The sequence below is a fragment of the Leptinotarsa decemlineata genome, unplaced genomic scaffold, assembly GCF_025532065.1.
Source record: "Leptinotarsa decemlineata unplaced genomic scaffold, Ldec_3_MD MMD2_P_RNA_scaffold_6, whole genome shotgun sequence".
Lineage (NCBI taxonomy): Eukaryota > Metazoa > Arthropoda > Insecta > Coleoptera > Chrysomelidae > Leptinotarsa > Leptinotarsa decemlineata.
In genome coordinates, this window is record NW_027412533.1 from 8,355,259 (window position 1) to 8,427,347 (window position 72,089).

The window sequence follows — 72,089 nt, forward strand, 5'->3', positions numbered from 1 at the left end:
TGATAACATGATGTTTGTTAAAAAAAGCCGTTAGTCTACTATTGACACTTTGTTCAAATAGCTTCGCAAAATTATTTATCACAGAGATAGGGCGATAATTATTCAAGACGTTATGTTCACTAGACTTATATATTGGGGTAACTAGTGATTCTTTCCACTGCCTTAGAATTTTCCCATTTTTGAAAGAAAGGTTGATTGAATGAACTAAAGGAAGAACGATATCTTTATGGATAATTTCGATCATTCTACTAGTGATACCGTCATGACCGGGTGCACTGTTACTTTTTAAATTGGCCATGTGGACAATAATCTCATTATATGTAACAGGTTGAAAAAAAAATGATACTGAAATCGACGGATCATTAAGAAAATTCTCAGGGAGTGTTTCTTATTTTTAAATTTTTTTAGTCATATCTATTTCTACACTGGTGAAGTACTCATTGAAAACATCCGTTTTAGTTTTGATATTTTCTATCTTTTCACCTTTTGAGATTTCAATAAGAATACTGTTTGGCGATTGTTTTTTATTATTCCTATTTGTTACTTCATTGATAATTTCCTATGTTTTTTTCCCATTTCCTTTAGCATCATTTAATTTATTTTTGTGATACTCATTTTTGGTTTTCCTAATTAACTAATTAAGTTCATTTCTATCTCCTTCTGTTCATATTTGAAAATCTAAAAATGGGTCATCAAAAACAATGGAAAATGATATCTGGAGAAGAATTTCATGGTTTCTTCCACTGTACATGCATGGTACGATGTTCAACAAATATTGCTTCATCAATTTTTTTTCAATGAATAAACTGTAATTTGAAGCTTATGGGCAATATCAATCTTGCCTCAAGATACATTCGTGTATGTATAATATGCTTTTCGTCAATATTTTAATGAAACACTTTCGGGTAGATACATTGGTTGAAAGTTGAAATAGCCAACCAAGTCACTCTATTCAGGTTTATTTAAACAATGATCTCAACCAGTATTTCTACCTACATCAACATTTAATTGCTGAATATAGTAATATTATACCGAAAATGATATATTGTTATTGTTTCAAAGCAAGAGATCACCAGTTTGAACACTTTGTGAAGTATATTTCTGACTTCAACTTTCTCCCTTTGTGAGGTAAAAATATTGAAAGTGTACTTGAAAAATGGTCCTTCTTCACAAATATAATATTACATGTATGAAATTAGATATATATCGCGAGCTTTCTGACACAAGTTTCATTAGTTGGTTGAGTTTGACCAACATACTTTTTGTTGCCGTCTTTATGACTGATTTTATTTATGAAACTGGCGTTAAATCAGCAAAACACTCGTCGAGAAGAATGTAGATGTATCGCATAATTTCATTTGTTGGATCCACAATAATATCTAGATGATTATCAGTCAATATCATACATGGTGTTTGACAAATAAAACAGATACTTTCCAATTGAATCATATGAGAAGAATTATCCAATGTTTTCTACTATCGACTGAATCACTCAAATAACAATTTGGATCATGAATTGGGATTAATTTGACCTGGTAAATTCCTCCATAATTGAATAATAATGGTAATTACAACAATACATTCAGAATTGAATAACTGAAATCGGTATAAATGTCATGGCTCTATCCTGCGTCTATATAATATTTTATATTGAACCGATGTGATAATGATAAAATAACCATGTAGTTGTATAAAGATACGTACATCTTCAAATATACCAATCGAGACTTTCGTCTGCAAAGTAACATCAATCGAAAACCAAATTGATTCTAATCAAGATTATTAAAAATTCAACAAGCCAGTTTCCGCTTTCAATCAAATTGGATATGGTCGAAGTAACCGGTACTGTGCATACTTAAAGGTGTCGGCGTTCTCAAAGGTCAAGAAATCAATACAGAGAAATAAAGCCGCTGCCAACTTCTCCACGTGGACTGAAAAATTGGCGGTTCGTTTTTTGATAATTTTCACTAACCGAGTTTTATGATTGGCTGAATAGTCATACAATTATATTTGAAGTCATGTTACGGTGACGAATAGAATGCGAGGATGTTTATAACAGTCGTGTTGTCAATGTTCAGTACAGGAACTGATCGCGATTTGAGTGTTGAAATTCGATATTGGTACAGTTATAATTACTTGAGATTTTTGTTATCTGTTTGAAATATGGCGTCCTTGAACACGTACCAATAGTAATAACGAGTTTGATAACAACGCAGACTTTTTCCTGTGTGGTCATTCCAATAGCGATGGTGAACAATGCGGAAAAGACATACCAGTAAATAAGATTTGGATGCATTTGAATATTGAAACACAGAGAGTATGTTTCAATATATTTACAAAAGAATTTGATCGGGATGGGTTTAACTGCCCTTTCTCGAACACGGGGGAGTTATAATCAACTTCGATACTAGTGGACTGGATTCCTTGTAGGCTGCTGGCTTTGAATAAATTGACGCTGAATCAGTTCGTTAACTAAATATATTTACAATCCTTAGCAGCTACCATCTCACAAAATCGTAGGACATACAAGTAACATTGGGCGTTGGCAAAATGCTTCTCATAAGATAGTCTGTGTTTAAATTACTTACAAAACGTTTCCTTCTTCAAGACACACTATGCACAATGTACCACTAATATATGCGAATTCACCTTCCTTTACTTATTAACTTGGAAAAAATACAAACGCCGAAATTATTCGAGCGTCGTGGATAAATTGAAAAATGAAGAGACTAAATCTCAGTAGGAGAAAGAAAAGTCAGTTAGGTTTCACTACCTCGGAGGACAATCTCGGAATGCGTTGTACCTCTCTCGGTTCTTTTTGGGAATTTTTAATCGCCACATGTCGACCGATAAGGGAAATGGGCGATGTTTCTGGAATTCTGAGAATTCGTTGAAGGAACCTAAAGGTTTACAGATGTAGGAGTTGGAAAGCAATAAATGAATTGACAGAGCGCGTTCAGGGATGGATTAAGCACAATTTAAGTTGGAACTGAATAACTAATAAAGGATCAGAAGAAGCTTGTTGGAAACTGTGTTTCCAACATATTCCCGCCCCGTTGAAATCTCAGATATTTCAACAAGTCAAAGTGAGGAAATGCCATTAAAACACAACCGCGAAATCAAACGAAAAAAAAATGAACCTAATGACGTCAAGTAACTAACGCAGAGAACGCGTTACACTGGCTGAGTTGCACTAGGCAAAGGGCAGACCTTACTGATAGGCCTGACGAAGACACCTTCTTGGGAGCGAAGTTTCACGGCACGGACCCTCTGGTCAGAACCAGGAATGATTTCCACAATTCGGGCCAATGGCCACTTCAGTGGTGGGACATTATCTTCCTTTAATAAAACTAACTCATTAATTTCTAAATTTTTGGAAGGAGACAGCCATTTTGGCCGATTTTGCAACCGGTTGAGGTATTCGACAGTCCATCTTTTCCAAAAAAACTGTTGTATCTGGGAACACCTCTGCCAGAATGTCAGTCTATTTTCGGGTAAGTGGGTAGTATCTAATTCAGGATAAGAGGTTAAGCTACGACCTATCAGAAAGTGGCCAGGAGTCAGGACTCCTAGATCCCGCGGATCACTCGAAATGGGACATAACGGTCTAGAATTTAGGATGGCTTCAATTTGTGCCAGCACAGTACTGAACTCTTCGAAGGTGAACTGAGAATTTCCAATAATGCGATAAAGGTGCTGCTTGGCTCCTTTTACTGCAGCTTCCCACAGACCTCCCCAATGAGGACTGCGAGGCGGTATGAATTTCCATTCAAACCCAGTTTCGGATGCGAAAACCGTCAAGGATTCGGACAGTTGGGACTTGGCGAAAAATTCGCGCAATTCTCGAAGGCGATTTCTTGCACCTACGTAGTTTGTAGCGTTGTCGCTGTGGATTACAGCAGGAATTTCTCTACGGGATATGAAACGTTTTAGGGTTAAGAGAAACGCTTCGCTGGACAAGGAGGAGACTAACTCCAAATGCACAGCCTTGGTAGCCATACACACGAAGACAGCCATGTAACATTTAATAGTCGGTGCCTTTCTGAGGCGCGAGGACTTTATTAAGAAAGGACCACCGTAGTCTACTCCTACCTTCTCAAAAGGTCTAGAAAGAGTGACACGATCAGGAGGTAAATCGGACATAATCTGTTGAGCCGCTACGGCTCGGAACCGGAAACAATTCATGCATTCATGAATTACTCTTTTTACTTCCCTGATTCCATTCAGAGGCCATTATTGTAAACGAACATTAGCAAGGACAGTTTGGGCACCAGCGTGACCCAACCGGATATGCTCCCTTTTGAGTAGGAGGGACACTACATAATTTTTTGCAGGGAGAAGTATGGGGTGTTTTTGGGGTTCAGGGACGTCTGCGTGACGCAAACGCCCTCCGACGCAAATGAGACCTTGCTCATTCACGAAGGGATTGAGAGCTAATATACTTTTGTCAGAAATTGATTTCGAGGATTTTAACGCGGAAATTTCTTTAGAAAAATATTGGGACTGTAAATTGCGAAGGACCAGCACTAAGGCAGAATTTATCTCAAATATGGATAAAGGACCGGACAACTTGGTCTCCTTATTTTTAGAATTGGATAAAAAACGTGAAACATATGCTACTGAGTGTAGTAATTTGTTAAAGGAAGAGAATCTCTGGAATATCTCATTCCAAAATTCGTCTTTAACTTGAGTGCTTGTCACTAGCACTTGCAGCTTGTTTGTCTTCTGCTCAGGTATAGCACTTGGAGGAGGTTTCAAGATAAATTTAGACAATTCCAAATTTATTTCGGAGAGGAAATCAGGACCGTGCCACCACAATTCTGAATTCAGGAGATCAAAAGCTAATACTCCCCTAGAAAGTAAGTCAGCGGGATTTTTAGAAGAACGAACGTGTCTCCATTGAGCTTGTGGCAGGGAAGTTTGAATTTGGGACACTCGGTTGGCCACGAAGGTGTGCCAACGGGATGGATGGGACTGAATCCAGTGCAGAGCTATCTGCGAATCAGTCCACAAATTTACAGATTCGACAAAGATTTGGATAACCTTTTTTGCTAGTTTGGTGAGCAATACCATCGCACACAATTCCAGACGAGAAATTGAAACAGTTTTCAGCGGTGCTACTCTGGATTTGGAAGTGACTAAGAGAGATGTGACGGTATCATCGGAATAAGTGGTTCTGAAGTACAAACAGGCACCGTAAGCACGTTCGCTGCTGTCAGCGAACCCGTGGATTTGGATTTGTTCAATGGACTTTGAGGAAAACAAACATCGAGGAATTTTAAGAAATTTTAGGGATTCAATTGAATTGATGAATCCCTTCCATTCTTGGAACAATTCAACAGGAAGCGGTTCGTCCCAGGAGATTTTTGCTAACCAAAGTTTTTGCAGGAAAATTTTAGCAAGAACTATGAACGGGCCCAGAAAGCCTACCGGGTCAAACATTTGAGCAGTGATTGATAACGCTTTGCGCTTAGACGGAGTATCATTACAATAAATTTTCGGTAGAGAAACTGCTAAGTTGTCAGAACAGGGATTCCAAGATAAACCTAACACCTTGCTAGGGTTGTCTTCCATTTTTATTTCGTATTGGATTGGATCAGGATCTTCACAATATTTTTCTCTGAACTGTGAAGAATTGGATGACCACTTGTGCAGTTTGAAACCTGCAGAATTCAACAAACTATTGAGTTGATGATAAGAATCTTCTAACTCGGAAAGGGAATCGGTGCCATGGAGCACATCGTCCTCGTACGTCTGTTTCAATAATGCCCGTTTGGCTAACGGGAAACCTTTACAATTGGAAGCGAGCTCCTTCAAAACTCTAGTTGCTTAAAAAGAGGAGGAAGTGACTCCATAAGTAAAGGTGGAAAGTTGAATGCATTTTAGCTCTTCTTGGGGGGAGTTTCTCCACAGGATGTTCTGGAGATGTCTTTGCGAATGGATTCATTTTAACCTGGCGGTACATTTTCTCATTGTCGCAGGTCAGGACATAAGAATGCTGACGGAAACGGCAAAATATATCATACAAATCTGGCTGTACTTGATAACCCTTGTGTAGAAGATCATTCAAAGAAAATCCAGTAGAAGTTTTAGTGGAGCCATCGAAAACTACTCTGAGTTTCGTGGTTTCACTGGACTCCTTGATAACGCAGTGATGCGGAAGGAAATATTTTATCTCAGCGGATTTGTCGGTGGGATTAAATGGAACATATTATGTGGCATGTTTCAATGACACATATTCATCAATGAAATTTTTATAAGCGGAAAATAATTCTTGATTATTTTGGAGCCGTTTCTCTAAATTGGTAAATCGCCTTTTTGCAATATGGAAGGAATCCCCAAGAGGAATCTTTTCAGTGGGGCATTTGAACGGAAAATCTACTTGGAACGTCCCATCTTTGTGACGCACATGCGTTTGAATAAAAATTTGTTCAGCAAGCTCTCCGTCTGCTGATAGGGACTTAGACTTTGGAAGCTCTTCGACTTCCCAGAATCTAGAAAGAATTTCACCTAATGAATCTGTGGATTCGCAGGCATTTTGGCAAAGAAGTGAAACCTTGCCGTGTTTCGGAACCCTCTGAGGAGGCAATTGTCCTCCAATAATCCAGCCGAGCCTCGTCAGCTGAAGGGTAGGAAGTTTGGGACCTAGCCTGTGGATTTGTGGCAGTAAAATGTCGTAATAGGCGTCAGCGCCCAGGAGAACATCCACATCGGATGGAATGTGAAATTCTGGATCAGCAAGTCTGAATTCTGACGGAATATTCAAGCTATTTTTGTTTAGCGGAATTCTAGGTAATTTGGAAGTGATTACCGGGAGTATTGCACAAGACACCTTGAGGCTAAAATTCTCATGAGTATTGGAACGGATAACAATATCTAACATTTTGTTAGAAACAGTAGGAGTGCATCTTATGCCGGAAAATTGAATTTGATTGTCGTAAGTTTTATTATTCAATTTTCTTACGAATTTTTCAGAAGCGAAGGAACATTGACTGCCGTTGTCTAGAATCAGCCTAGCTTTAACGGGATAACCGTTTTCGGAAAGAACATCTACTACGGCTGTGGCTAATAGAATTTCATGATCTTCTTTACCAACAAGAAGTGCGGATGGCATCGAAGATGCCGGAGTAATTGCCTGAGGTTCGGGCTCAAGGGCTCGGAAGTGAGCCGTATTGTCAGCATTTTGAGTGGGAGGATTAAGGGGAGACGAACGCCAATTTTGACTGGGACTTGTAGTTTGAACTAATTTCGGAATTGCCCCCGTACTACCGTGAGGCCTGGGACTATCTCTCGGACTATTATTTGAATTTTGGGAATTTTTTGGAACATGACCTTGGGAAGAGTTTCTGTGAAGTAGTGTGTGGTGTTTTCTACCACATAGGGTACAACTTTTAGACTTACACTCGGTCAGCAGGTGTTTGCCACCCAGACAGTTAAAACAGAGGGCCAAGGACCTAAGAAAACTGTATTTTTCATCAGTACTAATTTTGGAAAATTTATAACATTTATAAATATCATGATCAGGGACCTTACAGAACCAACAAATTCGACCTTTACTGGTCGGGAAACTACCATTTACATGTAACGCGGTTTTTGAACCTGTCCTTGAGAACTTTTCTGATTTTAATTCATGCGACGCGGAATGAGAGGAAGGAGTCAAGGATTCTAAAGCACTGCATCTGGCCTCAATGATTTGAAAAAATTCCTTTAAAGTAGGATTCATTTTTAAATCTCTACTGGACTGGTACTCCTTTTTAGTACCGTAATCTAACTTTTTCATGACAGCATTAAGAATAATTAAATCCCAATGTTCAATTGGGCATTTCAAATTTTTCAAGGCATCCAAGTTCTTTCGAATATTTACTAAAAAGTCTCTGAGGGAAGAAGAAGTACATTTTGTAATGTTCGGACAATCCAGTATAGAATTTAAATGTGAATTTATAATAGCTAAATTATTTTCGTACCTTTTTTCTAAAATATTTATTGCAATTTGGAAATTTTCATTTGTGATTTCAAGTGACTCAATGAGACACAAAGGCTCTCCTTTCATATAAGAACGCAAATAAATTAATCTTTGAACATCTGTTAAGGAATTGTTATTTTTTATCAAAGCAGTAAACAATTGATAAAACGGCGCCCATTTTGCATAGTCACCCTCAAATTGGGGTATGGAAATTTGAGGAAGTTTTACTCGTCCACCTTGTTCATTTAAGGCAGGCACGGATTGCATACTATTTGAAATGGAAAGGGCAGACAGAGAGGTGGAAGGAATGGTTAAACTGTGAATCCTTTTTTTAAAACTTGCAACGGATGAATCAAAATTAGTTTGTAAACTATCTCTATCTTCTGTATCAGATTTTTCTGGGTCTAATTCCTCAATTTCATCCTGAGCACTGATATACTTAGTAATTTCATTTTCTAAATTATCTAATTTAGTTTGAAGGAGAAACAAATCATTTTCGGACTCTAAATTCTGAGTAGCCCAAGTTTGAGTTCGTGTAATCGCGGCTTTAGCATTTTTTCTTTGTTTCTTTAAGGACTGCATTGTGTGTTTTGAATTAAGAAATCGTAAAGTTGTCTATAGTCCAAATGATACAACTATTCTAAAATGGAAAGAACCACGCAGGATTCTGTGGACGAACACTATGCTCTGCCTTTCGCGACGTAGATTTAAATTTTTACTTACGGCACAAACTTTTTCGACACTGAAAAATTAGCGTGAATGTTCTTGCTAACGTTGGGAACGTAAAGCTTTTACACAATGCAATAACCGCACTAGAACATAGGTCATAAATCAACTCAATCAAAATATCCGTGTGCGAAAAATATCACTAAACAATGTATCAAGAAAATTGCATGGAAAAAATCAATATGCAGTAAATCAAATATGCGATAAATTAAAATGTACAGCAAATCAAACTGGTATAGTCGACTTCATTTAAAATTTTATTTCATAAATAAATCGCTACGGGAAGAAAGGGCTGCGAAATTTTAAATACGGCCCTGGAGTATGAAATTGATTACTTTAAATTAATTTTTTCGACGAAAGAAAAAAATCAACTCTTTTCAGAGCCGTTCCTGGAAGGACTCAATCAAATTATTTCAAATAAAGCCGACTCTAATAGGAGAGAGCAAATGCCAAAACAAAGATTTCTTTCTTTTTGGATACGTAAGAAACGCCCAACAATATCTTAAATTAAGTCAAACTGTAAGAAGAAATAATCGGCAGCAAACTGAAACATCAAATATGAATTTATACAAGAGTTTTTGAATGTTAACACTACGCTGCGCGCGGTGGAAATGTTTTCTGGAGCGAATCGTTACTGTTCAGTTGACGATATCCTCTATTGGAACTGGAATTTGGAAATTGTATTTTTGTAATACAACTAGGAAATCCGAATAATCGAAAAGAAGCAATGTTGTTTTTGCAACATTAATCGAAGAACGAACTGTTCAGCATCCGGCTCGAAGGACCAAATGATCGGGATGGGTTTAACTGCCCTTTCTCGAACACGGGGGAGTTATAATCAACTTCGATACTAGTGGACTGGATTCCTTGTAGGTTGCTGGCTTTGAATAAATTGACGCTGAATCAGTTCGTTAACTAAATATATTTACAATCCTTAGCAGCTACCATCTCACAAAATCGTAGGACATACAAGTAACATTGGGCGTTGGCAAAATGCTTCTCATAAGATAGTCTGTGTTTAAATTACTTACAAAACGTTTCCTTCTTCAAGACACACTATGCACAATGTACCACTAATATATGCGAATTCACCTTCCTTTACTTATTAACTTGAAAAAAATACAAACGCCGAAATTATTCGAGCGTCGTGGATAAATTGAAAAATGAAGAGACTAAATCTCAGTAGGAGAAAGAAAAGTCAGTTAGGTTTCACTACCTCGGAGGACAATCTCGGAATGCGTTGTACCTCTCTCGGTTCTTTTTGGAATTTTTAATCGCCACATGTCGACCGATAAGGGAAAGGGGCGATGTTTCTGGAATTCTGGGAATTCGTTGAAGGAACCTAAAGGTTTACAGATGTAGGAGTTGGAAAGCAATAAATGAATTGACAGAGCGCGTTCAGGGATGGATTGAGCACAATTTAAGTTGGAACTGAATAACTAATAAAGGATCAGAAGAAGCTTGTTGGAAACTGTGTTTCCAACAGAATTTACATCTCAAGTTTGGTTTCGAGGAAAACAAACAATTACAAGCAACGTCAGATTTGACCAAAATTCCTTTTTCAACTGTGCGTGAAATAGTCGCCAAAAACAAACCTTATGAACGCAAGACGCGATGTGATACAGGATTACGAAAATAGGAATAGGATTATATTCTTCAAATGGTAATATGTTGAATTAGTTAATAATCACAATGTTACAATGTCAAGTGAGGTTAGGCGAAATGTTGATAAAATGTAAAATAGTTGATTGTCGAATTTTAAAATACAATAATTGAAATTAAATATGAAATTTGCATTACTTTTCAATCTCAACCTCACTTGACATTGTGAGTATTAACTAATTTAACATATTACCATTTGAAGAATATAATCCTATACATCATCTTGTATCTCTCTGATGATGACAATGTCCATTGTCGAAATATTGGAAATATAATGTTATAAGAGTACACCTAGGCTTTCGCTGCATTCCCTAACAATTTCAAGGGTCCTGCAACAGTGGCGCGGTGTTCCATATCTCTATATAGGAAGCAGATAGGAATCTAATTTTCTATAATATTAGCTTATTGCTCGAGCTCGACAAAATAAAAATATTGGCGGTCACACAGGGTGTTCGATTTTTTCTGGGCGGATCCCAACTGTGTCTTTTTAAATGGCAACCTATATTTTTTATCGCTTTTTCGGTTTCTTCATAGAAAATAAAATAAACTTTATGTATATCTGCACTTCGAAAATATTGATGGTTTTCGAGATATCTAGCATGACAGGTTTTTTTTTCCAATATTCGTCACTCAGAATATTTGAAATTATAAAGTGGTGCCAAGTCCAGTTGAAATTTTTTTTGGTCGAATATTCTACATTGGTAACTCTCTCAAACGATATATCTGAAATCGACCTGTGATATACAGGGTATGAAAAACCGCTTGCCAAATATTGTAAATGAAAATTTGCAAAATCTTCCTTATATTAAATGGAACACCCTGTATATTATTGATCCATAAGAAGCGCCAACGAAACCTCTACAAATTTCATTGAGTATTCCCTATGGCTAAGTTCAATAGTTTTTCTCAAATGAGCATTTCTTTCGAAAAATGGTCATTTTTTCAAAGCGAAATCCATTTGACGACTGATAAGAATATACAAAAAATACCCTTTCCTTAAAATATCGCCCATTCCTAAAATTACCTGTTGCTAGATAAACAAGTTGCGAATTACACCACAAAATGGACGTTCTTGAATAGTTACAATAATTTCAAAAATCTCGGAATTTGTGCCATATTCTTTCGGTCTAAAACAACCTTTCAGCGAATGAAATATTTATTGGAAATCAAGTAGTCTGGCAAATGACAGAACAAAATATTTGGCTGCAAATGAATATAAATTCTTAGTCAATCGTGAAGTTGAACTGTCGGTATAATTTCATCAGAATGTTGTTATCAAAAAGTGATTTGATTGATATGATTTTCATATTAGGTGAATCAGACAGGAATTGTTTATTGGCAAGTAGAATTTATTCTCAACGGTATCCAGATAGAAGGCATCCAGATGAAAGATCTTTCCGAAAGGTCTTGGGACGATTCGTTGAAACTGGATCTATTAATTATTCCAAACATGAGCGCATCAAGCCAGCTACTAATGAAGATAATGAATTGCAAGTTCTTCTTGCTGTTGAAGAAGATCCTAGTAGGAGTCAACGACAAATTGGGGAAATAGTGGATATAAGTGAGAGATCAGTGCAACGAATATTGAAGAAACATCGCTTGCATCCATACCACGTTCAGTTACATCAAGAACTACTGTATGCTGATTTCGAGAAAAGAGTGAGATTTTGCAATTGGGCCATGAGCAAAATTCGTCGAAACGAATATTTTTTCAATAATATTTTATGGTCGGATGAATCGACATTCCATAAAAATGGATTTGTAAATCGACATAATTATCATTATTATGCGACAGAAAATCCTCACTTATTGAGACAGGTGGATTATGAACATAGGTGGTCGATAAATGTCTGGGGAGGCATCATTGGAGAATATGTAATTGGTCCATACTTTTTTGAGGGACATATGAATGGTGCAATGTATCTCAATTTCTTACGAAATGATTTACCAGGTTTGTTAGATGATATTCCTCTTGACCTCCGCAATAGAATGTGGTTACAACATGATGGTGCACCTGCTCACTATTCGGCAGAAGTGAGAGATCATCTAAATGAAGTATTTCCCAATAAATGGATAGGACGGAATGGGCCTGTACGGTGGCCCGCTAGATCACCAGATTTGACGAAACTAGATTTTTTCTTATGGGGATACATAAAAAATATGGTTTACGTTGAGCCACCAACTTCTCCCGAAAATATGCGACTTAGAATAACGAATGCTTTTCGCAGCATTACACCAGCTGTCTTGCGCAGGGTAGAACAGTCTTTCAAACATAGACTTCAGCTCTGCATTCAAGAAAATGGAAGACATGTTGAACATATTTTATAAAAGTTCCATTATCAACCTTAATTAAACTCCCCCTTTTGTAGTTTTGTAATTTGCCAGTTGACAAATTTGAATATCTAGAACTCAAGCTCTGAATGAATGTAATAACATGAAAAAAATAGTTATTTATAATGTTTCTTTCTTTTAACTTGTTTGGTTTGATATTGCACGATTTATGAGTGAAATTCTGCATCCAATGAAAAAATAATTTTCCATTTAGCAAAAAGTGATAGGTACATACATTTATTTCGTTAAAAAATATTTGTTTGGACACCTTCTAATGTACAAAATTGAAACAAGATATCTTTCGTATATTTTTATCAGTCGTCAAATGGATTTCGCTTTGAAAAAATGACCATTTTTCGAAAGAAATGCTCATTTAAGAAAAACTATTGAACTTAGCCATAGGGAATACTCAATGAAATTTGTAGAGGTTTCGTTGGCGCTTCTTATGGATCAATAATATACAGGGTGTTCCATTTAATCTAAGGAAGATTTTGCAAATTTTCATTTACAATATTTGGCAAGCGGTTTTTCATACCCTGTATATCACAGGTCGATTTCAGATATATCGTTTGAGAGAGTTACCAATGTAGAATATTCGACCAAAAACAAATTTCAACTGGACTTGGCACCACTTTATAATTTCAAATATTCTGAGTGACGAATATTGGAAAAAAAAACTTGTCATGCTAGATATCTCGAAAACCGTCAATATTTTCGAAGTGCAGATATACATAAAGTTTATTTTATTTTCTATGAAGAAACCGAAAAAGCGATAAAAAATATAGGTTGCCATTTAAAAAGACACACTTGGGATCCGCCCAGAAAAAATCGAACACCCTGTGTGACCGCCAATATTTTTATTTTGTCGAGCTCGAGCAATAAGCTAATATTATAGAAAATTAGATTCCTATCTGCTTCCTATATAGAGATATGGAACACCGCGCCACTGTTGCAGGACCCTGTATATATATATATATATATATATATATATATATATATATATATATATATATATATTTATATATATATATATATATATATATATATATATATATATATATATATATATATATATTTATATATATATATATATATATATATATATATATATATATATATACATATACATCAGCAGAATTCTTCACCGACATAACATATCAACTTCGTTCATACCAGAACGAACAATAAGGTCCATGCTTCGTAATCCCAAGGATCAGATACCACTGGAATCACAAGGAGTGTATGAAGTACCATGCCATGATTGTGACAGGACTCACATCGGCCAGACCAACAGACGAATCAACATTCGCAAAGATGAACACAAACTAGCAGTGAAGGGAAAAGTCACCACGTCTTCTCTTTTCCAACACGTACTTCAAACAGAACATAACATCAATTTCGACAACACAAAAATGCTAGCAAGCAACGAAAACTTTTACCCACGAACAATCAGAGAGGCAATCGAAATTGAAAAACGACCTGATAATATGAACAAGAGGGATGATGCGCAAAGATTACCATCAACATGGAGATCTGTTTTATCACTTCGCACAAGCAATCAGACTGCTCAACTCCAGAGGCAAAACTCGGTACATGACAATACAGGTACAATAACAGAGACAGGAGAGGCAGCTCAGGTAATAAGACCAAAACAGGTAGTCGAGCAAACACAGGTAGTGGCAGCAACGCAGGTAAAGGGAAACATCCATCCCTATAAATTGAGACACAGAGTTCGAATTAATCAGTCTAGTAGAAAAAAAAAAAACCAGACATCACCAGAAGATGGCAAATGAGACTTTGCCGAAACGTTGTGAAAATAATCCTTATGGGGAGAAAATACACAGAACACGGAGCGAAACCCGAGAAAACAGCTCATCATACTTTATCCGTGGGAATCTTCGAGTTAACATATATATATATATATATATATATATATATATATATATATATATATATATATATATATATATATATATATATATATATATATCTGGAAGTCCAGGTGTCCCTGGACTTCCTCTTTTTCTCTCGGGAATGTATAGATGGGGTAAAAATATCACCAGTACATCATATAACTAAACATGGAAAATGTTTTTCTTTGATAACTTTTCAAGTGAATATTCAAAATCATCCAAATTTTGGTAATTGACTGAACAAATGATTTCCTTCGATGAGCTTTCATGCAGGAGTCAGTTGTTTTGCTACAAAGTCAGGAACGGACTACCCCCGATGGTCCACAGCCCAAAACTTTGAAATGACATATATTTTTCAACAAATTAAGGTTACTTGGACAATTTTATGAATGAAAGTACTCGTGTGGAAAGTCGATCGGAGCAACGAGTCTTGATAAAATGTAGTTTCACTCGACGACATCAAACCCGCTCGTCCACCATTATTTGAAATGAATAATTATCAAAGCAGAAATAATAATGATAACGTTAATTCAACAACATTTATCCTGAGATGTCTACCATTATTCGAAAATATTAGTTTTTACGGAAAATGGAAATGATAGGTGAAATGTTCATAACGAATTTTTATAATGCAAACACGTTTAACTAACGAAACTCAAGAGCCTCAAGAGCAAACAGAAATGAAAAATCCGCTACAGAAACTGCTCGATATGACCACCTTCTCTCTCTATACATTTTCTTAGTCTGCGAAGACACCCTCTCTGTACTTGAAATAGCATTCCAGGGTCGTTTCGTATGGCTTCACAATGTAATGTTATTTTATTCAACAATGCATCTCTTGTGTGAATAGGTGTAGCGTAAACAAGGCTTTTTAGATGCCTCCACAGAAAGAAATCCAATGGATTTAAATCCGGAGACCGCGATGGCCATGAATATGGCCCACCTCTATCAATCCATCTATTGTGGAAAATATGGTTCAGATGGTCACGCACAATCAAACTAAAATGAGGAGGAGCGCCATCATGCATAAATCACATATCTCTTCGGGTTTACAATGGAACATGTTCCAAAAGTCCATTCAAATCGTTCTGAATGAACTCCAAATAACGTTCTCCATTCAATCGGTCCTGTAGAACGAATGGTCCTATAAGATGGTTTCCTATGATACCAGCCCAAACATTCACGTTGAATTTCCGTTGGTGTTTGGTTTGCAATATCCCATGGGGATTTTCTTCGGCCCATATATGGAGATTATGAGAGTTGATAACTCCATCTCTACTGAAACCTGCTTCATCAGTGAATGAAACTCGATTAATAAAAGTCATATCCTCTCTTTGCCTATCCATGAACCAATTGGCATATTCCAGTCGTGCTGGAAAATCTTGAGATGTTATGGCATGTACCTTCTGGATGTGAAATGGGTGGAGCAGTTGTTCCCTAATTATTCTATGAATAGTGGACTTGGATGTATGGAACTGTTCTGATAGATTTTTGATGCTCATTGAAGGATCATCAGCGACGGCTTCCAAAATATTTTCCTCCAATACAACGGTACGTACAGTCCTAGGAGCGCCCTCACCACCTCGTTTTGGCAAAACTGTACCTACAATAATATCGAAATAAAACAACGTGCTCAAATTAATCATCAATTATTACATACCTGTCTCCCTCAAGCTGCGATCGACACGCTCGAATGTTTCTCTTGACGGTACCGTTCGATTGGTAAAAAAGGTGGGAATACAGACGACGAGCTTCTGCCGCATTACAAAATGCTCGTCCATAAAATACATGCATATCTGCATATTCATTGAATGTAAACTGTTCGGCCATATCAAAAAAATTCTAAATATCCTATAGAATATTGACAATACAATGATAGTCATATGACAACGCACCACTCAACAAAACAAAATCGCATTCCAGTTTCTCATTTTTTATCAAAACTTTCTAAAAGGTTTTTTTGTCAACATCTGTGAAAGAAATGGAACATAATTATTCCCTGGATATTTTTCACCTGATCATGTGCAGCCGTTTTTGTAGTTCATTCGTTTGCTTTTTATCAGTATAGTAAATATTTTTTTCGATGTGCGTTTTTTCAGCTAAATTTAGATTCGTGTTAAAGAATTTCTCCCATAAAATTATAATTATCAGTGAAACTCTTCAACAGTTTAGCTTTGAAGAAGAATTTGACACATTATGTACATACAAGAATGAATTCGATATTTCATAGTAGAGTAGCTTGTTAGTTTAAAAACACCACGAATCTACAGAACTTGATATTTTTTTTGGTGGACGAGCGGGTTTGATGTCGTCGAGTAGAACTACATTTTTATCAAGACTCGTTGCTTCGATCGACTTTCCACACGAGTACTTTTATTCATAAAATTGTCCAAGTAACCTTATTTTGTTGAAAAATATTGAAAAATATCTGTCATTTCAAAGTTTTGGGGTGTGGACCATCGGGGGTAGTCCGTTCCCGGCTTTGTAGCAAAACAACTGACCCCTGCATGAAAGCTCATCGACGGAATTCATTTGTTTAGTCAATTACCAAAATTTGGATGATTTTGAATATTCACTTGAAAAGTTATCAAAGAGAAACATTTTTCATTTTTTAACTTCGAGGGCCCGTAACTTGGTTACGAAGACTTTTAGGAAAAAAAGTTATATGAAGTACTGGTGATATTTTGACCCCATCTATACATTCCCGAGAGGAAAAGAGGAAGTCCAGGGACACCCTATATATATATATATATATATATATATACATATATATATATATATATATATATATATATATATATATATATATATATATATATATATATATATTTAATGATCTGCGAGCGTACTTCATCTTCTAGGCACTCCTCAAACTGAACTTGTCATCCTATCGTGTGCCTCTTTATACGGTCCGAACGTCTCAACTCAGGTGTTTCAAGTACTTTAGGTAAAATTGCCTATATTTGTACTGCATCAGGTACTATTCTTTGTGTTGTTAGATCTTCTCTAGGAATGTGTATGGTTTTGTTTAATATATTGAATGTGAGGTCTTGTTGTGTTTTGATTTGTACTTGTTCCTCGATAAGTGATTTATGAACGTTAAATTTATAGATGTTCAAGTTTTCCCAAATGTCCATGCGGTTTTCCTTGTTGACTTGTTTTATGAGTTTTTTGTTCTCTAGTGGAGGGAAATAATGTTTGTTTTGTATGGCGTGTGTTGCGAGGTTTGATTCATATACTATTGGATTTATTTATGCCTTCTTGTGCTCATTGTACCTTTGGATCAGTTTTTTCTTGGTTTGGCCGATACAAAATTTGTTGCAGTCCGAGCATTGTATACTGTATATTTCGTGTTGGTCTTTGTCTTCTTCTTTTTCATATTTGTTTATTTTTTGTGTTATCTTCGTGTTTGTATGTGATGTTGATGTTCAGTGGTTTGAAGACGTTTGTTAGTTTTTTGGTTTGGTGTCCTACGTACGTAAATGCTGTCCATGGTTGTGTTGTTTTGTCTGTTGGGGTGGCTTGATCCTTGTTGTGTATTTTTTGTTTGACTCTGTTTTCTTGTTTATCTATTGTCTTTTGGGTGTATGCGTTTTCGTTCGCTATTTGGTATATGACTTTCCGTTCTTTGTTTCGGGCTTCATTGCTGTAGAATGTGCATTTTTCAATCAATCTCAATTTTTTTTCTATTGAAATATTAGGCATGAAAAACTATATCTTGACACTAACTTTCACAATTTTAGTTTCATTTCCAAGGCACTCTATGGTTTTTTTTGTTTGTCAAAAACGGCAAAAGTTTATTAGGCAATTTTTGTTTTCAAATTTGACTACACCACTGTATTCGTAGTCGTTATAAATCAAAACTGTCAAATTTTCATTAAAAAATATTTGTTAACAACGAAGTTACAACAACTTCAATTTTGTAAACAAAGTATTTGTTTGTAATTTTTATTCAGATTATAGACATATTTGAGATCTGACAACAGTGTCATCACCAAGTAGAACACCAGTGAATTTGTACAGTGAAAATCCGAAGTCAACAGCTCAATGCGTTCTACAGTTATAACTCCTGAAAATATGGTAATGTGAGAGATTTGTGGTGCAAGCGTTTTGTAATAAAAATCTGACTACGCCACTGGATTTGTGGATAATATTCCCTTAAAATCATTCATTTGAGTGTAGGTTACGAGAAGTGAAAATAAAAATAAAAATTGAATAATTGAATAACAGAAAATTAAAAGTTCATTTTCAAGTTACGCAGTAGTAGACCAAGTTCAGAATCTCATGTCATGGGATCTCCCAATTGCGCTTTTATCAAATCTTGATAGAATCTTGAAGTATTAATGGTCATATTTGTAAGCTTTTTGGAAGTTTCCCAATAACAAATAATAGTACTTTTGTAACAGCGCACCTGGAAAATCACATTTTATGAGATTCTGAACTTACTCTACCTTCTTCTATAGCTGATGAAAACAAAATGTATACAAACAAGTTTCAAAGTATTTATTCAACAATTAATTGCCATTAAGAAAAAACTGATACTAAAATAAACATTGATTTAAAACTAAACATTCAAATTTTTGTGGCTTCTACCAAACCTCCATTAAGTTCAATACATTTATCGTGTCTCTTCCGAATATTGTTTACATTATTTCTTATTTGTTGAACTGTAATTTCGGCACAAGCTTGTCGTATCCTTTGCATGAGTTCAGCTCGATTCGTTGGTCTTGTTCTGTATACTTTTTGTGTCAGAATACCCCACAGAAAAAAGTCTAATATTGTTAGATCAGGCGATCTAGGTGGCCATTCAATTAAGTCACTACCTCGTCCTATCCAATGATTTGGAAACTGGTTATTTAGCCACTCTTTAACAATCCTCGAATTGTGCACGGAACAGCCGTCGAGCTGAAAATATAAATTTACTTGTTCCGCAAGAGGCATTTCATCTATTTCGTCCGATAATTGGTTATTTAGAAATTCCAAAAAATTTTGCCCGTTTATGTTTCCATCAAAAAAATATGGACCTATTATTCTATTTTGTACTATAACATTTTCGGAATATTGACTTTTACAATTTATGATCCAGTGCGGATTTTCCGTAGCCCAATACCGAGCATTTTGCGATGGAACTACCCCCTTGGTGCTGAAAGAAGCTTCATCACTAAACATTATGCAGTTTAAAAAATTTCTTGCATTCAGGTACTTGCCTTGTGCCCACAAACAAAATTCCATACGTTTCACTTCATCACCTGCCTTTAAAGAGTGAAAAAATTTAGGTTTAAATGCTCTCATTTTGTTTTGTTTAAGACATCGTCGAATAGTCTCTCTCGGTAAGTTTAAATCCAAACTGGCGACTCGTAAACTTCTGTTTGGGTGGTTTCTAAAATAATCTAAAACAGCACCTTCGTTTAAATTTATTCTTCGGTGATTATTTTTTAAAATATGTTTGCTGACTGCACCGGTTTCTTTAAATGTTTTGTTAATTTTACTGACGGTGCTTCTGTCAATGGGAAGTCGATTTGGATGTCTGTGATTAAATATCCTAGCTGCTTCTCTTTCACTTTGATAATTGTCCCCAGAAATTCTCACAATTTCAATTCTTTCTTCTAATGATAATTGCAAAGCCATTATTAAATGCACGTAACTAACAACTATTATTTTATTTATGATTAACTGTCAAAATCACAGCCTACTGTTGATTTATTATAAAACCTTTGCATAATGAGTTCAGCTTCCTCAAATTATTGATATCTCCTCTAAAAGATTGTTTTAGCTGAGTTATGAAGAATTTACAGGGAACAATTTTTGTCCTGCTCTCTGTTTTATTATTGAATAAACGATTTCCATGCTTTAAATCAATTTGATTTTAGCGGCTATGCGGAAGAATGTACTAAGTACTGCATAACTTGAAAATGAATTTTTAATTTTCTGTTATTCTAGAATACACTTCTCGTAACCTACACTTAAATGAATGATTTTAAGGGAATATTATCCACAAATCCAGTGGCGTAGTCAGCTTTTTATTACAAAACGCTTGCACCACAAATCTCTCACATTACCATATTTTCAGGAGTTATAACTGTAGAACGCATTGAGCTGTTGACTTCGGATTTTCACTGTACAAATTCACTGGTGTTCTACTTGGTGATGACAGTGTTGTCAGATCTCAAATATGTCTATAATCTGAATAAAAATTACAAACAAATACTTTGTTTCCAAAATTGAATTTGTTGTAACTTCGTTGTTAACGAATATTTTTTAATGAAAATTTGAAAGTTTTGATTTATAACGACTACGAATCCAGTGGTGTAGTCAAATTTGAAAACAAAAATTGCCTAATAAACTTTTGCCGTTTTTGACAAACAAAAAAAACCATAGAGTTCCTTGGAAATGAAACTAAAATTGTGAAAGTTAGTGTCAAGATACAGTTTTTCATGCTTAATATTTCAATAAAAAAAATTGGGATTGATTGAAAAATGCACATTCTACAGGGGTGGTTCCATTTTAAATGGGTCACACTGTATATATGAATGCGTTATAGGCAGCCATTTTGTGTGATGGTGGATGGTTTGAACTTGCGGGTATGGTGGAGTTTGTTTGTGTAAGTTTTCTGTATATTGCCACTTTTATTATTGATTCAGTTTTCAAGAAAGGACCATTTTGTTGAATGTGTTTCACCAGCTAAGACCTTAGCATGCTCGGCTAGCGCGCATCTTCACATTGGTAATGAAGTGATGATATCATCAAAGCATTTTTCTATAAAAAAGAGTATGAAGAATGACACAGGTATTACTGTGTCTAACAGGTCATCCATAACGTAGGCAGCCCGATTTCTAGCTGCATATGTTATGGATGACCTATCAGAAACAGTATAGGTGTGTGAAAAATAGAGTATTGAAAATTTCTTTCATCCAATTTCACAAAAAATATCTTGATATTCTACTAATATTATTTCTAGATAACTCATACCCTTCATGTATGATAAACAATATTTTGTTTGATTTCTCATCCATAACAGACATTATTATAACTATGTTACCAAACCCTATTATTACTGACAACAATGAAAATATCATTATTCCACCTCAGGTTTTCTATAGTACTTCACACCTTATTGAGGAGATCACTCCCAAACTCTCTAGAACATTCAACGAATTACCAAATATTAAAATAGTCACCATTTAATCAGAACGATACACACCAAAGTGAAAGATAAACCTCCCCTCGCTTCTCGAACGAATATGGTATATATTCCATTCCAAAAACTATGTTGGTCAAACGTCAAAAATTTTAAGCTCCAGAATAACCTCTCACATAGGTGATTGTAGACACTATCCTAAAAGATGCATCATGCATCTCTGCATGATCAACACAAGTTTTTTCACGTGTTGCTGAATGGTAAAATGAGCATTGAAATTGTAGATTTCGGATTATCAAACATATTCATCTCAGGAAACAAATTGACGAAATATTGTGGGATTCTACAATATATAGCACTTGAAATGTTTCTGGGTAGAAAATATGATAAAGCTAAGGTAGGTGGGTGGTCGTTAGGCGTTATATTATACAAGATGCAGTCGAACGCTTTCCTCTTTGAAAGTTTGACATTTCAAAAACTAAGGGGCTAGTGGTTCATGGCGAGTACCAGGTCCCTTCTAGTATGAAACCAGACTGTGTAAGTCTCCAGAAAAACTTTCGGTTCTAGACCTTACCAGGAGAACAGGCTTAGACATCATCGCGAAATATGAATGGATGAACCAGGGATGTGAAAGTAACGAGATTGGACCCTATATGGAGTCCGAACAAGACCTGACTGATCGGAAAAGGATAGCCTCTCTAGTTTGCTTAGGTTTCATTTTGGCATTCATCATGTTGTCCATCTTTTATTATATCATTTCAAGAAGTACCCAGTAATTTCTATGTTTCTGATCAGTAAGACAAATAAACAAATTATGCGTTAACGGTTTGAAATCCTATCATTTTGTGAATTAACATCAATATTGAAAACATGAAATTTTATAAAACTGAATAGTATCAAGTTGTCTGATTGCTCGAACCTCCTACTCATTATAGCTCTATGAGAATATTGATGAAATATAAAATATGAAGTGAGTTAGATGTAAATTAGATGAAAGCTGCCACACAAGTTTCGTGTTGCAGTTTGTGAAGTGTTTCTCTAATACATCATGGGTTTCAATCAAATATAGGCTGATTCTTCTACTATATCGTGTAGCAATCCAGTGAATGATATCTGATTCAATTCCATAACTAATGTTTGAAATACAAACTGAATAGAAAAAATGTTTCATATAGTTTTATATAGTTGAGAAGGTGATTGTATGTTCTATGAAATAGTCTAAGGAATATACCGATTGATTCTCGAACATTTTCAATTTTATTGATTTGTGGTTGATCCAGTATAGATGTTGTATCGTTTGATGTATGGTAATATATGTTTCAATGAACTATACTTTTCTCCATACAATTCAATGGCAGCGTGAACAATGGTTTTCTTCTCACTCGGTAGAATATCATGAAAAAATACCTGTTTTTCATTCGCGGTGCTTTTTACAACTGATTTTTTTTGATTTTGAGAAAAGGTTATAATTTCCAAAATTTAAGTCCTTCCAAAAAAGTTATTTATTTTTTGTCAGTAATTTTTCAATTTGTGAAAAAATTATGAGTTTGTCAAGTTATTAGCTAATTGCACTTTTTGGTGGTTCATATTACGCAGCAACTTTTCCGGGTGAACTTTTCAATTTGTCCTTTCTTACACTTCAGCAGATTCTCTATTGATTTAATTTTGCTTATTTTTCATGCTTTGAAAGGTTGAATAACCAGAAATAGCAGAGAATCATAATTTTGTTATTGAGTTTCTTTCGTGCCTTCTATCGTGTTCTTGCACAAAATAAAGTTATTTGAAAAGAAAGCCCTTCATACAATTAATATTCGAGTTTTTTGAAAACATCCGGCGTTCTCCTTTCCTTTGAGTTCCTAGGTTTTCTCCAGTCTCCAAGTAATGGTTTTCTCTTAACAATATTAATCAGGTTTTGAGTAGGAATGAACTGAATTTTTCACCTTCATCCCATCTCAACTGAAACGAAGATAAAGTGTCCAAGTTGCTACAAAAAAATTGCCAGTTTGGCTCGCAGTAATGATGGAAATGGATTCTCTTTTCTTATACGTTTTTTCTGCTAAGCTCTCTTCAAAATTCATAACCTGAAATGATTCGCTTGATATTTCATTCGCGACACAAGCAACAGTCTCGTTTCATCAGGATATAAAAGTAAATTGAAACAATTTGGGAGGGAAACAATTATGCAGATTTTCATGGAAATTGAAAATTGGGTGATAATTTTTATTTTGCGAGTTTTATAACACACTTTTTCGACTCAGACTTTGGTTTAATGCCACAGTAATATGAAATATGCGTTTTGGAGCTTTTAAATTGAAATTGAGAGACCAGATTAAATATTTCCCAAGTTGAACGGAGATTTCTGGAGGGACACTATTAGAAGATTACCCAACTACTCGCTTCGAAAAATCAAGCAGATCTGATAAAGCTTTCATAATCTCAATATAAACGAAAATGTATAACTAACACAATCACAGTTGAATGAACCAGTGAGTGCAACAATATATTCTGAAAATAAGAAAAGATTCAATTTCAGAAACGATTTTAATTCAATGAAAACTGATTGACTGTTTTGAAACACCATTGTGAAGAAATGAGATTTCAGAAACGTTTTACTCATTTTATGGAACATTAGAAATTATTATACGTTATCGATTCGTTGAAAAAAGGAGACACATACTCTTATACAGTAAACTGTTTTCTTTGTTTCATGCCGATTTTCCAGGTGCTGAATCATCATTGAGTAGACATCGTTATCATCCAATTTGCACAAGATTTCTACAAGTAGTAGATAGCTAGGTCTGAAGTGAGTGGGTCTACTCGACTACTGCAGCCTCGCGAGGGTTTATTGTGACTCACACTTATTCTAATCCTATTCCAGCATGCTAAAAAATTCAGGCAGTAAGAACTGTTGTTGAGAACATTATCCACAGGCTTGAGAGGGACCTGATCATATATCTCATGACCCTCTCATCGAAGAAAGTCATAAGATGTCTCTCATAATCTTTTCTTTGAGGTCATGAGAGCTTTCATGGAAGGTTTCATTAAAGGTGATCGAAGCTCATTCACAGAATAGAAAGCAGGTGGTTTTTATGAATAATACATCGGAAGATTCATTCTGAATCAATGAAACATCCTGTTCCTCAGGGCTCTCTCCTAGGTCCACTTTCATCTAGAGTGTAGATAAATAACAGTTTTCATCAACTTGTCCCAATGAATTGTTTTTATTATGCAAACGACACCATAGTCAGTAACCAACTGATATTGAGTGATCTCACTCAATATCCCTCTAACTTTTTTTATTTATCTTGGATCCGGATATCACGCAGGTTGCTATAGCTACACCCGTGACGAAGTTGGGAGTTAGTCCTTGTAATCACAAGGTCTTCCAACGATGACACGAAATCGCAGTTGGCCCCTGATGATGAATCCGCTTGCTTGTTTGACCCCTTACTTGCAACCAAGTGTTGTCTATCCTTTACACTTGGCTGTACCGTACTGACAAAGGTTGAATAGCCAGAAATACGTGTCTGCGGTTTGCCCACGTTCCTATGAGTGTTTTGTCAAATAACCTTCTTTCCATCGATAATACCATTTCACTCAATATCCCTCTTTTTTTTTGATTTATCTTGGACCCGGATGTCACGCAGGTTGCTATAGCTGCACCGTGACGAAGTTGGTTGTTCCTCCTTTTAATCACAAGGTCTTCCAATGATGACACGAAATCGCAGTTGGCCCCTGATGATGAATTCGCTTGCTTGTTTGACCCCTTTCTTGGAACCAATTGTTGTCTATCCTTTACACTTGGCTGTACCGTACTGACGAAAGCCTAAATAGCCAGAAACACGTGCCTGCGGTTTGCCCACCTTCCTATGAGTGCTTTGTCCAATAAACTTTTTTCTATATATATATATATATATATATATATATATATATATATATATATATATATATATATACAATATAAAATATTGTAAAAGTAAAATTCAAAATAGTGCTGTGAATATGAAATTAAGGATAATGTTGAATATATAAAATGAGTAATGAATATTGCTGTTGATATAAAATTCAAATATGAAGTCTAAAGTATATAAAATATAGAAAAAATAGTGTTTTATATATAAAATGTGAAAATGGTGTTGCAAATATTAAATTGAAAGTAATACATATATAGAATATCTCATAATGAGAGAATACTTACTTATATTATAGAGCAATAATTTCTATGTGAATTTTTTTTCAATTTGATTTTTTTTATAACAAATTGTAATATATGTTTTTTATATAAATATATTGATGGATGGAAAGGTGTGACGACGCTTATCCATTCCTTAATTTTTGCTTTAAATAAATGATGGGGAATTATATTCTTCCATTTCATAAGGGATCAAGCTATATAATTTGGGTCCCAAATAGACATAACTTCTTTGTAGGGTGTTTTTTTTTTATCTTGGTATAACAGAAGACTTGATTTTGTGACGTGTACTGTAGTTATGATTTATGGCTATCGGTGTATTTCTGTGAGTATGCTGTCGCATTACTGCTGATAGAAAATATAGTTGTCAAAGATCAAATAACTTCGTTTCGCGGTTTGAGTCATTAGTGGGTTAAGTGTATGGTTTTCTAAATATTATTTTGATGGTCCACTTTTGTATTTCCTCCAGTAGTTTGGTATAATCATTCGTTGCCGCTCGCCAGGCTAATATTCCATAATTCAAGTGTGGTTCAACTAGGGCATAATATAATAGCCGAAGCTGATCAATTTTCAAAATATTCGATAGATATTTGAACTTTGACAATGTACTTTGTAGTTTTTTCAAGACGAAGGCGATATAGATATCCCATTTCAAATTACTCCCAAATATTCCCCCCAAATATTTAATATGTTGGACCATCGATATTGTTTGGTTGCCATCTATTTGAAGGGTGTCATATTCTGGTAAGTTCTTCACGTATGAGGTGAAAGGTATGAAATGTGTTTTCTCGATGTTCATTATTGAAAGCCGATTTTTAAAACACTTTCGGATTATTTTTAAGTCTCTTTCAGCTTTTTTTCCAAAGATTACCAATCCTCGTCTAGATATATAATTGCTATGTCGTCAGCATAACTTACCACATTTCCTTCTAAATTTAGTTTCAGCAAATCGTGGAGTTAAATATTTAAAAGTATAGGCCCTAGGACTGTGCCCTCTGGAACATCATATTTTATTACTGTTTCTTCACTGAGGTTATCTTTACCCTAACTCTTTTAATTATTTCTTGTAGATATTTTTTTATCAGATGGTATCTTTTTCCTCTTATCCCAATACTTTCTAATATATTTAGCAATGTATGATGGTCGACGGTGTTGAACGCTTTAGCGAGATCTATGAATATGGCCAATGTTGGTTTGACTTTGTCAACATATTTGGATATTCTTGAAGTGACGTATACTATGGCGTCTTACGTGGATCCATTTTCTCTAAAGCCAAATTGTTTTTTCGATATTAATTCATATTTTTCCAAATAGTTTGTTAGACGCGTTTTCAGTAACATTTCAAAAATTTTTGCAAAATTAGAGATCAATTAGAGATCATTTTTGTGCAGTGGTTTGATTACAGTAATCTTGAGAGCGGATGGAAATATGCTAGTTTGTATAGACCAATTCATGATATATGTCAAGGATTTGATAATGTATCCAACAATTAGTTCTATAATATCGGCAGTCACGTTGTCAAGACCTGGTGCTTTCTTTTTTTTTTTCAATTTATCAACATTCATCAATGTATCCATATATTTCATCATCATTTGTCTCTCCTAGAGAAAATGAGTTCATCGATTGATTTAGAGCCTGTGGATGTATATTATTATGTTGTTTTACTGCTCTGCCATTTTTTGTCCTATACTTGAGAATAAATTATTAAATTCATTAGCCATCTGTTTGTTATCGGTGAAAATGTCACCGTTTTCATCAATTACTTCATTTATAGCTTGATTTTTCTGTGTTTTCGCTGTTATTTCATTCACACACTTCCATAGACTTAACAAGATATCTTTATTTTTTTAAATTTCGTTCTGATATTATTTTTTTTGCCTCTTTCATTATATCATTCAATTTGTTTCTGTATTTTTTATAATTTTGTATATTTTCATCAGTTGGGAATTTCATTTTTATCGCATATAGTTCATGCCTATGGTTAACTGATTTCAAGATGCCATCTGTCATCCTTTTTTTTTTCTAAATTGAGAATTTTTTATTTTATATATTCGTTATACTTTCTTCTATATGTTTTTTTATTGTGTCTATGAATATGATGGTGGCAGTATTGATGTCACTGCATATATACACTTCTGAGAAATGTTCTCTTTTTATAATATCAACTAATTTATTTTCATGAATGTATTATGGTATTTTTTCAATGATATCTTTATTGGTAATATATCAATGACGTTTCTGTCATACTTAATGAACATATGATCTATGCAGGTCTTTAAATCTTCATGTATTCTTGTGGATGCATTTATTACGGAAGCATAATCGTACTCACTCAAAATATTGAGATAATCATTCTTATCATCTTCATTATCATCACCTAAGATATTTAGATTCATGTCCCCAGTTACAATTTGTTTATCAGCTTTTGGACAATTTTTGAGGTATTCTCCCAGTTTTTCAATGAAAGATTGTATATTTGTTGGAGGTGGTATGTCTGTATGGAGCTAGAATTGATAATTGTTTATTGTTTGATTTCGACATTATTTTAATTCCAGTTATTTCTCCCAACTCAATCGTTCTGGATATAAAATCAATGTTTTTTCGAACAAGTAATGGGCTTCGTTGTATATAATATGATAGTTGTCTATATTATAGAATGTAACATATTCAATTTGCCATGTTTCTGAGAGAATGATAAAATCGAAATCCTCATCACACTGATATAAAAGCAACTTCAATTCATCTATATTTTTGTTCAAGCTTCGAATGTTCATATGAAATAATTTGAAATTTTGGTGAGTTTCACATTTGAAGAGTTTGTTTATTTGATGTATATTTTCAGCTGTAACGGTATCAATTTCATTAATTTGAAAGTCTCTGAGATATTTGTCCACGACTGTATATATATATATATATATATATATATACAGGGTCCTGCAATAGTGGCGCGGTGTTCCATATCTCTATATAGGAAGCAGATAGGAATCTAATTTTCTATAATATTACCTTATTGCTCGAGCTCGACAAAATAAAAATATTGGCGGTCACACAGGGTGTTCGATTTTTTCTGGGCGGATCCCAACTGTGTCTTTTTAAATGGCAACCTATATTTTTTATCGCTTTTTCGGTTTCTTCATAGAAAATAAAATAAACTTTATGTATATCTGCACTTCGAAAATATTGATGGTTTTCGAGATATCTAGCATGACAGGTTTTTTTTTCCAATATTCGTCACTCAGAATATTTGAAATTATAAAGTGGTGCCAAGTCCAGTTGAAATTTTTTTTTGGTCGACTATTCTACATTGGTAACTCTCTCAAACGATATATCTGAAATCGACCTGTAATATACAGGGTATCAAAAACCGCTTGCCAAATATTGTAAATGAAAATTTGCAAAATCTTCCTTAGATTGAATGGAACACCCTGTATATTATTGATCCATAAGAAGCGCCAACGAAACCTCTACAAATTTCATTAAGTATTCCCTATGGCTAAGTTCAATAGTTTTTCTTAAATGAGCATTTCTTTCGAAAAATGGTCATTTTTTCAAAGCGAAATCCATTTGACGACTGATAAAAATATACGAAAGATATATATATATATATATATATATATATATATATATATATATATATATATATATATATATATATATATATATCCTAATTCAAACATAGCAAAAGGAAAGAAAAGAAATCTTTAGTGAAAATAAGTGATCCAAAAAAAATTTCCTCAAAAACGACTTATGTGGTATGATAATTTTCAGTTGAGAAATAAATATATATACAAAGAACGTAAATGTGAAGCTTTACGTAGTCTGTGATAGACTTCTCATGCAGCAACATTTGAAGTGGAATCTTCCTGCTGAGACAATTGAATGAATGTTAATCACTGAAGTTTTACTGATAGTATATCACTCTTTTCACACTCTCATTTGAGTATTCTTCTGTGGTGAAATACATCCCAGTTGAATAGAATGTTTTGTAAACAGACGAAGGCCTTGAGCATGCGCATGTCCGTTGATATCGTCTTCTCAGGCATCTGCTAATTCTAATGAGCTCCATCGCTTCTGGTGGAAGATGCTTTCGTAAGTTGAAGCGCTGGGTTGGGCCTTCCCGTGAGCTTCTTCTCATTGTATGGGTGATCGCCTGTTGCAGATGTTGTGTGGCGTTCTCCAGATCAGTCTTTGTTTCGATACGTGATATGTCTCCTATCGTATTGTGAATGGTGCGCTGGAATCCTTTGATTTCCATTCCAGTCGCGAGATTTTGCGTTGAAGTCGCATATGGTAACTGTTGCGTGGTGATCTGGAAACAATTCTGCTATATTGGTTCTCTCTAGTCTTATACCTTGCGGAGGCAGGTATACTGATGGAATCGTATCGTTTTAGTTTCACTGCCACTGCTCCTTTGAGTTGTATTTCTGGATTTCTATCTACGTGTTGGGCTAGTTCAGTTTCCACTAGTAGCCGCGCGCTCCCGTGGCGCGTAGCCCCCTGGCCTGTCTGTCCTATATAGGTTGTATTCTGGGATGCGATAGTTGTTTATTCCTCATTCCAGTCTCCTGGAGTACCTTGACGTCTATGTCTAATCGTGATAGCAGTTCCCGTAGCTCGTTTCTCCTGTCTGTAAAACCGTTTATGTTTTACGATCCTATTTTCAGTTACTCTGGGATTTTTGCTGGCATCACTGTTTCCCGGGTGCTTGTATTAGTACAGCTAACACCGCTTGAGCAATCTTTTGCTTCTTGTTCGTCAATTTTCCGTGTATGTTTATCAATTCGTTGGTGTTTATGTTTTGAGATTGCCTCCGGCTGTCTGCGCATTCGGTGGTGTCTTTGTGACTGTTGGCCTGTTAGATGCTGATTGCGCTGTCCTCGGTTTGAGGTACATTTTATATCCCCCGTAGCTGACCCCAGGCAGTTGGCGCATTTCACTGGCGTCTCTTGTTATTTGACACTCTCTGGTGGTGTGGTTTTCTCCACACTTTACGCAACGCGCAGTTGTGTGGCAGCATCATTGCGCGTGTCCGAAATATTGGTAACGGTGACATTGTGATATAACTCCCCTGATCGTTCTTGCTGTAACCGCAAAGAAGATTCACATGCGTGAATCTCACATGCGTGAGATTCACGCATGTTCTTAGTGTGAAGAACTTTTCTTCTTTCTTTGGTACCAAGACTGTGTAGCCTTGTTTGGCTAGATCGATTACGACATCTATCTCTTCCACATTTTTCGGTATTCCACAGATTACACGTGAAGCGGTATTTTCTTTTTGACGGAGTACGTATGGAAGTCCAGTTTCCTGTCTTCCATGTATTTGGTTGCTTTTCGCCTTTCTGTTTCGTTTGTTGTGTGTATGTGAATGCCATCCATCGTCAGTTTGGCTTTGTTATATTCTATTTTCTTCAGTTCGAGATCCTTGGATATCTCGTTTCATCTTCTTGAGTCGTGGAGCACAATTGGTGGCGGCTTTGAGTTGTCGGTGGCTGTCGGTGTCACTTTTTCAGCGGTTGGCAACATTTCTTTGTTTGTTGGCCATAATTTTTCAGTTGGCAGAACTTCTCCTTGTTCTATTGATATAATTTGCTCTTCAGGAGTTGGCACCATTTCTTCAATGGCTGCTGTTTCCTGTGTTAACGGGTCCATGGCCTCGCGTTTTTCCTTTTTCTGTTTTTTTCCGCTTTATCCTGCGCTAAGCGCCATCTAGTGCATCGGTTTGGTTTCTTTTCCACTTTTTTGAATCTATCTTTCGAATCGCATTATGTGCTCTTTGCTGGCCTTTCAGAGGTTTTCGGGTCTACGTTGCCCTTCTTCAGGGTGTTTTTTGTCACTTACCTTAATGTCTCGGGAGTCTGCTTTCGTTCCATCTGGCTTTTCGGCTTTTTCAGCATATGTGCCAGTTTCTATCCATGCAGGTTCTCCCTTTTTCTCTCTGTCTTTCGATGCGTTGGTCTTTTTGTTAAGTGCCAGTTGTTTTTCCAATTCTTGGAGCCTTGTTGTCATTGCTGCCATTTTTTTTATCAGCTTCAGTATGTCCTCGTCCTACTTCTCCTTATTTTTTTTCAGTTGGAGGTTTTCCTCTGACAATCTCTAAATTTCCTATTCCATGTTTTCGATGGTACTTGAGAGTGTTCCTAGAAAGAATTTGTATCTGAAAATTCGAGAATTATGTGTGAGACACATACAGATATTTCTAATAAGAACTGGTTTCTGCTATTTCGCAGTTCACTGGTTCTAAGTTATTTTTTCGGATAACGTGAGCTTTTGTTCACTGAACATGTCTGTACTCATCGGTGTCACGATACGAACTATGGGTGAAGTTCCCATAGTCGCCACGGCGACTATGTCCCTGCATTTCAAATCTATAATACCTTTGAAAATATTTGTATGAATAATATGCTATGAAAGACCCTATTGATCTATATTGAATGCACATTGTATTTAAGGTACTAAATTGGATAAGCATTAACGTTGTATTCCTTAAAATCACTTTTTGAAAATGTGAAGGACGTAAAATGGTTACTGTTGGTTATACATAAGAGATAGAAAAATACCACTGCGGATTTTCTGCAGACCTTTTTGATTTGTACGATACCATAGTACATTATTTTGATCTATCTAGGGTTCAGCCAGCGTTAACACTGTGAGCTCAAAAAATGTGTTTATTTACGACATCACATTAGAAATCTTTAAAAATATAAGAGTTTCCCTACCATATTATGCATATGAAACTTCCTTTTGAATAACTCTATCAATTAAAAAAACCCACATTGAAGTACGTTGCGTTTTTAAAGATCTGATAATAGATAGGGACAGGCAGCGGGAAGCGACTTTGTTTTATACTGTGTAGTAATGAATTGCTTCACTTTGTTTATTTTCTGTAATGTTAACTGGAAAAAAAATCAGACCCTTGTTCCTATCCACTGAAATAATTTACATTCACCGAAACACGATTCAATTCCATGATGAAATTCCCTGCATATGACAATTTGAAATATTTCACTGTTTTTTTTCTTATCTGAAAATGAATGACCCGACCAGAGTTCCACCCGTCAACTGTTAATCATGGCTGAATTCGCGAGCAGGCATTTCAGGACTTTCCTCAATTAGAAGAAAGTTTTCACGTGAAAGGGTCTAGGCCTGCTAATACATCACTTGAATGTTTTTTGTAAAATTAATTCAAAAAGACTCATTGAGGGCATGTCCAATTTGCGAGATAATTGATTGAGGCGAAGTGGAACTTTCACTTTGGGGGTCGCTTATCGGATAAATTTTATGTCTGATGAAGTAGAACGGTTTTCAAGCTTTCTATCTTCGAAATCAGAATGGACAAGGGACATTGAACTTATATTTTTTATGGTAAGTACAATCAATATAGGTGCGCTCTTAGAGATAGTAATATCCTTCATCACCATTGTTCACTGTCTGAATATTATATGAATTATTGAGTGTAGCCCTTCTAGATTAGAATGCACTCTATAACTCATGAATAAATATAGTTTAAAAACTAAAAAAACACGCTTTTAAAGCTTAAAACAATAACAAAGGAAAAATACTAGTATTATTGAGGAAGAAGACTCGGACGCTTGATATACAAAAAATATGGCACAAAGCGCCAACGCTTTTTCACAATAACACTAGTATTTTTCGTTCGTTATTTTTTGAAGCTTATTTTCAACTAATTATTTCAAACTTTTCAGTTCGTGTTCTTTAGTTTTTTAAACAATATTTATTTTTTTCATATTTCAGTTTCGTATGCTATAAAAGTGTGTTTTTTCGTCTTGCTAGCTAACGAATGGAAAAGACAAGTATCAAGGTATCACAATATTGAAAGTTTTATAAAAAATAGAATAAATTAAAAAAAAACCCATACTCACTTTTATTATAGAACAAAGTATGAAAAAAAATAAAAAAAGTAATCTGTTTATAACAATTTTTTTAATAAACAATTGAAAAAAGAATAAAAAAAAAGTTTTTTCAAATCCTTGAAGAACAATAGAATTTATGATTAAAAAAAAAACGGTTCCTCAATTTCAATATTTAGTTGCAAAAAAAGATTGGTAATTAATAAACGCATTTTTAGCAACAGAGAAATTTTTTCAAGAAACCTTTTTTTTCTAAAAATAATTAACATTATGGGAAAAAAATTTTTCGAATTGCTCATAAACAATGTATTTGTTTATGATAAATTCATTAACAATAGCTGTAAAAACTTAAATAAAATATTATTGATTTGTTTTTAGCCATGAGACATTGAAACAATGAAAAATAAAAAAATGTAATGTATTTTTTATAAAATTATAATTGTCAATTGTTGATAAAAAAATAGAAAATTAAAGTTTTTTTATTTTGGCAACGGTAATCGATTTTTTTGCCTATTAAGGATAACTTCACCAAAGGAAAAAAATGCCAGGGTTTTAGTTTGATAATTATAAGGATTTTTATATTAACTTTCAATTCAGAAAAAGTTATTAATTAACAAATTTATAATTAACGTTAAAATTGGGATAAAAATTTTTTGACTGAGGATTATTGTTTATTGATGTATCCTAACATCACATGAATTCTTTCATTTTTTATTATTTACATTTAATATGTTTAAATAACTTTTTTTGTTTTTATGTCAGAGTGACGAAAGGCGCGCGGAAGCCAGACTACCCGCTTTTGGCTCTATTTTCAGGGCTCTGTAAAAATTACAAATAATCGAGATACAATTTCGGGAGTCGGAACTTTTTTTACGCAAATTCATTGATCTTTTCAAATCTTATTTCAAATTTTCAAAATTTTGAAAATTTCTCGAGAGAAAACATTATAGCCCCATTTCTTTTTCACTTGATTGTTTATAACTTTTTTAATTTTCATCGGCGCGTTTTCGGACCTTTCCTTAAACTTTCTAGGCAAAAATACGAATCGAATGACACATTGGTCGTAATTTTTGGACAGGGCTGAAAAATGTGACCAAAAAGAGCTAAAAAATGTGAACCAGACTATCTCGTAAACGATATGAGATAGTGTGTCGGTTAAATCGTGGCAAAGTTGCGTATTTTAGAGACCTACTCAGTGATGTAAAGAAATCGAATTTAGCTCTTTTGGTTCTGGAGATATACAGGAAAAACAAAAAATGCTCAAATTATTTTTTTGCCTAAATTTTCTTTATTCGCAAACATGTTGAAAATCTGTCCACATTTTGCTATCGGTACATGAGATGAGCTATCAGAATATGTCCATGAATTTTTTATACAGGGTGTCATCTGACTTGGGCCACCCTATCTTTGAATTTTTAAATTCGGACCTGTATTTTTTATTGTAGTTTTTATATCATAGACGTTCACTTCATACTGAGAAATTACATTTTGTTTTATATTTCAGGATGTTTCGGTAATATTTGATTATAATTGGGTGAATTATTCCCTTTCAAATTACGGCCCTAAAAATTGGGCCTAAGTTAAATAAAACACAATAGCAACTTTCACGTCTCCCTATGTACCCTAGAATTTTTAGAGAGATTCTTTTTTCATTTTTAGGTATCTATTCATAGTTTTTCATATTTCCAATGCTGTGAGCATTTTCTAGAATTAACTTCGAACAAGAAAACCTTTTATGATTATCTCAAACATATCTGAATGAAAAATATATTATATGTGTTTTAATAAACAAAAAAAGAAATGATAGCAATAATAACCTCCGAAACAATCACTTTGATTGTAATGAAAATTGAAATGAAGTAATTTATATACAAAAAAAAGTAATGACGCAATAAATGTTCGAGACAAATAATGGGCCAATAGGATGGCCTGCAAAATCACCAGATCTTTCTATTTTGGACTATTTTCTATGGGGGACATTAAAAAATAGAATTTACGCTGGCAGAGAGATAGAAAATATGGAAGACTCGAGATTAAGGATTTTGAATGATTTCGCAACAAAGGCAATAAATAATATTGAAAACCGAGTTCAAAAATGTCTCGAAATGGAAGAACTCCAATTCGAACATTTACTACGCTATTAATTTTTTTTGTGTATATAAATTACTTCATTTCAATTTTCATTACCATTATAGTGTTCGTTTCGGATGTTATTATTGCTGTAATTTGTTTTTCTGCTCATTAAAACACTTCATTGTAGAAAACGCTCAGAGTAATGGAAAAAATATGAATAGATACCTAAAAATGAAAAAAAAAACTCTCAAAAAATTCTACGGTATATAGGGAGACGTGAAAGTTGCTATTGTCTTTCTATTCAACTTAGTCAACCAATTTCCAGGGCCGTAATTTAAAAGGGAATAATTCACACAATTATAATTAAATATTACCGAAACATCCCGAAATATAAAATTCAATTTAATTTCTCAGTATATAAAGTGAACGTCGACGATACAAAAACTTCAACAAAAAATACAGGTCCGTATTTGAAAATTCAAATACGAAAATTTATACAAAAAATAATTTCAGCGTTTTTTGTTTTTCCTGTATATCTCCAGAGCCAAAAAAGCTAAATTCGATTTCTTCACATCACTGAGTAGGTCTCTAAAATACGCAACTTTGCTACGATTAAACTGACACACTATCTCCTATCGTTTACGAGATCCCCATGTACAGAAACGAATTTGAATAGCCGTGTATATAGTACAGTACACACTTTTTCCACGGGGACCAGGGAAAAAAGTAATTTCATGAAAAGTGACATTTTTATAACTGTCATCAGAGATAAAATGTCAAACTTTTTTCCCGTCACAGAAAAAATACTTTTTTCAAATGAAGAAATACATGTAAAGTGAGTTCGAATTATATCAAGGAGGTTACGTACAGCGCCATCTGCCTGCGAATAGCGAACGCAATAATGTTGATAATTCTGTCAAATACAGATCCCGAGCATTCAAACGGGAAAGAAGAGTTACAAACATACATACATATAGGTGAAGCCAATATGAAGTGTGTAAAAAAATATCCTTTTGTTTTCAAATGGAGAAATGCATGTAAAGTGAGTTCTGATTATATCAACGAGGTTACATACAGCGCCATCTGCCCGCGAATACATCAAGCAATAATGTCGGTAGTTCTGGAGTAACAATCAAACTGACGAAACAAAGAAAACATACATACAGGTGAAGCTAATTTGAAGCGTGCAATAATGAGTCTCAAAATGAGGCGATTTGTATAAAAAAAATACTGAAAACTGTAAACTATATTTTAAGCACTATTGATAGGCGAGTATATTTTTTTTCATATGTTTAACGATGACCTGCTACAAATGTGAAGTTTTTCACAAGGTAGTTGAAAACTGCATCTATTTATCTATTTTCTGATATTTTCGAGCATTTATTGAGAATAACATTTTGGCTTTCACTGCATACTCGTACTATTTGAATGCATCGTTGAGGAGAAAATGGCAAATCAGAATGATCCAATATAACTATCCACCAAATGAGTGGTGCAATCCGCAGGAAAGCCGATTCTAAATTTATCAAAAATAATATAAGACGCACTCACCTTGAATTCAAGCTGAGTAAAGTAAATCGATAAAACTTATCATGAATGAGTTTAGATATTCAATTTGTCATAATAATTTCGTCTGAAATACTCAAAAGAGACTTCTATACATTTCCAATCGAATTCTAACCACGTGCAATGGGAAATAGCTTCCACCTTTCTTTCTTTGAATATTCGATTCCTTCGATATAAATAATTGAAAACCAACATGAACATCTCAAGTTAGGCTCTTCTGGCTTCTTGATTAATCGATCAATATCCACGTCAACCGCAAAATGCTTTTGAAAAAAGCTTTCAACTTCTGATACTCGAAATCGCTGCAAAAACATTAGAGAATCGAGTGCCGATGCATTAAAGCAAATCCTGATTGGTGAAATGAAAAGAGGATGATTGCAGCCGAGAGAAAGGCCGCTGGAGTTGAGTTGTGCTACCCGCAGCTGAGATTTGCTTTTAGTTACGTTCAGGATTGAGTCGAGATTTGTGGAAAGGGTATTGTTTCAGAGTTCAACGATCGGCTTCCTTTCAGAAATATAGTCTGTAAACGAATGGCTGAATTCATATAATTTGAAACAAAGAGATTTATTTTTTTACAAATGAAAATTTAGTCTGATGAAAACGACAATTCCGGTCTGCAAATAAATGAGTTTGAGTAACACTAAACTTCCACTTCTCCATTCGAATCAATGATATACCTTGGTTTGGGTGTGGAATTGGCAAAAGTAGAAATGGATTACAATGAGTGATTATCGTCCATATAACATTCCAGCATGAAATGGGATAACTGTATTACAGAATATATGTACTCGCGACAATAAACATTTTCTGTCTGATCCATGGTGAAAGGTGAAACGTATGTTTTCATTTTAGGAGCGTCCTAGCTATCTTTTATCGGTGTAATATGTTTGTGTTTCAATGGTGATAACTACGGTCACTTACGGTTACGACAAAGAAGTACAATTTAAGAAAAAAGTCTATATAATTTTGTGTCCGGAAATGCTTCGTTTCGGAGATACAGAGTGTTGAAATTGATTTTTTTTTCGTTTTCTAGCTCCTAGGGCGTTGAGTGACATTGCTGAGAACATTACAAAAACTGAGTATGAGATGGATCTCGTTAAAATAAACAACTTTTTGCAATAAAATATTCTTCGGAAAATAATTCATTTTTGAGATACCTACGTTTAACTAAAATTGCAAAAAACTTATGTCTTGAAAAATTTCAACAATTTGTATCTCGAAAACGAATGATTTTTCGATGAATATCTCAGAGTAGAAAGTTGTTTATTTTGACGAGATCCACCACGAACTCAGTTTGTGTAATTTTCTCAGCAACTTCACTTAGCCCTAGGAGATAAGTAATATACATTGATATAGAAAATTGTAAATATCTTAGAAACGATCACCTCCAGCGTTGTTGAGGAAGTATACCTTTTTTACTTAGAAAAGGTGTGTAAATTAGTTTTTTCCATGAAAAGTACCAAAAGTTCACTGTCAAAAAAGTCAGGGTAATTTCCAATATTAATACAGCATACACAGCGTCCTCTTGATGATACATGAAAATTAATACAAAATTATGATTTCTTACGTCATAAAAAACCCGGCTATCAAATTCGTTGCAAAAAACGAACAAAAAAATTCAATTTCCATCACCCTGTATCTCTAAAATTATGCATTTTCGGATAAAAGTTGATAAGGATATTTTTAATTGTCTCAGGAATACTCCACTTGTATATTTCAACGTGCTTATGTTACATCCTGTATACAATGGTTATATCATTTTAATAGGTTGAGTATGTGATGATGATGAAATGAAAGAATGCGAAATATAGATAGATAAAATGCAAACTACTATACTCGTTTAATTTCTGTACCTCAGCTGATAATAATATTCGGAGAATGTTATATTTTTTATATAATTGATTGAGCATCTCTGCCTAGTAAAAAAAAAACTGCATTCCTGCAGAGTGTACTATTGAGTTTGATGGAAATACTATGGAAAGCCCCCGCATTTCTTCATGTGAGTTGTCGATCATTAATCTTACATAAAATTTATAAGATTTTTTTATATCAGGCCGTATGACCGATTTCTGATAATTTTTTGAAATTCGGCTTTCAGAGAGTCAAAAACAACTAATACAAATAAACGTCAATATAGATAGTCCAGGAATTCAAACAGTAACATTCTTTCCCCAGTATTTGTTCTAGGGCTGAAAATAACAATTACCCAATATTCATGTCTTCTTTTCAGATCTAATAGGTACCCAAAGTCTTGAAACAGGTCTTCCTAGAATGACTCCGGTGGCTAACTGAACGTCTACTATTCTGATTCGGTTGTCTTTCGCAGGATACAATTTCAAAACTCTACCTTCGTGTCAACTATAAGAACAACATCGTTCTTTTCAATACTTGGTATTCATATGTCCACCGCTTCCATTTTGCTGCTTTCCATTTTGAGAGTAGGTTGAAATTTTCTTTTTCCAAGTCAACGCAAGACATTGCAGCCTAAGAAGGTCCGATTAGAAAATGATTTGGTGTGAGTGGTTCAGAGTCGCTAGAGTCCAAAGAAATGTGTGTCAGAGGAACAATCTGGATGAGACGTTCCCAGGCACCTCCCATATTTGGACTGCATGGAGAATTAAATTTCCAAGAGATATTCTTCACTGAGCAAAATGTTTTTATCTCTTTCTGGTCCAGACTGTTCAACGATTCTGGAGTTCACGTTGTGCTGATCTGAAGTTGGATTCATAATCACTGTAGAGTTCTTCTGGAAATCCTCTTCTACACCCGAATTGTCTCAAAACATTTGTGAAACTATCAGTGAAAAGATGATCAGCAATTTCTAAATGTACAGCTCTGGTGGCCATGCAGGTAAAAATTACATCATAACGTTATTCATGACTTCTCTTGATAGTTACCGTTATAGGCCCAAAATAATCTACCTCTGTCCTGATGAATGGACATAGTTGGTATATTTGGAGTAGCTCTTCGATTTTTGCATGTTTGACAATGTGCCCATACTGATTTAACTGCTTGTTTAATACGTAAAATCCAATATTTTTGTATTAAATTCTGGACAACATCTTCTTGTCCATGATGATGGGTTGCTCGTGGTGATGATGAATAATGAGTCTGGTGATTTTGTGTTTATGGTCCAAAATTATTGGGTTTCTGAAATCTTCTCGCGCATCCACCATATTGTCTAGCCTTCCATGTAAACGAAGTAAGTCATCTTTATACATAGTACAATGAATAAAGTCTACTGCTTCTTTTGAGAACAACGTCATCATTTGAACATTCAATCTCTTCGGAAAATGTCTCTTATTGAATTTTCTCATATAACAATTTTTCTGCTAACATAATTTCCTCTTTTTCTAGTTCTTCCAATTTTCTTCAAAGAGATTCTGTAAGTTTTCATTCAAATTAACGTGCCTCCTGAGAATTCTTACCATTCCAATTCCTTGTTACTTCTTTTCATGAATATGAGCATCCAGCCAGTTGCTCTTAATAATTTCGTCCATTTTGAAAAGTGTTCTGGGGTTGGAGTTGGAATAACAGTTTTATCAGAAGTCAAGAAAATATATTCCTTTCTTTCCTCCAAAACTGTTTTGTCCGTTATAATTGGAGTTGTATTCTCATTCTCGGTAGGCCGATTTTCCCTAGTGAATTTTAGAAATTCAGGACTTTGGAGTGTTCGACTATTTGAATGGAAATCCAAAATGTGATATCTTTTGGTTGCTTCATCTGCAACTTTATCATTGGAGCTGACATATCTCCATTGATTTTCTTTGGCGAGGCTTTGTATTTCCCCCAAACATTGAGACACAAAGACTTTATATCTATGTGCTTCTGATCTAATCCAGTATAACACTGTTTTAGAGTATGTTCAATAAATAACTTCTGATGTTTTCAAGTCCAAATTGTTAATCAAGTAGCATCCCAAGCGAGCTCCCAACAATGCTGCTTGTAATTCCAACCTGGGTATTGAAACAGGTTAATTCAAAGGGGTGACTCATTCGCATTAACAAAAGCTACTTGAACCGAATATTTGTTTTGGTAACGTAAATATGCTACCTACTGTAGCATATGCTCTTTCAGGAGCATCACAAAACAAATTTAAATTGTTGATTTGTTTCTTTCCAAAGTGGAATATAATCTTTGGATTTTAAAAGAAAATATTCTCTTGAGATCAGACAGGCAAAGTTGCCATCTTTCATTGAGAATATCTTTAATTTCATCGCCCCACCCGAGTTTTAATTTCCAAATATCTTGTGGAAGGATTTTGCTCTGAATTGTGAATTTAGTCAAAAAACCTGAAGGGTCAAAAATTGACACGACCAATTTTAATATTTCTCGCTTAGTTGATCGTCGTTTTAATTCCAAAATTTCATTGTCAATTTTATAAAATTTTATTCAGAATGTGAAAGTATCACTGAAGGAATTCCAAAACACCTGAAATTTTTTCAGTTACATTTCCAGAATTTGACTGAAAGTTTTTCTATTCAAACAGACTCAACTTGGAATTGATATGATCGAGAATTTCAGTTGAATTAGAGATCCAGTTACATAAGGTAAATCCACCTTTTGAATGAACATACATAATATCATCAATGAGTTTCTTACCCTCCTCAATGGAATCTGCATGACCTAAGTTTTCATCCATATAGTGATGTTCAATGATTTCTTTCGTTGCTGCTGGAAATTTTTCGCTAAATTCTCGAGTATTTCGATTCTTTGTTTCCTGCGCTAGGCATGAGCCATTTGATGATCCAAAGAAAACTACTTTCATTTCATATTCATCGGGTTCTCTATTTCTGTCAAGTCCACGCCATAGTAGAAATATTTGAGTTGGACAATCTTCTTTGATATCACTGTTGAAAGACTATTTCTTAATCCTGAAATTCATCAAAATTGTATAGAGCGAATTATATAAATCGGGACCTGTCATTAGGCAATCATTCAAGCTGATGCCATTTTATTTTTAAGGAGTATCAAATACAATTTTGAATTTATTCGGTTTATTTGGGTTAATAATACCAAAATGTGGAAGATGCCAAATTTTTATGCATTGAATTTGATATTCTTCTTTCGTGAGTTTGTGAATATACCCTTTTTTCAGAAAGTCATCCATCTTCTCTCAGTATGTCTTACTATATATTTGAAACTTTTGTCCATTTTCCTTTCCGTACATGCTAACCTATTCAACGCATTATTTCTGCTTTCTGGGAGAACTCAATTTTCATTTTTCCAAAAAAGTCCAGTTTCCCATCTGTCACCAATTCTTCTCATAGTCTTAACTAGAATGGTGTGTGCCCTCTTGTCCTCTTTTAACACGGGTTTCTCAATTTTATATGTTTCAGAAATGTCAATATTCGATTGTTCTTTCACAAGTTCGTGAAGTATGTCTGAATCATCCCTCTGAATCATCCCTCCATGAGTATAACAAGCAAATTCTTTTTTTTTTAATTGTGAGTACCTGGTCCAGAACAAACATTTCCATGTATAAACCAACCCAGCAATGTCTAACTTATTGCTGGACCATTTCATGGACCAGTAATAATTTTTCTGTTGACTAATAACGGCCATTAGTCTTGGCCAATTGGGATTCTAGGTTTGGCAATAATCATTGGGGCAATTTTCTTATTTATATGAGGATATTTTTTGAGAATCCCACCTGTTTCCACAGTTTGTGTAGGTAGTGATGAGCCTTTCGTTGTTCTTGCATGTCTTACTTGAAATTCCGCATTGCTTCCTTCTGACTTTATTGTGAAACTGACAACTCTGGAATCTTCTTGTTCTTCGACTTGATTGTTAGCCCATTGAATGCTTAGTGATTGTTGGAGATTCAATTTGTTTGCCAATTGTTCTTCAATCAATGATACTGTCGAAGCATCATCTAAAGGTACATAGGTTTTGACATTTATCATATTATAACTGACGGTGACTGATAGAATTTTGAGTAAAACATGTTTGTTTGTAGAAATATGACAATTGACTTCAACGTCATTGACATTTTCACTGGGAATCGAGCTGGATTCCAGATTTGTGATATCATTTTTATCATCTGATAAGTGCAAAAGATGATGATGGATTTTTTTGCATTTATTAATATTGCAACTATCCTTATTTTTACAGGCATACACATTATGAAAAGGCACAAGACAGGAAAAAACAAATGTTTTTTGGAAATCACAAAATTCCATCTTTCTTGAAACGAGAAGGATTTGAATGTACAACACAAGCTCAAACGATGTAAATCTGTTTTACAACATACACACTTTTTTATAGCCACTGTAGTTGAAGTAGTATTTTTTCTACCAGAACTACGCTCTGTAAATGGCTTTCTGTATAATAGCTTTTCCTACTATTTCAGAATTCCGATCTGACAAGCTGCCATTGACTTTCGATTGAGACAGTGACAGAATTCAACCAATTTAAATTCATACGAATTTCCTTTCGAAATATGTTCAATCCACATCATTTTGTATGAATTAGGAATTTTATTCAATAATTCTTGAAGAAGTATGGGATTCTGAAAATGATTATTTCCATTTAGGAAGTCGATAGTTCCAACAAAGTTTTTTACTTCATCGGAACATTGTATCAGTAAGTCTAGTCTTTCCTCTTTCATGATAGGAAAACATTTCACCTTTTCGAGTAGCATAAAAATTATTTATTGAGATTGTCCAAATCTACTTTCCAGAATGTTTATTATTTTGTCAACATTCTCAGGCATAATTAGTGGAATTTGAACGATTTTCATGGCATTGCCTTCCAGACACTTCTGTAATCTACACTGATTTTCTTCCTCAGAAAAACCACACACTTTAGAAGAATTGCGATACTGGTAAATGAAATTTGGCCATTCCATAGGATTGCCACTGAATATTGGCAATTCCTTTGATATTGACTGTCGCGCTAAAAATGTTTTGAATTGGGATTAAGGTATTTGATGATCACTTTTATTCATTTATATTAGGTCTACTCACCCTCTCACTGAACTCACTTTCCTCTGAACTCAGTTTATCATCCACCAATCGTGATTATTTCAACACTAACTCAATATTGAGCATTTCTTCTTTCTTCTGAAGCAGCTCTTGTTCCAACTTCTTATTTTCGAGGGCAAATTGAAGTTCCGCTTGATGACGTCTTCATTCATTGTTCTTTGTTTTTCACATATTTTGACTTCTGCTACGTTTGTAACTTCGAGAATTCGAAGGTGCCGAATTAGACATTTCAAAAGTTCCGCTTGTATTCGTCTTTGGCAGTCTGGTTTCACTTCTGTCACTTATGTATCTATGAGATTTCAATAGCACTTGACAACACTTAACTTGAGAAGCTAGTTTCTGACTTTCAGGCTTTTCCCTGAGCCTTTGACTATGTTGTAACAAAAATGTTTTGGATATATAACCACAGACTGATTCTGTTGGCAGCGAAGGACCATTTGTTAATTATTAATCTTACCTAAAATGTATAAGATTTCTTTATATCCGGCTCAAAAGACCATTTGTTAATTATTATTCTTACCTAAAATGTATAAGACTTGCTTATATCAGGCCAAATGACCGATTTTTGATGATTTTTTGAAATTCGGCTTTTAGAGAGTCAAAAACATTACTTCATTTTCATTCTTATCTCAGCAACTAGTACAAATAAACTTTAATATAAATTTGTCCAGAAATTCAAACAGTAACAGGAGTTTTCGAAAAAAAAACATTCAGCACCGCTTCAATTAAACCCACTTGTTGATTTCGCTATGTTAATGACATTCTGTTATTTGGAGCTATGAGAAAAAAACATTAGTTTCTACGCCACATCAACTGCATTCATCCCCGCATTCAGTTTATCAAGTATACAATGGTTATATCATTTTAATAGGTTGAGTATGTGATGATGATGAAATGAAAGAATGCGAAATATAGATAGATAAAATGCAAACTACTATACTCGTTTAATTTCTGTACCTCAGCTGATAATAATATTCGGAGAATGTTATATTTTTTATATAATTGATTGAGCATCTCTGCCTAGTAAAAAAAAAACTGCATTCCTGCAGAGTGTACTATTGAGTTTGATGGAAATACTATGGAAAGCCCCCGCATTTCTTCATGTGAGTTGTTGATCATTAATCTTACATAAAATTTATAAGATTTTTTTATATCAGGCCGTATGACCGATTTCTGATAATTTTTTGAAATTCGGCTTTCAGAGAGTCAAAAACAACTAATACAAATAAACGTCAATATAGATAGTCCAGGAATTCAAACAGTAACATTCTTTCCCCAGTATTTGTTCTAGGGCTGAAAATAACAATTACCCAATATTCATGTCTTCTTTTCAGATCTAATAGGTACCCAAAGTCTTGAAACAGGTCTTCCTAGAATGACTCCGGTGGCTAACTGAACGTCTACTATTCTGATTCGGTTGTCTTTCGCAGGATACAATTTCAAAACTCTACCTTCGTGTCAACTATAAGAACAACATCGTTCTTTTCAATACTTGGTATTCATATGTCCACCGCTTCCATTTTGCTGCTTTCCATTTTGAGAGTAGGTTGAAATTTTCTTTTTCCAAGTCAACGCAAGACATTGCAGCCTAAGAAGGTCCGATTAGAAAATGATTTGGTGTGAGTGGTTCAGAGTCGCTAGAGTCCAAAGAAATGTGTGTCAGAGGAACAATCTGGATGAGACGTTCCCAGGCACCTCCCATATTTGGACTGCATGGAGAATTAAATTTCCAAGAGATATTCTTCACTGAGCAAAATGTTTTTATCTCTTTCTGGTCCAGACTGTTCAACGATTCTGGAGTTCACGTTGTGCTGATCTGAAGTTGGATTCATAATCACTGTAGAGTTCTTCTGGAAATCCTCTTCTACACCCGAATTGTCTCAAAACATTTGTGAAACTATCAGTGAAAAGATGATCAGCAATTTCTAAATGTACAGCTCTGGTGGCCATGCAGGTAAAAATTACATCATAACGTTATTCATGACTTCTCTTGATAGTTACCGTTATAGGCCCAAAATAATCTACCTCTGTCCTGATGAATGGACATAGTTGGTATATTTGGAGTAGCTCTTCGATTTTTGCATGTTTGACAATGTGCCCATACTGATTTAACTGCTTGTTTAATACGTAAAATCCAATATTTTTGTATTAAATTCTGGACAACATCTTCTTGTCCATGATGATGGGTTGCTCGTGGTGATGATGAATAATGAGTCTGGTGATTTTGTGTTTATGGTCCAAAATTATTGGGTTTCTGAAATCTTCTCGCGCATCCACCATATTGTCTAGCCTTCCATGTAAACGAAGTAAGTCATCTTTATACATAGTACAATGAATAAAGTCTACTGCTTCTTTTGAGAACAACGTCATCATTTGAACATTCAATCTCTTCGGAAAATGTCTCTTATTGAATTTTCTCATATAACAATTTTTCTGCTAACATAATTTCCTCTTTTTCTAGTTCTTCCAATTTTCTTCAAAGAGATTCTGTAAGTTTTCATTCAAATTAACGTGCCTCCTGAGAATTCTTACCATTCCAATTCCTTGTTACTTCTTTTCATGAATATGAGCATCCAGCCAGTTGCTCTTAATAATTTCGTCCATTTTGAAAAGTGTTCTGGGGTTGGAGTTGGAATAACAGTTTTATCAGAAGTCAAGAAAATATATTCCTTTCTTTCCTCCAAAACTGTTTTGTCCGTTATAATTGGAGTTGTATTCTCATTCTCGGTAGGCCGATTTTCCCTAGTGAATTTTAGAAATTCAGGACTTTGGAGTGTTCGACTATTTGAATGGAAATCCAAAATGTGATATCTTTTGGTTGCTTCATCTGCAACTTTATCATTGGAGCTGACATATCTCCATTGATTTTCTTTGGCGAGGCTTTGTATTTCCCCCAAACATTGAGACACAAAGACTTTATATCTATGTGCTTCTGATCTAATCCAGTATAACACTGTTTTAGAGTATGTTCAATAAATAACTTCTGATGTTTTCAAGTCCAAATTGTTAATCAAGTAGCATCCCAAGCGAGCTCCCAACAATGCTGCTTGTAATTCCAACCTGGGTATTGAAACAGGTTAATTCAAAGGGGTGACTCATTCGCATTAACAAAAGCTACTTGAACCGAATATTTGTTTTGGTAACGTAAATATGCTACCTACTGTAGCATATGCTCTTTCAGGAGCATCACAAAACAAATTTAAATTGTTGATTTGTTTCTTTCCAAAGTGGAATATAATCTTTGGATTTTAAAAGAAAATATTCTCTTGAGATCAGACAGGCAAAGTTGCCATCTTTCATTGAGAATATCTTTAATTTCATCGCCCCACCCGAGTTTTAATTTCCAAATATCTTGTGGAAGGATTTTGCTCTGAATTGTGAATTTAGTCAAAAAACCTGAAGGGTCAAAAATTGACACGACCAATTTTAATATTTCTCGCTTAGTTGATCGTCGTTTTAATTCCAAAATTTCATTGTCAATTTTATAAAATTTTATTCAGAATGTGAAAGTATCACTGAAGGAATTCCAAAACACCTGAAATTTTTTCAGTTACATTTCCAGAATTTGACTGAAAGTTTTTCTATTCAAACAGACTCAACTTGGAATTGATATGATCGAGAATTTCAGTTGAATTAGAGATCCAGTTACATAAGGTAAATCCACCTTTTGAATGAACATACATAATATCATCAATGAGTTTCTTACCCTCCTCAATGGAATCTGCATGACCTAAGTTTTCATCCATATAGTGATGTTCAATGATTTCTTTCGTTGCTGCTGGAAATTTTTCGCTAAATTCTCGAGTATTTCGATTCTTTGTTTCCTGCGCTAGGCATGAGCCATTTGATGATCCAAAGAAAACTACTTTCATTTCATATTCATCGGGTTCTCTATTTCTGTCAAGTCCACGCCATAGTAGAAATATTTGAGTTGGACAATCTTCTTTGATATCACTGTTGAAAGACTATTTCTTAATCCTGAAATTCATCAAAATTGTATAGAGCGAATTATATAAATCGGGACCTGTCATTAGGCAATCATTCAAGCTGATGCCATTTTATTTTTAAGGAGTATCAAATACAATTTTGAATTTATTCGGTTTATTTGGGTTAATAATACCAAAATGTGGAAGATGCCAAATTTTTATGCATTGAATTTGATATTCTTCTTTCGTGAGTTTGTGAATATACCCTTTTTTCAGAAAGTCATCCATCTTCTCTCAGTATGTCTTACTATATATTTGAAACTTTTGTCCATTTTCCTTTCCGTACATGCTAACCTATTCAACGCATTATTTCTGCTTTCTGGGAGAACTCAATTTTCATTTTTCCAAAAAAGTCCAGTTTCCCATCTGTCACCAATTCTTCTCATAGTCTTAACTAGAATGGTGTGTGCCCTCTTGTCCTCTTTTAACACGGGTTTCTCAATTTTATATGTTTCAGAAATGTCAATATTCGATTGTTCTTTCACAAGTTCGTGAAGTATGTCTGAATCATCCCTCTGAATCATCCCTCCATGAGTATAACAAGCAAATTCTTTTTTTTTTAATTGTGAGTACCTGGTCCAGAACAAACATTTCCATGTATAAACCAACCCAGCAATGTCTAACTTATTGCTGGACCATTTCATGGACCAGTAATAATTTTTCTGTTGACTAATAACGGCCATTAGTCTTGGCCAATTGGGATTCTAGGTTTGGCAATAATCATTGGGGCAATTTTCTTATTTATATGAGGATATTTTTTGAGAATCCCACCTGTTTCCACAGTTTGTGTAGGTAGTGATGAGCCTTTCGTTGTTCTTGCATGTCTTACTTGAAATTCCGCATTGCTTCCTTCTGACTTTATTGTGAAACTGACAACTCTGGAATCTTCTTGTTCTTCGACTTGATTGTTAGCCCATTGAATGCTTAGTGATTGTTGGAGATTCAATTTGTTTGCCAATTGTTCTTCAATCAATGATACTGTCGAAGCATCATCTAAAGGTACATAGGTTTTGACATTTATCATATTATAACTGACGGTGACTGATAGAATTTTGAGTAAAACATGTTTGTTTGTAGAAATATGACAATTGACTTCAACGTCATTGACATTTTCACTGGGAATCGAGCTGGATTCCAGATTTGTGATATCATTTTTATCATCTGATAAGTGCAAAAGATGATGATGGATTTTTTTGCATTTATTAATATTGCAACTATCCTTATTTTTACAGGCATACACATTATGAAAAGGCACAAGACAGGAAAAAACAAATGTTTTTTGGAAATCACAAAATTCCATCTTTCTTGAAACGAGAAGGATTTGAATGTACAACACAAGCTCAAACGATGTAAATCTGTTTTACAACATACACACTTTTTTATAGCCACTGTAGTTGAAGTAGTATTTTTTCTACCAGAACTACGCTCTGTAAATGGCTTTCTGTATAATAGCTTTTCCTACTATTTCAGAATTCCGATCTGACAAGCTGCCATTGACTTTCGATTGAGACAGTGACAGAATTCAACCAATTTAAATTCATACGAATTTCCTTTCGAAATATGTTCAATCCACATCATTTTGTATGAATTAGGAATTTTATTCAATAATTCTTGAAGAAGTATGGGATTCTGAAAATGATTATTTCCATTTAGGAAGTCGATAGTTCCAACAAAGTTTTTTACTTCATCGGAACATTGTATCAGTAAGTCTAGTCTTTCCTCTTTCATGATAGGAAAACATTTCACCTTTTCGAGTAGCATAAAAATTATTTATTGAGATTGTCCAAATCTACTTTCCAGAATGTTTATTATTTTGTCAACATTCTCAGGCATAATTAGTGGAATTTGAACGATTTTCATGGCATTGCCTTCCAGACACTTCTGTAATCTACACTGATTTTCTTCCTCAGAAAAACCACACACTTTAGAAGAATTGCGATACTGGTAAATGAAATTTGGCCATTCCATAGGATTGCCACTGAATATTGGCAATTCCTTTGATATTGACTGTCGCGCTAAAAATGTTTTGAATTGGGATTAAGGTATTTGATGATCACTTTTATTCATTTATATTAGGTCTACTCACCCTCTCACTGAACTCACTTTCCTCTGAACTCAGTTTATCATCCACCAATCGTGATTATTTCAACACTAACTCAATATTGAGCATTTCTTCTTTCTTCTGAAGCAGCTCTTGTTCCAACTTCTTATTTTCGAGGGCAAATTGAAGTTCCGCTTGATGACGTCTTCATTCATTGTTCTTTGTTTTTCACATATTTTGACTTCTGCTACGTTTGTAACTTCGAGAATTCGAAGGTGCCGAATTAGACATTTCAAAAGTTCCGCTTGTATTCGTCTTTGGCAGTCTGGTTTCACTTCTGTCACTTATGTATCTATGAGATTTCAATAGCACTTGACAACACTTAACTTGAGAAGCTAGTTTCTGACTTTCAGGCTTTTCCCTGAGCCTTTGACTATGTTGTAACAAAAATGTTTTGGATATATAACCACAGACTGATTCTGTTGGCAGCGAAGGACCATTTGTTAATTATTAATCTTACCTAAAATGTATAAGATTTCTTTATATCCGGCTCAAAAGACCATTTGTTAATTATTATTCTTACCTAAAATGTATAAGACTTGCTTATATCAGGCCAAATGACCGATTTTTGATGATTTTTTGAAATTCGGCTTTTAGAGAGTCAAAAACATTACTTCATTTTCATTCTTATCTCAGCAACTAATACAAATAAACTTTAATATAAATTTGTCCAGAAATTCAAACAGTAACAGGAGTTTTCGAAAAAAAAACATTCAGCACCGCTTCAATTAAACCCACTTGTTGATTTCGCTATGTTAATGACATTCTGTTATTTGGAGCTATGAGAAAAAAACATTAGTTTCTACGCCACATCAACTGCATTCATCCCCGCATTCAGTTTATCAAGGATGAAAAATATGAAAAAAGATACCATTTCAAGAAAAAACCGACGAAAAACCATATCAAAGAGGTAATCGCAAACATACTCATGCTGATCAATATCTCAACAAGAACTCAAATTACCATTCAGTGCAAAATTGTGCTATGATAAAAACACTTGTTGATTGTGCCACAAGGATTCGTTAACTAAATCTCCTTGAAGAAGAACCTGGTCTTTGTCCTAGAAGAAAAAATAATGTAACTTCCATTACGGTCCATCTGCCAGTGGTTGGCACAGTCTACTTACCTCGCATGAAAACAGTCACAAACTGCATTTGAGAACTGGTGGAAACGACCATTTACAAGCCAACTGATCAACTTCGCAACACTATCAGACCGGCAAAGGATGAAAATGAGCCTCTGACATCCTCCGATATTCACAGAATTCCCTGTTCCCTTCCCTACGTAACTGCCGCATCATGCAACTAGAAAAGTTCGCAATTGCGAACATATTTTAATAGAAAAAGATAACATAATAAAATTCGAAGAAATTGCTGTTCTTTTCAATTCAACGCATTATCACGCATGTGTTCATAGAAACATCATTGAGATCTATAAGCATCTCAACAATTCTAGCAAATGAAAAGATCACACTGTTACTTTGCACGATCTACTATAAGTCAGGACTGATCAGGAGTCAGTAATCGCACCTCGCCACTCATAATTCTCGCAGAAAACGCACCTACCACCGATGATGTCTACCGCAGTAGTAGACAAAATGTCAGGTTTTTTCGACCGGCCATATTTTTTCCCTTCAATCAGTTTTCCGGTCGTGAAAGTATGTGCTCTTATTATTATTCTGTACTATGCGTCTGATTAATTTTATGATTCATTTGTTGATTTGCTGATTTTATTCAGGATGCCTTCCGAAAATGTCCAGTTTCATTCGAAAATAGAATTTACAATGTGGTTTATGTTCATGTTTTCTTCACTTGCCTAACTCGATTGAAGAAAAAACGTCCATGTTTCGACAAGTAGAAAGGCAAGTCTGGTGGTCTAAAATAAAAGTCCATTTATGATAACTATGTACAGTTAAATAAGGAGTATCATGTAAACAAAAATGTGTTTATATTTTTTGAAGTGAATTCCAATTGAGAAATGGAAGAGTCGAATTTAACGAATCTCAGATCGATGGTAGGTTTGATGTAGATTCGACGATCTTCATTCAGGTGGAATGACGGGTGAGAACGGTTGGATTAACAAAGGTCTGTTCTGCTTTCCTCTTATGGGGCCTTGAGCTCCACAACACTTCAGAGACGCCTGCAAACAGCAGCAATCGCCAACTCAAAAGGTCGCCATCTTAGTCAGAAGCCATTTGGTGATTGAGCCACTAGAAATGCTTTCGTTTAGCTCAGCATGCTGAAGACAATAAGCAACGATATGCTCCCAACCCAGAATAGTACAAAAAAAACTAATTAATTGTACAATTTTCATTATAAAGGGTTTTGCAAAAACCGCGATACGTGTTTCGCTATACAATAGCTTTCTCAAGCCTAAAATCTACACGTGTCGCGGTTTTCGTAAAACCTTTTAGAGTGGAAATCGTACAATAGATTGAAATCATCAGTTTCAATATGGATTTTCATCAGGTATCGGCCAGTTTCTATTCAATCCAGAATAATACCTCAAAAAGTCCTGTACTTGGTAACAGATAACGGAGGATCTTCCTAGTGCCAAATTCAGGAGGCTATCATTCTTGATTCATTACATCTTTTTAGGGCATATGATTTTTGAACTCAGTTGTCACTCAACCTACAGTGTGAAGTACAAAATGCATCATCAAACTGATACATAGCGTTTGTTTGAAGGTGATTGACAATTTTTCATGATGAATTTCATCAGTTAGGGCTTCCATTGTCTGATATTATATAAAATGATTTGAAATACCATGAAGAACTGATAATAATAAAAAAAGAAGAATTGAAAATTGAATAACTGAAAATAACAAATATAATGAGCAAAAATTTCGAAATGAGATAATAGTGAAATAAAATATAAGTAAAAATAGAGCAATTGAACAACAAATTACACTAAAAATAAAAAATATAAAGTTAAGATATTCCAAGCCAAGTTACCTCACGACGTTTCGATTGTTAGTATCCACAATCGTCTTCGGGTGATGAAAAATGGCCAGTATTTAGGTGATTGATGTATCTACCTCATACATGTACATCAATCTCTGATATTATTCCTGAACGTGGAATACATAGTAGTGCATGTTATCTGGAAGTATCCAGGGTTATGGACAACCGTTATTTGATGATGTTAGAATCTCAATGTACAGTTCATTTTATACGCTTTCGATAGAATCATGAAAAAGTAGTACTATGTTCACTTCCGCAATTGATTAGTACGAAACGGTTTTATTTAGCTTGCCCAATTTGTTTGTTTGCGTCAAATTTAGTAAGTGAAATTCGACCCTTTTCCTGTTGACAGATTATTCTGACATTTGGTACACAAAGTCAGTTTTAATGAGAATACAATTTAATGAATTCTGCATAATTGTAAATTCAAGATGGCGGATCAAATATTTTTTCACAACTACCTCAATATGGGTATCGAATGACGGGGCTTGACTAGTAGAATAAAAGATGCTAATTCAATATGGTCGCAGCTAGAAAATGACGGATTACATATCTTTCCACAATTGCCTCGATATGGATATCAAATAAAAAGTCTTGACTGACCGAATAGTAGAAAAATATGCAAATTCAAAATAACCGCAGCTACAAATGGCGGATTATATTTCACCTTGTAATACTGAGGTACTGAATAAACTAAACAGAATGAGAAGAATTGAGTAAGAAAATTAGAAAATAAAAACTTGAAAATGAAAAAATATGTTGAACGATTTTATGGAAAAAATATATATAATCATATAATAATGTAGATAACACACAGATGGGGCTAAATTGGACACGTTTAAAGGGAAACTCCTGTTTTCAAACAAGACAGATGAAAACTGATGGTTGTATCTGAGAGTCGAATATTATGATGAACTCAATGGTGAAAACCGCATATTAATTTCTATACTCGTTTCTGAATTACCCCATGTTTTTCGAAAATGGGCATTGTTCAAAAGTTGCTGTTTCTTTTTTCCTGTCGGAAATTCCTTGTTTCAATGATATCATATCCAGAGCACTTTTTTACGTCTGACCAACTTATTTTTTTTCAATGAGGTATCGAACGTTGATGAAAAACTATTGTTTTAAAGAGACACCCTTTATATTTCTGTATTCTTCAATAGAGCTTGACATTACCTTTTTAAAAATGTACCGCACTTGATGTTTCGCTGGAGTTATCTTTGAAATGATAATAATAATAATAATAATTATAATTTTTATTCCAGTCAGATCATATTTTCATTATATTGGAACAGTCACAGACAGTATACATAAAATCAAATCAAATGACAATATTGTAAGTTTTGAAGGTTATAAATATAACCAGGGCATCCGAGTGTCATAACTCACATTATCATTCTGCTCATGAATTCTGATATGTCATAATAACATTCATTACATAGAAAGTTTTTAAGTTTTTTTTGAAAACATTAACGCTGTCTCCCAATCGTATACAGGCAGGCAGATGATTGAATTCCTCTGTATATTAGGCTTCTCTCATACAGACTGTTCCATGTTTAAGAGGCCTAATAAGTTTCGAGGATCGAGTTGGGTAGTCGTGATAATCCGAGTTGAGAGAAAAGTGATGATAATTACTTTTTGCACATAGAATGCATTTATAGATATAAATAGAGTAAAAGGATTCCATGTTCTTTGAAATGATTAAATGTTTCTCTATAGTCCAGGCCGAACATTAATCGTATAATCTTCTTTTGAGAGACGAAGACCCTGGATGATCTCACGCACCACCCCATAGTAAGAAATGTGAGAGTAAGCGTAGTAAATGTTGATCAACTGACTCGTCACAAAAATATTGTTCAGTTACAATATAGCAAAGTAACTACTATTTAATTTCTTGCACGTGTATAATTGTCTGCAAATACTCCTAGAAATTTGATGGATTTCGCGAAAGGGGCTTCACTATCATTTATTGAGATTCTACTTTTCTCAGATATTTCATTTCTGGTGAAAATGTGCATATAAAGTGTTTTAGCAGAATTTACTATCGGATAATTTTTTTTACTATCACATAATTTCTCCAGCACCACGTGGTGAATTCCTTTGCCAGTATATTTATTTTTGCAATGAGGTCTTCGGACTTTTCTGCTTCCGTTGCTAAAGTAGTATATATAATATACCACTTTAGCAACGGAATTAGGTGTTTAGTGGTGACGTATTTGGAAAGATCATTTAAATATAGTAGGAACCCCAAATATCAATTTCATATTTTATATTAGTTGCGGAAACGTTTCGGAGAAACAAATTATAAAACTGCATTTCTCCCAGAAATGTTTTCAATATGTTTTTAAAACTGCTATAAATAGGAAATTGGCACCGTTTTATAAAACATTTCAGTTATTATTAATATTTTGTAATGCTTTTAACAAACACTACAAAACAGTTTTACAAATATTTTGCCAGTTACTATAAAATTTGTCTAACACTCTTAAAAAGTAGTTTTGATATGACTTCCCTTACTGCACTTTTGCAACATATTTAAGCGATACTTATAAAATAATCAGAAGACAGTTTTATAAGAGTTTTTTAGTAGTTCCAAGTAGGCCTTATGAAATATAATACAGTAGAAAACGATAGCAATAAAATAAAAAAATTTCTAGTCGCAAATCCAACTCACTTTATTCTAAATAATATAATGTTATGATATTTATGTACTTTTCAGCTGTAAATATCACTATATATGCGGTATTTCGTATTTTCAACTTATCTAATTTCAGTATCCCGGATCGCTATCATTTAAAATGACGTCGTTCTATAAAATAAATTGGTATCAGTAGCAAGCATTTCAACGTATTTTAGCTACTATGTTACCCCTATAAAACTGTTAAGAAACACTTAGTTCTGGGAGTGATGGTATTGTGGCAGAGTCGGACTAGTTTTAAAGCTGTTGGTTTCTACAAAAATGCTTGTATGAATAAAGAGTTACTCACATATAGTTTGGATGAATATTATCTGTCGGGATGTTTTGGCTAAAAAGCTTCTTTCATCGATTATAAAAGCATTATAATAACCTTTTCCTGTTTTTCGTAAAAAAAAATTGAAGCACCAGGTTAGGTGGGATAGTTTAAGGTCTTTTTTTAGTATCTCCAATATACAGGGCGACTCAAAACTTCCAGAAAGTTTTTTTATGGAATACCAAGTCATTTCTTCTTCTATTTGAAGCACCTCGAACTGAATCTAAAACTATTATATACCCCCCAATAAATGTTGAAAATAGCCGCTATTCAGTAATTATTTATTTTTATTTATATATTCAGGATACAAACAGAAAAATCCACTACAGTATCCACACAATGGAATTATTATCAAGTTGAAAGTATAACTTATGATGCACACACATATATATATATATATATATATATATATATATATATATATATATATATATATATATATATATATATATATATATATATATATATATATATAAATATATATATATATATATATATATATATATATATATATATATATATATATATATATATATATATATATATATATATATATATGCATATCATAGATAGTGCCTAAAATTAAGGATGAATTAAAATTGAACTGTATTAAAAAAAATCTGTTTAAAATCTGTTTTCTGTTAACCAGCTGTCGCACCGCTACGAACGACAACCCTCAGAAGTCAAAACTTGTGCGAGCTAAGGATTAACGAGGTCTTACCTTTTAACGTGTGATTCCTAAAACGGAATCACGGAATATTGAACAGTAACAATGAAAACTGATTATTAGTTATTGACAGAATTTTAAAATGAATTATAATTTATAAAAATCGCAGCGAAAGCTGCGATGTTTAAAAGTATGGAAGTATATTGCTAGAGTTACCTCATATTACTGGAGTTTTCTCCCAACACCAAACCGTTCTAGATCCACTATCAATATTCCGTATTTTTTTAATAGATGGATTTTCTGAAATAACGTAAAAAAACAAACTAACCCTATCCCTTCTTTTACTAAACAAAAAATTATAAAAAAATATTTGTTACAAATAGAGTATTCGAACCCGTCACAAAAATAAATCATACGACAATTAGTCAACATCCCAAAATCAAAGGCCATTTAACGAATACCTATGGATACGAACACTGTCACGAATTAATTATAGAAAGCGGATAGCGAATCTATACAATCGAATTCGAACGCGAACGTATACGCTTAAATCACAAAATTATCGGAAACTAAGATACTCCCAAATGGATAAAATTCCGTGAATCACCTTGTATGGTTTAACTGCTAAAACTGAACTCCCATCCAACCTTATTAACTCATTCCTACATGAAATATTTTTTGAAACACAACTAAGCACCCCGTTATTTTGATGTTTTTTTTACACAGAATACTAAGAATACGGCCCTGTTAATATTTGTAAGCCTTTCTGCTCCGCTGTGGCTCTGCTGTCGGTACACAACTATTGTGATTGTTTATAAGTTAGTTGGCAATATTTTTGCTAATAAACGACACTTTGGTGACTCTTATAATATAAATTACTTATATTCATCATATATTACCTTTTTTATGATAAATATCCGTTGTCTAATGCTAAATACATGGTGAATATTAGACATAACCTATATGAACGCCGATAAAATATTGTTGATATTTAAATTATCGTGCATTTAGAGGAAATGACGGGTGATTTTTTTAATGTCAGAATATATCTTTCAATTAGCTTCAATATTTAACCAGCTGGATTTGACTCATTTTATCTACGTTTAACCAACTCTCATGGCCAAACATTTTTGCTGATGAGCTAATACGAATCCATAAACCAAAACGAAGTCATTTGATGACCTACCAAATCGCTGAAGAACTATTAGAGCGAAAGCTGAAGGATGACGATACAGAACAAGAAGAAATTATCAATTCTATGAAACCCAAGAAGCAAGCAGGGTTATTTTCATTGAAACAAGTTGTCACAGAAAGTATGGAAAAGCAACAGTTATGTATCCTTTATGGGACACCGTGGTTTATGGTACCTTGCTGTACCTGAATTTGTCATCATTTAAAGGGTTGTAACACGAAACTGCTTCACTCAGAAAAAAATACTCAAGTTTTCTAAATAGATAACCAAAAACTGAAACTTTGTATTTTACAGTCTTCCAAATTGTGAATAATAAGGTTTAGTTACTAAATCCAATGCCTTGAAAATATTTAATTTACTTATGGGGTACCTATATTCAATAAAAAACAAATATTTAAATGTTGCTGAAAAACTAATTTCCACCACGATATCGATGGTGTCCCACTTGAATAAACAAACAAAAATATTCTTACTAAACATAACTAACATTTTGAAGAATATTTCAAAGCTCTGATTAGGAATCGATGTCAGCTGGTTGTTCCTAAATGCTGCATTTTATTCTTGGTGGCAACAAATATATATATATTAGCAAAAGCAATTTGATTTTATAACAGTTATATTAGTGTTTTTGAATTGTAGTAAATATACCATATTATAAAATAGTTGGGAAATTATCATTGAAGTGACAATATGGGTATGAAAATAAAATAGTATCTGGAAGCATTCTAATAAAATAATTTCATTAAAGCTACAGGAAACAGTTATAAAATAAGCTTGAGATAGTTTTATAACTATCATAAAAGTTTCACAGAGAAGTATTATAAAACTGCTACATAACAATTTACTTTTATAGGAAAATAAGTTTTATTAGTTAGTTGCAAAAACGTTTCTGTGATTAGTTCCTGACTATTTCAAAATGGTTTTTTAATTTTATTTCATGAACGTTTCTATGACAAATTTATAAAACACTTTTATTGCCTACAACTGTATTGTGTTAACCGATCATCTAATATAATCAATTAGCATTTTGGAAGTAATTATAAAATAATAATAAAATAAAACTGTTGCAACACCATGGAATTATAAAACAACTTTGCTGGTTGGGACATTAGCAGACCAAGAATCGATCCTTGAGGTACACCAGCCTTCGCATCATGTGTGAAAGATCTCTGATTTTAAATTCGTACAATAATGTTTCTAACCTCAAAATATGAACCCATTCATAAAATAAACTTGCCACCGAAACCCAGTTCACTTATTTTATTAATTGTAATATGAGTATTGATTGAGTCGAAAGCTCTCGACAGATCAAAAAATAAGGCACCTACATACTTTTTCATATCTAATAAAGAATGAATATAATCAAAACGCGCAATGGTTGCACTCTCCGTTGATTTTCCCTGCAGAAATCCATTTTGTTGTTGTTCTTTTCAACTGAAAAACTTATTATGTCTGCTATAATCCCAGATATATGGGGATTTATAATTTTGATCACTTTCGTAGAGAGACAGTCAACACCTCCAGAGTTCACATCTTTTAGAGAGCTTACAGCATCGAATACATCTTCAGGTATAATGGGCCTGAAAAACAAGGTATTCAGAACATACATTGATGTGTAGTTGTTGAAGGATGTGTTATTGAAATTGTCACCTCACAAACCACAAGAGGAGACTAAATCATCTGTCGGTAACAAATAAGACAGATGGGTATCCGCGGCTAAGCTAAACAGTGGAGACGGGAGTGGGTTAAACAACTTAGCAAATTTCAAATAGATCTTAATGGGCGCCAGGTAAATTTAATCCTCCAGATACCCTAAGTAACTCACAATATCAATAACTTACCAATTAATATTGGAAATAAAAGATAAAGATTCCCAATATGATTTATTCAGTAATCCTAACTTACATGGATTAACCAACAACGCTTCTAAGACAACAATGCAATATTCATACTACTACGCGATGTTCAAATGTCAATACACGAGCGCGGTGTTATCCCGTTATTTTCGAATTCTTGGGATACTTATGCTCCGGTTGCTCTCGTCTGGTGACTGGGTCGTGAGTAAGTCTAGGAAAATGTCATGGAAAATCAGTTCTCTAATTCAGAATTCTTTTAGTTTCTCTTTTTGTTTTTATGGGCGCCACCCAGCTTGTTTTCTCTAAACTGGGAAATATAAAAAACACTTTCACGGACTTTCGGAGAAGGCAATAAAGCCACAATAAATATTATATTGTATATTAATAATTGATATATAAAAAAATATCGGTACCCGGAGTAACGTTACCCTTGGCTTACACTTAAAAATTAACACTTATTTTCTTTCGAACGACCCCAAGGGTCACAATAATAGTACGTATATGTGGGAACTAAATATTTGTTAGGATTGTCTTTTCTAATCCAGAGCTCGCCTTTTGCAAAATCAGGGAGGGAAGGTTAAATAATCCAGGAAGGGATATATGCTGGAATTCTAACGGTACACGGGGAAATTTCTCCTACGTTCTTGCACAATTTCCATATGAAATAAAAAATAGATTCGGTCTGACCTTAGGATCCAACTGATTGAAGTCCAAGGTGAAAATTATTCATTCATCATTTCCTATCCAACTGCACCAATGAATTATTGTGATTAATAGTAATCTCCGTGTTTCCAATTTCTATGTAAAAACGGCGTTATTGATATGATAAGGTATGGAGGCCTGACAGATCTACAAAAATAGGATTTGAATTCAACTTTTGATTCAACGATATAATTGTCAAAACGGATAAGGATGCAACCTACCTTCTTCCCAGAACAGCCTCCAAAATTCCTTTAGATATCAACAGGTACAGGAATGTGATTTCGCTTCTTTTGATAAACCAACGAAAAATTTTGTACCAGCTAATCTTCTCGACTCCTTCGTTCTCGATCTCTTTACCGTTCTGTTAGTCGGGACATGCGCAAATTTGAATTCCAATATTTAAATCAATTAATCTTTGAATTAGCATATGGTATGCAACCTTCCTTACCCTAGTAAATATGTTTATTCCAAATATCTACCGCGTTACTTGTTGATTTAGTAAGGTCATTTCGATTCTCTCTGAGGGATCTATACCCAGGTTAACAAAATTATCCCAACGTTTCTGAAGTATTCAAATTTTACGTTACATAAACACCCCCTTCCAACGGAAAAAAAATAGAGCAGAGTCTGTATTTTTTTTTGTGTTTGATTAACTATAATTAGACTAAAATTCCTAACTTAAGCGCGCGCCTAATCCTACTATAAATAGTAATCTACAGTTATACCTTAATCTACCTCCTATCCTAGGTTATAAATTATAAAATAATTCTACCTAAATAAGAACTATTTCTACCTTTCTGTTAATGAATTCAAACTCCGTACTCCGATTGAGGGACATACCAACACTAACACTAGTCGGCCTCATCAGCCGAATCCGGATTAATACTGGTGTATGGTTTTAAATCTTTTATGTGCCAATTACCGACATTTACGCCATCAGATCGTTTCAAAGTATAGACTAATTTCGAAAGTTTCCTATGAACGGTGCAAAGTATAAACTTGGGAGCTAGTTTTTGTGCGAAACTTCGAGAAGCATCCGACAATACCTTGTTTCGTTTCCAGACCTTATCGCCAACGTAAAATTCTAAATCTCGTTTCCTGGTGTTATACAATTTTGCATTTTTCACATACGCTTTATTCAACTTTTCCTGTACATCCATGTAGATTTCTGAAAGTTTTCCTAAACTCTGTACGTATTGCTCCTGATTATCGACTTCCAAATCTGTGATATTCACATTACCATAATAATCTCCGGAACCAGGAATTAACCTACCAAAATTAATAAACGCAGGACTGAACCCCGTTATATCATGTTTCGCCGTCCGTATCGCGAAACCAATTTTCGGTATATTCTTGTCCCAATTTCGTTGATCGCTATCAACATAACTCCTTATAGCCGTACCCACGGTTCGATTGGTACGCTCCACAAAATTTGCTTGCGCGTGGTACTTAGCCGTATACCAAATCTTCGTCTTATATTCTCTCATGAGTTTTTTAAACTCCGCACTCACGAACTGTGGACCATTATCACACGTTATGAATTGTGGAACTCCGTATGTTAAGAACACTTGATTTTCCAAGAAATCACATACACTATGCGTATTCGCTTTCCGAAGAGGTTGTAAGAGGGGGTATTTCGAAAACCAATCGCTCACTACAAGTAAATACGAATATCCACTTTTACTACGAGGAAACGGTCCCATAAGATCTACAGAGATCAGTTGCCAGGGGAACCGGATTTTCTTTTCGGCTCCCATCAGACCAAATCCAAGAGTATTAGGACTTTTCTGCGCTCCACAAACTTGGCAAGCCTTGACATAGCGATACACATCTCTTCGCATCTTTGGCCAATAATAAGTCAGCGAAACTCGTGCCAAGGTTTTAGCATAGCCCAAGTGGCTAGATTTAGGGCTATCGTGGCAATTATTCAGAATATTTTTACGTTGTTTTTTCGGTACTAAAAGTTTCCATTCAGAAATATTCGTATTGAGTGGTATCTTAGATGGTATCAACTTATAAACATAACCTGATTTAACCGTCCATTGGGGAAATTCGTCCGGGTTTTCAGAAACCTTAGTACGCATTTTCTTATAAAAGTCATCAACTTCGGAAAGGTTTATGTCTAACGTAATACAATCATCGAGATCTGATACTAGCTGATCCAAGAATTCAGTTTCCCGTTCTGGTACATCAACAGGACTACGCGACAGTGCGTCGGGCACTACATTTAACTTTCCTTTTCTATGAACTATATCAAACTCGAATTGGTTAAGTTTTACACTCCAACGAGCCAACTTACCAGAGGGATCTTTCATCCTACTCAACCACTTAAGTGATGCATGGTCAGTAATTACGGTAAACTTCGTACCTTCAACGTATGGTCTGAACTTGTCGCATGCGAAAAGAACTGCCAAACACTCCCTTTCAGTTACGCTGTAGTTACGTTCGGTCCTAGAAAGGCTTCTGCTCGCGAAAGCTATGACCTTCTCTTGACCTTGCTGGTTTTGAGTCAATACACATCCTAAACCCGTTTCCGAGGCATCGCACTGAATAATAAATGGCAATGAAAAGTCTGGACTGGAAAGTATAGGAGCCGATACTAGTGCCTCTTTGATTTTTTTAAAGCTCTTCTCCGCATCATCGTTCCAGACAATTTTTTGCCCCTTCTTCTTATTTTTCAAAAGATTATTTATTGGTGCCATCAACGACGAAAAGTGTGGTACAAACCTTCGGTACCATCCACACATTCCAGTAAACCTCTTTATCTCCGTGGTAGTCGTCGGTCTTGGAAAGTTTAACATGGCTGTTACTTTATCAGGATTGGTTCGCAAACCATTTCCATCAACGACGAAACCCAAATACTTCAGGGAAGACTTTAGAAACTCGCATTTCTCGAAATTCACAGTGAGATTTGCCTCCCGAAGACGGTTAGCAACCTCTCTCAACAAACATAGATGTTCATCGATTGTTCTCGACACGATAATAATATCGTCCAAATATACAAAAATATTTGGTTCTAACTCTGGCCCGAACAAAGCATCCATCAGCCTCTGCTGACACTGGGCAGCATTAGATAATCCAAATGGAACAACTGTGAATTGAAAAAGCCCTCTGCCATTTACGGAAAAAGCCGTCTTCTCCTTGGATTCAGGACTTAGTGGTATTTGCCAAAAAGCACTCCGTAGGTCTACGGAGGATATGTAACGGGCATCACTCAGCGTACTCAGAATCCTATCAATGAAAGGTAACGGGTACGAATCTTTTTTCGTGAGAGCGTTGAGTCGTCTCCCGTCGAAACAGAACCTGTAATTTCCGTTCGCCTTTTTCACCAGGAGAACTGGGGAAGACCAATCGCTAGTCGACGGTTCAACGACTCCTAACTCCAACATGTGATCCAACTCTTTATTCAGATGCGTGAGCATATAGGGAGAAAAAGGATACTGTCGCTGTTTCACTGCTTTTTCATTCCCAGTATCTATGTGATACACCAGTTTATTCGTTCGCCCCAATTTGCCTTCTGGGTTCAATAACCTGAACATATCAATCACTTCCTCAATGTCGGTACTTTTGCCAGGATCTTTATAATTAAACGCATTAGAAGGTGTTTTAACAAGCTCTAATTCTATTGAGTTTATTACATCTAGGCGTACCTCTCCAACAACATGCCATTCATTGTTGGCAAAATCAATGTTAATTCCAAACTTTTTACAAAAATCGCTGCCTAATATGACACCATGCTTGAGCGAAGGAACTACTAGCGCAGGGACAATTTTACATAAATGATTTACACAAATAGGTAATTCTACACAACCTTCTACTACTTGTCTTTGACCGTCTGCAGTCACTACGAACTTGGTACCGGGGGGTTCTAGCTTAAGACCGAATTTCTCTAAAATGTAAATTCCGTTCTCTCCGATAACGCTCCTACTAGCGCCGCTATCTAAAAGTGCAACTATCTCACCATCGAACACCTTTACCGCTACATAGGGCCTATTATCATTTGATTTTTCGACCAATAATGGGACAGTTTCAATTCGCTCCTTATCAGAATTGAAAAAATATGCTTGCACGTCACTAATAATTTTTTTTTGCTCGGCCGTGCGATTGTAATATCTAAATGACACACGTGGTCTGGTCTTATTTAAGTTTCGAGGCGCAACTAGACCAGTATAATTCACCTCGAGGCACCGTTTCCCGAACAACTTTGACAGCTAGAAGTAGTTACACCCGGATTACCGCATCTGAAACAAAACAATTTTCTTTATTGCCTGCAATGCCGATATGAGTGATTATCCCCTCCACAGTTCCAACATTGGAGAGTTATATTAGAATTATCATCTCTAGGATTATCGCGATTATTCGGCACCGAAGCTGGAGTACGAGTCCCTCTGATCGATTCATTACTATTTCTATAAACCGGATGCCTATTAAAATTATTTGATTGCCGACTATGGTTACCTCTCGAACCAAAGGATGACCTACTAGTAACTCTCATATTAGAAAAATGGTCAGAATTAGAAGAAATGGAATGACGAGGAAAATGTTGACTAGGCCCTGCTATTGGCCGCGAACAATCATACGAATCAAGCTCCGAGACCTCTACTTCATTCCTACCGCGATTTGAAAATACTTCTTCCCATTTTTTACAAACTTCAGCTAAATCTTTCACAGTACTAAAATCCGTTAAAGCGATTTTTTCATAATATTTGAATAGTACATTTTTTCGAATTTTATTTATTTTAGTGACTTCGGCGGGGGTGATCTTCAATCTACGAAAATAAGATTCCATCTCCGCGATAAAAATAGTAACGGATTCGTTATTCCGTTGTTTTCGATTTTTAATAAGTTTCCACAAATTTTCATCATTATCGGATGGTAAAAAATCCCGCCTGAGTCTCTCTACCAACGAATCCCAATTACTAACTGAACTTTTTACAAAACGCCACCAATCAAGTCCCTTACCGGAAAATAAATCTACAGCTGATGCGTAAAGATCAGATTTACTAACTTTCCGTGCTTCGGCTAACTCTTCAACTCTTTCAATAAATTCCTCGGCCCCGAAATCTCTGGAAACTCCATCAAATTTTACGCCCCACTCATGTACAAGACCATTTGACGCTGACGGCGACGTAACTGTAATAACTGTAGGTAAGGTATTTTGCACTGCGGGAGTTGGCGTTACTGCATTCGTTATCTTTTCATCTAGTTCTGCTTCATACTGGAGGCAAGTTGCATACGACTCGTTTTTAAACATCGTTTGAGCTGCGTTTCCCTCTTCCGGTTTCATACGTTTTACCCTTTCCGTTACGTGCATTAATCTAGAGCGCAATCGTACATATAAACTATCAGTAGCAGGACCAGAAAAATCGTTAATAAAAGATTTTATACTATCCATGGTAGTTGTTATGGCTTCTTTTTCAGTTGTAAAATTGAAATCTGGATCAGAAACATGCAATTGTCGGTGCCTCTCTTTCAGGAGGGCTCTACCTAATATTTTTCGTTTATCACTAATATCTCGAGCAGTGTTTATGCCCCTTATTCGGAGTTCGTAAGTAACTTCATTCGCTAACAAATGGTTTGGTTTCATTTCTTCAGACATGATTAAAAAGTGAAATGAAAAATGTAGTTAAGTGCCGCAAAATAAACGCGCAAAAATTTAGAATCAAGGTATATGAACAAATTGAATGTTTTTTTTTTTAACAAACTAACTTTCCAATTTTAACACGATAAACAAACTATCCACCCGTTATTTTCGTAACTGGGCCGCAAGACCATTAATATTATTCAGTCAGATACCAGCCAAAATTCGAATGAAAAAAATACTTTTTAACTCCTGTTCTTTTGTCGCTCCCGGTAGCACATAAATTATTGTATATTTTTTTTCAACAGTAAACAAAATAATATCGAGAAACACGGTATGAACTATACCCCTTTATACCTTTGTGGCTATTTTCAAACGAAAAGAACCTAGACACATACTGATGCGATACTCAAACATAATCACTAATAATCAAAACAGTTGAATTCCAGTGACCCACTCTGTATATTTATGATATAAAAATCCACCATTTCAAAACCTTGTCGCTGTTCTGCCGTACCCTGTATTATTGGCGATTCAAAAATGTGATTTATACAAACATTCACAAGATTAGATTGCTTTCAAAATTTTTTCCTAGCAAGTCGTAAAAACCAAGAATCAAATACGTAGGACCGGCACTAGAAAAAACTGTTTTGGTTTTTTTTTTGACGTACGTAAAGAGATAATGAAAAGATTTTATTCATTACTAAAATCACTTGCTAATATAAGAAATATATTAGGGAAATTATGCAAGGTCTTATATTTACATTCTGGCCCCACGTTCAAGGTGCCACTTTCTATCCCGTTATTTTCGAATTCTTGGGATACTTATGCTCCGGTTGCTCTCGTCTGGTGACTGGGTCGTGAGTAAGTCTAGGAAAATGCCATGGAAAATCAGTTCTCTAATTCAGAATTCTTTTAGTTTCTCTTTTTGTTTTTATGGGCGCCACCCAGCTTGTTTTCTCTAAACTGGGAAATATAAAAAACACTTTCACGGACTTTCGGAGAAGGCAATAAAGCCACAATAAATATTATATTGTATATTAATAATTGATATATAAAAAAATATCGGTACCCGGAGTAACGTTACCCTTGGCTTACACTTAAAAATTAACACTTATTTTCTTTCGAACGACCCCAAGGGTCACAATAATAGTACGTATATGTGGGAACTAAATATTTGTTAGGATTGTCTTTTCTAATCCAGAGCTCGCCTTTTGCAAAATCAGGGAGGGAAGGTTAAATAATCCAGGAAGGGATATATGCTGGAATTCTAACGGTACACGGGGAAATTTCTCCTACGTCCTTGCACAATTTCCATATGAAATAAAAAATAGATTCGGTCTGACCTTAGGATCCAACTGATTGAAGTCCAAGGTGAAAATTATTCATTCATCATTTCCTATCCAACTGCACCAATGAATTATTGTGATTAATAGTAATCTCCGTGTTTCCAATTTCTATGTAAAAACGGCGTTATTGATATGATAAGGTATGGAGGCCTGACAGATCTACAAAAATAGGATTTGAATTCAACTTTTGATTCAACGATATAATTGTCAAAACGGATAAGGATGCAACCTACCTTCTTCCCAGAACAGCCTCCAAAATTCCTTTAGATATCAACAGGTACAGGAATGTGATTTCGCTTCTTTTGATAAACCAACGAAAAATTTTGTACCAGCTAATCTTCTCGACTCCTTCGTTCTCGATCTCTTTACCGTTCTGTTAGTCGGGACATGCGCAAATTTGAATTCCAATATTTAAATCAATTAATCTTTGAATTAGCATATGGTATGCAACCTTCCTTACCCTAGTAAATATGTTTATTCCAAATATCTACCGCGTTACTTGTTGATTTAGTAAGGTCATTTCGATTCTCTCTGAGGGATCTATACCCAGGTTAACAAAATTATCCCAACGTTTCTGAAGTGTTCAAATTTTACGTTACAGTGTATATATATATAACCACGAATTCAATCAGCCATAAATTACGGTAGTAACGACGCTCAAAAAACTACAATACGTCGAGTAAAACTACCACGAAAATTGAGTAGGTGAAATCGTAAATACTAGTATCGGAAGGTAAGACAAACTCGTTTGCGTCGCGTGAGCTCAGGCGTAGGCGCATCGGTGTCAATCAGCAATCGTGAAAGGAAGAGTATACCTCAATTTCCGTTTCACAAATATCTATATCAATCAGGTATCAATAAACAAACTCTTAATCAATAAACGATAAACAAACACTATATCAACAGGTGTCAATAAACATAAGGGCAACAATTATTCAAATATCTCAGTATATCACAAATTTTAAATTAAATCAATTATAACTTGCGTGCTCCTTTTGGGCCACCCGGTATATGGTGTTAGGCTACCCCGTGGTTCGACGGAAGTGGATCACCCTGTAGTACTGCTGAGATGGATCACCCTGTAGTACGGCGGAGATGGATCACCCTGTAGCACCACCAAGATAGATCACCCTGTAGGGCACGACAAGCTGGAACAGTAATGGATCACCAAATAAGATCCAGAAAGATAAATAAAACTCAAAGAAGAAGAAAAAGAGGAAAGGAGAAGAAAAAAAAAAGCAGGAAGAAAAAACCCTACGGAAGAAAATTCTCAATCAGAATCAGATAAAAACAAGGTGAGATTCAACCCCCATTCAATAGGACTATTTGACTAATCAATACCCCTGGTATATTTTCATTAAGCAAAGTAGCAAGATAACAAGAGTATATTTTTGGGTGCCCTGTATAACCATATGACCCGTAAAAATCAAGACAATTGAATGAGTTTTGAAACCTCTCTTCAATACTAATATTCAGTTGAGATATAACGATGGAATCAGAAATTACTAAAATAATCAGAAACACATTCAATGGTAAAACTCTTACCCTGGCCAAGGGGTTTTCTATACGTTTCTTCGTGTGCGGTGCTCTGCACGGAAGTCTGATGAGTGACTGAGGGCCTTCTGTTTCTTATGAATCTAGAGACGAGAAACGAAGGTTGTAGAATTGAAGAGGTGATATCATAGCTAAGACCACATGAGAGATGCGACAGTGATTCAGACATACCTAATTTCGGAAATTCTTCCACCTGGCACGAGTTCGGTAACCACCACAAATCCTCAAAAGAGCTTAAGTTTCAGACTGCAAATATCCACACCAAAATGACCAATCAGTCTTCCACTATACAATCCTGACTTGTAGAAATAATCCCCGTGAAGGATGGCACAAATACAACCAAATATATCCTACAATCAGTCTGATGGTACGCTTTGAACTCCGAACCAAGCTCATCGAAAGCCAACTTCCGAATACTAAGACACTGCCACATCTGACAGCTAACCAGTTGTGCGCCACAGTGCGTCCAATCTACACTACAAGCACCAAGGGGGCGCTGTGCACAACACCATAAATCTATCAATTCCTCCACAGCCACTTGAGACAATATCAACAAGTCCATGACCCATCAAAACTCCTTCTCAAAGCAATGCAACCCTAAAACAACCCTTGACAACTTGAGTAACCGATCAATCCTCCACCCGTGAACAACTGTAGAACTAGTTCGGTGTAGTTCGTCGGAACGACACTACGAAAGTTCGGCGGATGTCAACCAACAGCTGTCTCTTAACCTTGTATATTAGAATGTTTACAAAAGTATTCACTCCAACCGATTTTCAACTATTTACCAATCCTTATTTATGCGATGGAATAGAAACATATAAGGTAAGTCGTCACATCTTTCCCATTCAGTACGAATATTTGAACATTCATATTATGCAGAATATTTACCGAAAATATTAAACAGTATTCAGAAACCAGAGCTAACTAGTATTGTTTTTCAGGCGATATGACTCTAATATGTAGTAATCCTTCTGGAAGTGATTAATAACAATCTATGCAAGAAATATTCTCGGAAAGGTATAGAGAATAAGGCAGGCAACGGCTGAAAAATGATAGGCGAAGTAAACTGAGAAACAAACAATAACAACTATTTCAACCTAGCGAGGAATTTTCGGGTCTCCAACATTGATTGGCAATAGGAGAATGCGTAAGTACTGGTCAAAGCAGTTAGTCAGGGAGCATACATATATTCTTGTACATTTCAGGTATGGTTTTCTATCGAACGGAAGATTCCCCATTACTATGATGTTGAATGAATAAAATCTACTTGTAACTTAATTACATTGTTAATATTCTTTGAATAAAGATCTTAAAAGGTAACGTAGTGTTTTGAAAGGTCACATAGGAGCAGTATTGATCTAGTGCTAAATTGAAACGTAACAAAATGAGCATGTATCACATGTTTTACATTAGTTGAAAAAAATTCAGCAAAAACATTACTAATTTCATACTTGTTTTCTGTTATAATTCTATTCAGCTCGACACTGTTTATTGCAAGGTATTTTTCCTTCCAATTTTTTGCTATTATATAGTTTTTCTTTGCATTCTTAAAATAAAAGTGATCATCAGGATTTGAGGACTGATTTGTTTGCCAAAATAAATTTCTAACATCATTGCCCATCTGTATGAGACCAGAATAAACCCAGGATATTTTGTTCACATCATGACTATTTTTTTTACCCTAAAGCATGTTGAGTGAACATAGTGAAGTAGAGTGTTCTAAAATTTTTTATACACACCATCAACAGTACTCTTTAGTGTTTCATTGAGATATTCATATACTGACGAAAAGCTCTCGTTCGCTATATGATATTGTGACCTGGCTAAGTTTGATTGAGATGTATTTCTATAAGTGAGCTGTTTATCATTCGTGTTAGAATTGCAAGAGTTACATTCTGAATCAGACTGATATTTCAATTTTATGTCAAGACCTAAATGATCTCCCAATTGAAGTTCCACTACGGATTTAGAATATTCCCATGACATGTCAGTTTTCGTTGTTTTCATGTTTTTTATCTGTACATACGCGAATGGGTTCGCAGTTTTGCAAATTCAGGTTGAAACTTTTCATTAGATCCTTCAGCATAGTTTTTCCACATGATTGTCACTATTGTAGTCTCCAAAAAGAATTATGGAATCATAATTCCTCGAGCAGAAATTCAGAGCCTTAAAAAGCTGCTCAATGAATATATCAGCGTTACCGGATGATGGTCTGTATAAATTCAAGAGGCAATCACTTATTTCTTCCAAAGAAAGATTACACAGAGGATTTTTCATATAGATTTTGAAATTTTCACTTTGATCAAATAGGCTTTGGACGATGAAGCGATAAAACAGAATGTTCTGGTAGTTGTCAAATTGTGATGTATGCAATAGAGACGCTCTTCAATTAGTGATTTTCGTTAAGTTTTCAAACACATTCGCAATGAAGTATGAGACTTATGAAAAATAGGAGATATAGTCCGTTTTATACAAACCGAGGAAAATACAAAAGCTGAAAGCAATTTGTATCACGAGATGTACCCAAAGAGGAGAAAACCTTTCAGAGACATTTTCGTGAGATTGCGACACAATCTGGTAATCAGTTTGAAAAATAGAGGCCAATTTCATATGAATCAAATAGGGATAAGTAGTCGGAAGAGACAGTCGTTTTAGGAGTTGTTGAAAACAATATCAAAACGTCAACGCAAAATTTAAAAGTATCAG

At 34.7% G+C, this 72,089-nt stretch overlaps 1 protein-coding gene across 1 annotated transcript; it reads right to left on the reverse strand.

Moving 5' to 3' along the window:
* Positions 1-4,233: 4,233 nt before the first annotated feature.
* On the reverse strand, positions 4,234-31,940 carry LOC141480208 (uncharacterized). The gene is made up of 3 exons (XM_074170100.1): positions 31,764-31,940; positions 28,258-28,429; positions 4,234-5,828 (listed from the first exon to the last, which is right to left on the reverse strand). The coding sequence occupies exons 1-3, from the start codon at positions 31,938-31,940 to the stop codon at positions 4,234-4,236; spliced, it is 1,944 nt and encodes a 647-aa protein (XP_074026201.1).
* Positions 31,941-72,089: the final 40,149 nt, after the last annotated feature.

What these genes read in the sequence shown, in the direction of transcription:
- LOC141480208 (XM_074170100.1), bottom strand. Translation starts at nt 31,940, where the DNA reads ATGGCAGCAATGACAACAAGGCTCCAAGAATTGGAAAAACAACTGGCA. An exon ending in CAGACTCCCGAGACATTAAG is followed by an intron (nt 28,430 to 31,763) that starts GTAAGTGACAAA and finishes TATCAATTCTAG; the next exon opens with CTCCATACAGACATACCACC. An exon ending in TGATTATCTCAATATTTTGA is followed by an intron (nt 5,829 to 28,257) that starts GTGAGTACGATT and finishes CCTCTTTTTAAG; the next exon opens with CAACTAGAGTTTTGAAGGAG.